Genomic DNA, 71,003 nt, shown 5'->3' on the forward strand with positions numbered 1-71,003 from the left:
TGATGGCGTATTGTATGTTTATAAAATAATTCTGCGGAAGCAAGGCTAGGTGGAATGATAGCGCAATCTTTTTTGAAACAGATCTCAAGCTCGCATTCGAACAGAGTGTGGCCGCCCTCTGGGGTTCTCAAATCTGTGGCAAAGTAATGCCAAACGCTTTGCCCTCTGCCCTATCAGAAATCCTATAGAGCCTTCCATCTTAGGAAATCTACCAATTACTACCACCCTTTCTCTGGTGTGCGGGCCTTTTTGAAGTCTATTTTTTATACCTGCCTACTTCTCCTATGAATTAGTCACTTTGGTGGTTTGAGGTCCATCTATCCAATTGGAGAAAAGAAGGATGAATCTGCCTCACACCTCCTATGAAATAACTCTTGTGTGCATTACTTAACTTTGCTGATGTCAGCTAAAGTGGACAAGATGGTCTCTCTATCCTTGGATGACAATGTACAGTGCCTTGCAAAAGTATTCACCCCCCTTGAACTTATTCACATTTTGTCACGTTTTAACCACAAATGTAAATGGGATTTTATTGGGATTTTACGTGATAGACCAACACAAAGTGATGCATAATTGTGAAGTAGAAGGAAAATGATATATGATTTTATTTTTTTTTTTATGAATAAAAAACTGAAAAGTGTGGTGAGCAAAAATATTCACCCCCCTTTACTCTGATACCCGTAAATAAAATCCAGTGCAACCAGTTGCCTTCAGAAGTCACCTTATTAGTAAATGGAGTCCACCTGTGTGTAATCTAATCTCAGTGTAAATACAGCTATTCTGTAAAGGCCTCAGATGTTTGCTAGAGAACATTAGTGAACAAACAGCATCATGAAGCCCAAGGAACACTCCAGGCAGGTCAGAGAAAGTTGTGGAGAAGTTTAAAGCATGATTAGGATATGAAAAAATATCCCATACTTTGAAGATCTCAGATAGCACTGTTCAATCGATCACCTGAAAATGGAAAGAGTATGGCACAACTGCAAACCTACCAAGACATGGCCGTCCACCTAAACTGACAGGCAAGGAGAGCATTGACCAGAGAAGCATCCAAGACGCCCATGATAACTCTGGAGGAGCTGCAGAGATTCACAGCTCAGGTGGGAGAATCTGTCCACAGGACAACTATTAGTCATGCACTCCACAAATCGGGCTTTTATGGAAGAGTGACAAGAAGAGAGCCATTGTTGAAACAAAGCCATGCAGTTTGCCACAAGTCATGTGGGGGGCACAACAAACATGTAGAGGAAGGTGCTCTGGTCAGATGAGACCAAAATTGACATTTTTGGCCTAAATGCACAACGCTATGTGTGGCAGAAAATTATCTGATCGGATGCTTTTCTTCAGCAGGGATAGGGAAGCTGATAAGAGTTGATGGAAAGATGGATGGAGCCAAATACAGGACAATCTTGGAAGAAGCCTGTTAGAGTCTGCAAAAGACTTGAGACTGGGATGGGGGTTCACCTTCCAGCTGGACAAGAAGCCTAAACATAAAGCCAGAGCAACAATGGAATGGTTTAGATCAAAGCATATTCATTAGTTAGAATGGCCCAGTCAAAGTCCACACCTAAATGAACTTATTAATCTCTGACTTGAAAATTGCTCTTCACAGACTCTTTCCATCCAATCAGACTAAAGGAGGCTGTTTTCGGGGGGGAAAATTCACTGAAGTCTCAGTCGGGAGGGCTGACCATCACAGTGATTTATTTTCTTTACAAACACTGGGTTAGATAAAGTTTATTGCCGTTACAGAATTTGTTTTTTCAGGCAGACGAAGAGTCGGTAGGCTGGGCGGGAGGATGGATGCTTCTCCATATATATCTGTGGTATTTTCTTTCCTCATAAAAGTTGCCAAAGACAGTTACAGTCACTACGTTACTTTTGTTTGGTCATGTAGTCGCATTCCCACACTTATCTACAGGGAAGCATCTGGTCCTGTCCTATCCTGTGTTGTTACTATTCACTATTGTCTTAGAGCTCACGATGTGTAAGAAACACACATACACTACATTGTCATTTTTATTATCAGCATGGCTGTAGACACACACAACTGATTGCAGGAAATTTCATGTTTCTCTCCTCTACAGGCATCTGCTGTTTGAAAATGTCAGTCAACTCTTCCTCCACTAACTTCTCCATCTATGTCCCTGGATGCCCTGACTCGTCCTTTAATGTAGAAATATACATTACCTTCTCCTATACAAATGTCATCTTCCTTCTCCCTCTCTCCGTCCTTGTCCTCAATCTGGGATTCCAGCAAAGGAAACAACAGCGTTCTGTTTCCTCAGCAGCGGTTGTGAGTTTCTCTGACTTCTTCTCCTACAACATGGCTGTGATGGAGCTGTTTGGAGTATTTGGGTGTATCATAATCATTTGCAATAACTACCTCCATCTCTCTTGGTTGGCGGGGATGGGTTCCATCATGGTAGCTTTCCCCTGGAATGGACAGATGTGCTTTCCCATCCTAACCTGTTTGGATCGCTACGTGGCCGTTGTTTACCCGATCACCTACCGGCGACTGAAACAAGTGGCCGGTGTCTACATCAGAAATATCAGCACTGGTCTCGTTTGGCTGCAGTGCTTTGTAGTGACTATGTTTTATTTCCTGACCAAAAACAATCCTGTTGTCTTTCTTACAACAGTTGTCTGCCTGATGTCCATTTTTTTAATTGCTGTAACTTTCTGTAGCCTTTCTATTCTCCGTGTTCTGATTCGCCCACGGCCAGGGGAGGCAAGCAGGAATGGGGCACACATTGACAAATCAAAGCGAAGAGCTTTCCACATGATCATAATCATAATGGGAGTGCTGTGGTCAAGGTTTGGAGGGACTCTGGTTTGCAATGTTGTGTTACTCTCACCAGGAGTGAGCCCTGGTGTTCGGCGTGTGGCGGAGGCAGCCCAAGTTTGGTTCGATGTGCCCAGCAGTCTGGTGTTACCTCTGCTGTTTCTACACAGAGCAGGAAAACTACCAGGCTGTTAACACAACACTGAGTGAGGATGAAGATTGGCTCAGGTTAGAGTGTGAGAAGTTAATGTAGATGATTTAAGATAAGAGGGAATTCAACTAAAGTAGTAGTCTTATTTGGTACAAGGTAACAAAACAGGGGGGTTGAAGAAAAAGATCATGTAATTACACGTGGTAGTGAACAGCTGAAATCATAATGTACATAAAGCATGTGACCTAAGTGTCACTCAGCACTAAAGAGACAAACAATAGTGGCAGACAAACATGTGATCTGATTCTCACATGAAATAAAGAATGTTTCTGTATTCATTTATTTATTTATTTATTTATGTTGTTTATTTCGGGCATGTCAATTCATAAACATCACATTTCATCATTGTTCAAATAATACAATACACATGGCCGAAAGGGAAAAGCGGGAGAAGCCAAAGCTTATCAAGTCCCGCCCCCATTACCCACAGGATAAAATCTTCATCCTGATCTTTTCTTCTCATTTGCATTTTACATTTTCTTTTCTTTTTTTTTTTTTTTTTTTTCAACTTCTTTTGTTATGACCTTTGACAAAACATATTACAGCAGTAGCATACAGAGCTGAATTCAAGCTCTAGACAGTACATACAGATTACATGTGTGTCTACTGTTGTGTGCCGATTTACAGGGCTAGTTGAGTTCTTCACAGCTCAGAAGAACTTCTGATAACTCACAGTAGTGTCACAGTGTTCGTACAGAAGTTATCTCACATTGTTGATACACATTATAACAACATCCTGCTATGTACAACTGGCATTGGCCTTGGACCATACAATTTTCTCAGGTTCAACTTATTGTTTGGGTACAAATGGTATTTGTTATGCTCAGATGCCGCCTCAACACAGTGTCTGCCCAGTGTCTGTTGATTCGTGCCTCTGACCTTTATCAACCCTCCTGTATTGATCTGTACTGATCAACGATTGAATGTACATACTTTTTACAAGATTATATCCATCCAGGAAAAAATCTGTGCCTTTGTCTTCATTAATCCATGTTTCCGACACTGCAATGATGGTGAAAGGGGTTTTGAAGTGATTTAGGTATTCCTTGATGTGGCCGAAGTTGGTATATAGACTCCTGCTGTTAAAGTGAATTAGAGACAGTTTCCCGTCCATCTCAGCGCTGTCTCTGTATTGAACTTCAGTATAATACTTGCAATTCCCAGTCATGTTGAAACAGAAGTGATTATCCGGGTCAATTCCTTCGTTCGGGTCAGATAAGGTATGATTCACATGTTGATTTGTAATGAACTCCACACTTCCTAGCTCAGCAATCCTTTCAGATATTCCCATCATACTTTCAGTCCGTGTAAGAACCGTTGAACTTTGCTGTGCTGTAGTTATGGAGTGTTCGTGAGCCATACCTTAGTTATTGTATTTCTCCAACTCATCCTTGCTCCTGATCTGGATTATTTTGACTTCTTCAGCTGATGCTCCATTTGTTTTTATGTAGATTCTGCAGTTAGCCGTCCAGGTGTGTTGTATCTTACCATCCTTTTTCAGTTGGCGAGCTGTTCTGGCGATGTCTGCATTCTTTCTGGTAAGATTCTCATTGATGTAGACATTCGAGCCTTTGAGCTTCTTGCCCTGCTTCAGCAGTGCAGTCTTGTATTTTCTGTTGATGAATTTCAGGATGACAGCTCGAGTTGCTGACTCTTTCCTTCGAGGTAAGAGGTAACATACTTCCACGTTGCCGAAATTCACCTCGATGCCTTTACCATTCAGGAACTCAGACACCTGCTTCTCCACAGATTTAATCTCAGATTCACCAGGCTCATGGGCTGAATTCCCAGCTGCAACCGCCGCTGCGTAGGTTGGAGGCTTGATTATGAGGCCAGTCACAATCACATCATTGAGCTTTCCCTGTTGATCCAGCTCCTCCACTTTGTTTCCCAGCTCCTTTATCAGCTGGTCTTTTTTCTCATTCTCCTGCCGGAGTTGTTTAATTTCAGCCATTGCCTTGTTGAGAGGTTCTATCTGTTTCTTCATCTCTCTCAACTCCGCCATCAGATCTTTCCGAAGTTCATCGGTCACAATCCGATGTTGTTTCTGCAATCCCATCAGGCTTTCATTCAATTGATCCCACTTAGGGTCTGACTTAGGAGGCATTGTCTCACTTTTCCGTGCAGTCAGGCTCTTCTTTGGCTTCTTCTTGTTCAACACGGAGCAACACGGAGCACGTCCGTCCTCTTCAGCTCCTCACACACAATTCGTGATCTGCTAACTTTGATGATGTAAGGGTGCCTGACTGGAGAATCATCACCACCGACTTTGTCTTAATGTACCTAATTCCTAAAATGAGTTTCAAATCATGGGTGTAAACTTTGCTTTTGACAATTTCATGATCATTCAGTCAACATTTGTGTTATATTTGGATGGAACAATGCCTTTTATGATTAATTGCCACTAACAATTTTACATACAATACCTTCTTCAAGGTACCATTCAAAGACAGTTAAGGTGTATAGGTGAGTGTGGGGAAGAACTGCCAATCACTTCTTGTCAATGGACAAATCTCCAAAGTCCACTCATATTCGGTTTGTTAATTTTCTAGTCAAGGTTACGGTTTGAAAAATAATTTATGCGAGGGGATTTAATTGTGACCTCCAAGAAAATATAAACCACATCAGGAACTCTTTCAGACTGAATTCTCAGGATGGCCTAATGAACCTAATGTTCTCGTTCCAAGTATTTAGTTCAATCTGAGATCTGTATGTGTACATGTATGTATAAATGTGTATGTATGTATAAATAAATGTATAAATAACTTTTTTTAACATTGTATTATTTAACTATGCTGGGAAAAGTTCTGGGTGTAATTTACTGCTTAATAACAGACCAAAGTGTCTTTGTTAATGTTTAACTTAATGTTAATCTGCCCTTTAAGGAACACTTTTGATTGTTGGACCAGTTTTTTTTTTTATTGAAACTGGAATTGATGCTAAGGATGGATGTTTAGTTGTAGTTTAAACTGATGCTGACATTTTATTACCTTTTCTGTGTTTTTTTAAGTTGTATAAATGGTTTATCAAAATATTTGTGCATGTATTTCATTTCATGAATTTGATGTAGTGGCTCTCAGAATCATGTTTGTTTCCAAAAGCACAGGTTTGCAATATAATGTATTACAATGTTGTAATGCTATACTGTTGAAGAAATAAAAGTACTGTTAGCATTCACTCCCTGAGATGAAAAGCGTTGTCTTTATATGTGTTGTCAAAAATAAATGTCACCAATATGAATAGTACTGGAGTCAAAGTCTTAAAGTATCTGATAGCAAATAAGTATTAAAAGTACAAGCAACTGTAAAAAATCCATATATTTTTCATGTATGTGTCAGAATCAGTGTTTTTGGTCATCCAGTAGCCTCTGATGCAGCATGTACTGTAATGTGCAAAGTAACAAGTAACTAAATGGATCAAATGAATGTGGTGGAGTGAAAGTATAACAAAGCAGAAAATGGACATACTCAACAAAAGTAGAAGTACGCCTACCTTAAATTTATTCTTAAGTTAAATACTTGAGTAAACGTGCTTAGAGACATTCCATCACTATATACAGTACAGTATACAGTGTTGTAAAAAGTACCCAAAAGTCATACTTGTGGGTAATTTATATAGTGCCTTTCAGGGTAGCCAAGGACACTTAACAAAGTAGAACAAACATACGGAGGGAACAGCTGCACAGCTGCCGTCTGCACCGCAGGGAACAGCACCCTTCGTCTAGATGTGAACTTGCGTCTGGAGGCTCCGTGCACACAGCGGGGGGCGACGCAGGAGACCCAGAGATCCAGTCCCAGCGACGGAGACCGGGGCGAAGCGACCATAGAAGTCCAGGAGCTCCCGCGCTGAACACCCACAGACACCACCAGCAACGGCAGAGCAGCGACCATCCAACATCGCCGCGAGCCGGGAGAAACCACAGCAGCAGAGGAGTGCGACAACAGAGCCAGGTGGTGAATAACCCCAAGGTTGCGGTGGAGAGAAGACCAGCGGAGCAGCGATGGACAGCCCACAGAACATCGAGTACGTCTGCTTATAAGTTAGCGCTGTTATGCTAACAGCTGATCAGCGGAGAAAGTGAGTTCATGGAGCCAATTCTTCAGGTGTGCAGGCTTCGAAGGTAGTAGCACAGCCTCAGAGCTTGTAAAGACAACTTGGCCATTTTCTTTTAACAGAAAAAAGCCGTTTTGTCACGGATCGAGAAGCGGCGATATTCACGCCAGCGTCCTCTCGCATCCGGGTTGCCATGGATATTCAGAATAAATATATATAAAATATATAAAATATTTTCATAGATATTCATAATGTAGTGCTTGGAGACGTGCTTTTATTTGCCTTTTTCTTAGTCAATTCTAACATAATGACATCTACATTGCCTTCTTTAAAGGTCCTAAGGCTATGCGGCTGAAAATGTTTGTGTGTGTCCTGTGAATTAGATATGTGTCTTTGAGAGTAACATCCCCCTTCTCGGAAATGTGTGGAAGTCCTGTTATATGAGTAGGTTTTTAGTTTTTAAGTGAGGCAAAGGTTTTTAAAAAACAAAAAAAATATTGCACCTCTCAGATGTTGTTTAAAATCCGAAAACCCTAAAACTTAAGTCCAAACCAGGCAGGGCCGGATCCACAAAAGATAAATAACCCAGATTCTCAGGGAACACAGGAGACGTGGGACGGTTGTGGAAACAGAACAGAAAAAACTGACAAAGATCAATAGAAATACACAACATTAAATAGACAGGGACTAATTAACAAATGAAACACAGGTGAACAGGTAAAAAAGTGGGAAAATGACAAGATGAAGAAGTGCAAAGCAAAACATGACACATGAGGAGAGAACTATGAAATAAAAGAGGATATATCTCAACCAAAAAATCTCTGTCAATCTCGGACATCCATTCACTGCATTCCTCTCCATTTTGGATCTCTCTGTTTCCCTATATATCTATATCTATGTCTATATATATGCACTGTGCTATTTGTGTGTATATACCTTGTGAGTTACAACATGTAATCTTTAGATATAACAACATTCAAACTCTACTTCAAAACCTGCTAATTTACTGGATGTCTCATGCTATCTCGTACGTGTTGATAATAACTTCCGACATAATGATATAATGAAATGCGAAAACCGCATGAGTGTATTTGAAATTAACCAGTTTAATAAGTTATGATTTGAGTGATGTTATTATGTATTAGTTCAGATACTCCACTTAGCTACAGAAGATAGAATGGATTGTTGTTCTGTGTTATTTGATTAGTTTATATCACAAGTTCTCTGTACTTCCACTGGTTCTCATGATGTGTCAAAAATATTGACCATGGATTGAGTGAGTTTCCAGTTTTAGCTCTTCATCCTTTCTTGGGCTCCATGTCTTGTTGGTTGCACAGTCTTCAGGAACTTTTTGGGCATTGGCAGTTTTTAACTCAAATCTTTGAAACCACTTCACCATGGTCATCGCTTTCAGGGAAGTTTGCCTCATCATCAGCACATCTAACATGTGTTCTGGCTGGTCGGTCTTACAGTGTTTAAAAAAACATTTAACATTTAACATTTAATTCATTCATTCTGCCAGCAATGGCTTGTTAACTAATTCAACCATTAATTCATGCATTCATCCAGTCAGCCATTCTTCTTCAGTATATATTTTTAGTGGTCCTTTTTCAACCCTTAGTAGTTCAATAAATATCTTGATTTAAGTTGTTGTATTTGTGTTTTCTTTTATGACAGAGGTGGAGGACAATGTAATTACAATTTCCAACCATCAGTTATAAAACGTATTCATCTTATGTGATGTATCCACTAACATATACAAAATAAAATGTATTCTCTGACAGTGTTGTAGCTAAAAACAGCCTGTAAATAGCCCAGCGAAGATAAAATGTTCCAGTTATATGTTTTAATGGACTTAATGAAGCAGCCTACAGAGCACCTCCAGCAGAGACTTCAGCCTGCATGACAATATGTCATTTGAATAAACATCAGCCCTCAGGTCATTTGAATCCTGTCAGACGGGACGCACAGAAAAAAAATGAATGATAGGTACGGGTGTCGGCACACCTTAAAGCCCCAAGTGACACAAAAGATTAATAAGTGGAGCTTTATTTAAAATAAATATACATTAACTTTAAATTGATCAGTTTCTGTGTCATTATCAATCCACAAAATCCAAAAAACGCTTTATATCACCAGTGATGTTCATCAGCAGACTCTGACCTAGCTGAGGAAGAATAATGTTAAAGAAAATTTGCCTGACACCATCTACAAAAACATCACTCACCTTTGACATCATGCAAAAAAGTCCTACTGCTGTCTGAGACACTAATATTCATGCACTCTCACACAGAAGCATTCATGTATATTACGATCAGATAGATGTGGACAGCAGTTAGCAGTGGATTCTAAATGCTTGATTATCAAACACTGTGTCTAAGTTTATGAAACTGACCACTTAACATTACAATTCTTAACTGGTTATTACCCCAGATTGGCAACAAACAGGACCACTATGGTGTTGTTTTCACTAAAACGTCATATACTCAAATATTCTGGAAGGTAAACACACAAAATATACACAGTACTGTTTGTTTTCAATGTCATCTCTAGTTCTGATAGCTTTAATCAGATAATTACTGGAACATCTATTACATTTTGTGAAACAGCTGGAAGTGACTTATTAGAACCTTATAACTCTTCATGGTGTTTAGCTCCACATGACTCTGAATTCTCGAGCCCACCATTGTTAATATTCGTAGCCGCCCTGATGGCAGATTGACAGTGGCGTATCCAGGACATTTTTACTGGGGTGGCCAAGATGGGACACAAAGCCATCTGGGGTGGCCATGGCATAGCTAAGTTTAATGACACGTACGCAGCCAATCGCGGTTGAGATTTAAAGAATAGATTGTCTATGTTTTAGTGTATGGGGTTTGCTGTGTATTAGCAAATAAATAGCATTCACTTCGGGCAAAATTGGACCATCCTTTTTAAATTAAATCATGTATGAGAGTACACGACAACTTCAGGTAACTGTTCATGAATGACACATCTGGACATAACAGAACTTGACATACCATGCTTAGGATGGAGCTGGATCACACTCATCTCTCACTATCTCCTGATCCTCTGGGTGTGGCTGGTCAGCTGTGGGAATACACAGATATCTGTGAGATCGGAGCCATCAATAGTTTGGAGTTTCTGCCACACACACACACACACACACACACACACACACACACACACACACACACACACACACACACTATCCAAGCATGACCTACCATCTTGTGCAGGGGGAGCAGACCGCTTTTGGTCACTGCTGCTGTACCGAGGCTGCTGACTTGACCGGGCCTTTCACTGCTGCTGGTTGAAGTTGTGGTTGGCTCTGACTCTTTTCTTTTATTGAAGAAGCTCTGAATATCTCTGCTTCTCTTCATAGCTTTTCTCTTAATAACCCTGGGGGAAATGTAATTCAATCACTCAACCACCCAATCAATCAATCAATCAATCAATCAATCAATCAGTCAGTCAATTCACATTGAAGTAATAGCTATAACTACAAACATAAAGCAGGATCATTGCCCAATCATTGGGTTAAAATCAGTGTGCAAAATACAGGTGTTTGTGGGGCTCTGGAACCCCTTACGTAACAGCTTTGACTCCATAAAAATATCAAAAAGAAAGGAGGTGTCAACGATGTGCCCAATTATGTCTGTTGATAGTATCTATAAAGGTTTATTTTTACCTAACTACAGACATCTTTGATCACTTTTAATAACACAATTAATATTGCATATTGCATCTCAAGCATTTGTGGCATTTGAATGCTATTTGGTCTGCCTCTGCCTATTTAAATGTCTAATAATATGTGAACTGTGAAGATGAGCTAATTGATCTAAACAAAAACTGCTTTATCTCCAAGAGAAAAAGTCTTTAAACAGCCCTTAAATCACAGAGCAAATACACAAATCCCAGCTTGTTCTTGTGTCATAGCTAACTTATTTCACACACTGGTTGGTCAAAAATATGACATTAGCTCTATTGAACACACACATCTGCAAATAACACCCTCAGACTTCAGTCCAGAAAGCAGCCGTTCATATTTCATGGCGGTATCCAAATAACAATAAAAAAAAAAAAAGAAAAATGCTAACGTTAAATGTTTAACTTTGTTGGCAGGCTGCTAAGCTAGTTAGTGCAGTGTAGTTCGTCTTTTAGCTGCTACTTAGTGCTAGATAAAATTTTCCTACACATTCAGAGGGAACTACAACATAACTAAACATTAAATTACCCCTCATTAGACAGATTTCAGCTTTTTTATTTAGCAGTTGACTTTAGCTCTGTGACCGTCCTCCTGTTTCATTAACGACCGCACCAGCCCACCAGCAGCAGCAGCAGCAGCAGATGCAGCGTGCCGTGCCACCCCCCAGAATCGCCATTGTTTATAGATGTCCCAGTCCAGGCGTGAGGGAAGGCCGTGTGCTCACCAGCAAAGTGCACTCTGCCTTCACTACTGAAGAGCTCCTTGGAGTACTCTAAATGTTGATAGGGTGTGAAGAGAGCGAAAGCACCCAAGCTGTAAGGATCTAAGCTCCACCTCTTTACTACAACCCCTGTGCAGAGTTCCCTGACATGCTCGCCATAGATTTTCACCAAGTCTCTCAGAGCCAGCTCTTTCAAGTCTTCATCGCTTGCACCTGCGAAGAGAAGGGAGTCATCAGACCAGGTGTAGGAGGCCAGGAGGACGCCAATTTTGTCATTTTCTGGGAAACTGTGGCTGGGGTAGTAAATGAAAGGTGAGGGCCCATCAGTGATGCTCTTTCCTCCTTGGATTCCATTCTCCTTCCAGAACTTCTCGCTGAAAGTTAGGATGATTTTAGTGGAGCTGTCCTAGTGGACTGCCCTCAGTGCCACCATCTTTTCGATGCAAAGAGGGGGATAAAAGTCCATGTAAAGGGCTGCTTTGGCTGCGGTTGTTACCAAGATGAAATAGGCAAGAAGGAGATGCATTGCATCAGACTGTTGATACTCAATGAATACACCTTCATTTGATTGGTTGATGCGCTTGACAATAGTCATTGCCATTTACATATAAAGATGATTATGAACTGTTCAGAGGATGTAGACTGTCAGGGCAACATTGTTTGTCTCCAACTGAGATTAGTTCTATGCTGCCACTGCAAATGGGAAATAATGTCCATCATACCACAAATCTCAGGTATGATAAAGTTAACTCCATCAACCACAGTAGTATCTTTTTTTTTGGTTTTCTGTGACAACTGATATGAAAATGAATTGCAAAAACATATTGTTAGGAATTAAAATGTATAAAATGTTTAATCTGCAAAGAAGTAAACAAATTCAACCCAATGGGTATATAAAAGGATATGGTCGCTGATGAAAAGATGTTCAAACCTTGCCCAAAGTTACACTTTTGTCACAGACTATTTGATGGCATTGACCATATTTCCCTTTAGTTTTCAATGTTGGCTTTCATTTGAAAAAGCTGTTGGACTCTATTAGCCAGGCTAATAGACAAAGATGTCTAGATTGCATAACCTGCATTAACATGTTTTGGACCTCAGAGATCAAATATCACCCAGCATTCAACTAGAAATCAATATTGAAATTTTGGTTGGTGCTCACTGGGCAGTCTCTGGCAGGGGGGTTTACATCATTTTTTTGCACTCTGACTAAAGCGGGAGTAGGGCCTTACTGAATGTCATTACTGATGTCAGTCTGGTCATAGATCATCTCACTCAGATCTCCTTCTTCTATCAGATACTCCTGTTAAAGAGAAAAAGTCATGCTGTCAGAGTGGCTCAGAAATTAGTCTTAATACCTTGTTGAGACAAAATCTTTCGCTGAAAGCTTCCCTGTAATTAGATTTCAGGATCCCTATGGACGATCGGCCAAAACGATGCAATATGTGTGCGTTTTCGCAAAAGAGCGTTGTTGTCTGGACGGGGCCATAGTAGCTCACACCTGAATTTCGCACCTAGGTGTGAAGAATGGGGAATTCTGGGACACCAGTCCTATTCTTCTTTGCACTTTGTAGTTTGCACTATACTACTTTAATGTTTGTGTTCTTTGTTGTGTCTCCTGTATGTTCAGTTAGTCTGTAACTTTGTGTTTTGCTGCTGCCTACCTGGAACAGGTCTCTCTTGTAAATGAGACCCTGGGTCTTAGTGCCTTAGTGCCTTTGAGCTAGGCTCTGATTCACCATCAGTGCTGCTGTTCTGCAGCTGACCTGTGTCCTGACCTCCCTGTGGAAGAATAATGTGACAATGAAAAATTAACATCAGGTAAATGACTGACGAGTGCTGTTTTTCCATATCGCTTAAAGAAAATACAGCACTGCCTCCAACCACACTTTACATATGCACACACACACACACACACACACAGGTGCAGTTATATTCGGACGACAAGCCCTAACTCAACAGCCAATGACTTTGACTCAGGAGAAGGACGATCAGGAACTGACAACAACTTTGGTGAGGTAATTGTCTTATTGTGGATTGACTTATTAATGTTTTATGTGTTTGTGTATTAAAAGTGACAACAGCGGCTAACACTATGTGAAGGTCTTTATATGTTTTAAATGGGCCAATTTGTAACAACAGTTAATCTTTTATTCACATTCCCAACTTTTCAAACACTGATGCTTTGGGATGGCAGAAGATCCGTCCTACAATCCCAGTGCATCAGTGTCTGACGGGTTGGGAATTAGACTCAAAAATAAGCTTTTCTTACAAAGAGGACTTTTAATGGCATGCTGATACATGAACAAGTATTACATCATAGCAAAGCAGAGATAAAGTAAACACACTTTAACCAAAGCTGAAACTTGCCAATTCCATGATCTAAATGAAAAACAGGCTCAATAGGTGTTACACAAAAATATCAAGCATCCCGTCAGGATGAATTGTACTGATCTATTGGCGTTTTATCTACCCACATTTCAATTTGTCCAATAGTCAAAGGTGGTTAACTTAGTAAACATTATATATGCTTAACATCACCTTGTTGGCATTGTTATTGTCAGCATGTGAGTATGGCTGTAGACTCACAAAACTGATTACGGGGATGTTCATGTTTCTCTCCTCTACAGGTGTCTGCTGTTTGAAAATGTCAGTCAACTCATCCTCCACTAACTTCTCCATCTATGTCCCTGGATGCCCTGACTCGTCCTTTGGTGTAGATATATACATGACCTTCTGCTTTACAAATGTCATCTTCCTCCTCCCTCTCTCTGTCCTTGTTCTCAATCTGGGATTCCAGCGATGTAAACAACAGCGTTCTGTTTCCTCAGCAGCGGTCGTGAGTTTCTCTGACTTTTTCACCCACAACATGGCTGTGATGGAGCTGTTTGGCGTATTTGCGTGTATCATAATCATTTGCAGCAACTACGTCAGTCTCTCTTGGTTGGCGGAGATGGGGACTGTCATATTAATTTTCCCCTGGAATGGACAGATGTGCTTTCCCTTCCTGACCTGTTTGGATCGCTACGTGGCTGTTGTTTTCCCGATCACCTACCGGCGACTGAAACAAGTGGCCGGTGTCTGCATCAGAAATATCAGCACTGGTCTCGTTTGGCTGCAGTGCTTTGCAGGGGTGGGTTATTTGTACCTGGCAGGAAGCAACACTGGTTCCAACCTTATTCCAGCTATCTGGTTAATGTCCATTTTTTTAATTGCTGAAACTTTCTGTAGCCTTTCTATTCTCTGTGTTCTGATTCGCCCACGGCCAGGGGAGGCGGGCAGGAAGGGGCCATGGGTTGACCAATCAAAGCGAAGAGCTTTCCACATGATCATGATCATAATGGGAGTGCTGTGGTTGAGGTTTGGAGGGTCTCTGGTTTGCTATGTTGTGTTACTCTCACCAGGAGTGAGCCCTGGTGTTCTGTGTGTGGCGGGGGCAGCTCAATTTTTGTTCAGCCTGCCCAGCAGTCTGGTGTTACCTCTGCTGTTTCTACACAGAGCAGGAAAACTACCAGGCTGTAAACACAACACTGAGTCAGGACAACGATTGGATTAGATTATTTGAGATATAAAATTTGAGATTGAGTTGAGGACAAACAGGAAACAGAAATAGTCAATGCATGTGACTTCAAATATCTTAATATTTGTATAATCTAGTGCTTGGAAACATGCATTTATTTGCCTTTTTCTTAGTCAATTCTAACATAATGACACCTACATTGCCTTCTTTAAAGGTACTAAGGCTATGCAGCTGAAAATGTTTGTATGTGTCCTGTGAATTAGATATAATGTGTCTTTGAGAGTAATATCCCCCTTCTCGGAAATGTTTGAAAGTCCTGATATATGAAGTAGGTTTTTAGTTCTTAAGTGAGGCAAAGGTTTTTAAAAAACCAAAAAAAAAATATTGCGCCTCTCGGATGTTGTTTAAAATCCGAAAACCCTAAAACTTAAGTCCAAACCAGACAGGGCCGGATCCACAAAAGATAAATAACCCAGATCCTCAGGGAACACAGGAGACATGGGACTGTTGTGGAAACTGAACAGACAAACTGACGAAGATCAATAGAAATACACAACGTTAAATAGACAGGGACTAATTAACAAATGAAACACAGGTGAACAGGTAAAAAAGTGGGAAAATGACAAGACAAGGAAGTGCAAAGCAAAACGTGACACATGAGGAGAGAACTATGAAATAAAATAGGATATATCTTCTACTCAAATCAATCTCTGTCAATCTCAGGCATACATTCACTGCATTCTTCTCCATTTTGGATCTCTCTGTTTCCCTCCTTTTAATCACCATTTTGTGTGTTAAATTGTCTACTAACATGTGCATATATATCTATATATCTATATTTATATATATGCAATGTGCTATTTGTGTGTATATACCTTGTGAGTTACAATATGTAATCTTTAGATATTACAACATTCAAACTCTACTTCAAAACCTGCTAATTTACTGGATGTCTCATGCTATCTCATACGTGTTGATAATAACTTCCAACATAATGATATAATGAAATGCGAAAACCGCATGAGTGTATTTGAAATTAACCAGTTTAATAATTTATGATAATGTATGATTCTTAGCTACAGAAGATGGATTGAATGGATTGTTGTTCTGTGTTATTTGATTAGTTTATATCACAAGTTCTCTGTACTTCCACTGGTTCTCATGATGTGTCACAAATATTGACCATGTATTGAGTGAGTTTCTAGTTTCAGCTCTTCATCCTTTCTTGGGCTCCATGTCTTGTGAAGCCTCTCTTGTTGGTTGCACAGTCTTCAGGAACTTTTTGGGCATTGGCAGTTTTTAACTCAAATCTTTGAAAGCACTTCACCATGGTCATCGCTTTCAGGGAAGTTTGCCTCATCATCAGCACATCTATCATCGCTGAACAGTGAGCCAACATGTGTTCTGGCTGGTTGGTCTTACATTGTTTTAAAAAAAAACATTTAACATTTAACATTTAATTCATTCATTCTGCCAGCAATGGCTTGTTAACTAATTCAACCATTAATTCATGCATTCATCCAGTCAGCCATTCTTCTTCAGTATATATTTTTAGTGGTCCTTTTTCAACCCTTAGTAGTTCAATAAATATCTTGATTTAAGTTGTTGTATTTGTGTTTTCTTTCATGACAGAGGTGGAGGTCAATGTAATTACAATTTCTAACAATCAGTTATAAAACGTATTCATCTTATGTGATGTATCCACTAACATATACAAAATAAAATGTATTCTCTGACAGTGTTGTAGCTAAAAACAGCCTGTAAATAGCCCAGCGAAGATAAAATGTTCCAGTTATATGTTTGAATGGACTTAATGAAGCAGCCTACAGAGCACCTCCAGCAGAGACTTCAGCCTGCATGACAATATGTCATTTGAATAAACATCAGCCCTCAGGTCATTTGAATCCTGTCAGACGGGACGCACAGAAAAAAATTAATGATAGGTACGGGTGTCGTCACACCTTAAAGCCACAAGTGACACAAATGATTAATGAGTGGAGCTTTATTTAAAATAAATATACATTAACTGTAATTTATCAGTTTCTGTGTCATTATCAATCCACAAAATCCAAAAAACGCTTTATATCACCAGTGATGTTCATCAGCAGACTCTGACCTCGCTGAGGAAGAATAATGTTAAAGAAAATTTGCCTGACACCATCTACAAAAACATCAGTCATCTTTGACATCATGCAAAAAAGTCCTACTGCTGTCTGAGACACTAATATTTCATGCACTCTCACACAGAAGCATTCATGTATGTTATGATCAGATAGATATGAACAGCAGTTAGCAGTGTATTCGAAATGCTTGATTATCAAACACTGTGTCTAAGTTTATGAAACTGACCACTTAACATTACAATTCTTAACTGGTTATTACCCCAGATTGGCAACAAACAGGACCACTATGGTGTTGTTTTCACTAAAACGTCATATACTCAAATATTCTGGAAGGTAAACACACAAAATATACACAATACTGTTTGTGAATAGCATCAGTGTCATCTCTACTTTTGATAGCTTTAATCAGATATATCTATTACATTTTGTGAAACAGCTGGAACGGACTTATTAGAACCTTATAACTCTTCATGGTGTTTAGCTCCACCTGACTCTACATTCTCGAGCCCACCATTGTTAATATTCGTGGCCGCCCTGATGGCAGATTTCATAGATGTCTCGATCCAGGCGTGAGGGAAGGCCGTGTGTTCACCAGCGAAGTGCACTCTGCCTTCTCTTCTGAAGAGCTCCTTGGAGTACTCTAAATGTTGATAGGGTGTGAAGAGAGCGAAGGCACCCAAGCTGTAAGGATCTAAGCTCCACCTCTTTACCACCACCCCTGTGCAGAGTTCCCTGACACGCTCGCCGTGGATTTTCACCAAATCTCTCAGTGCCAACTCTTTCAAGTCTTCATCGCTCGCACCTGCAAAGAGGAGGGAGTCATCAGACCAGGTGTAGGAAGCCAGGAGGACGCCAATTTTGTCATTTTCTGGGAAACTGTGGCTGGGGTAGTAGATGAAACGAGAGGGCCCATCAGTGATGCTCTTTCCTCCTCGGATTCCATTCTCCTTCCAGAACTTCTCGCTGAAAGTTAGGATGATTTTAGTGGAGCTGTCGTAGTGGACTGCCCTCAGTGCCACCATCTTTTCGATGCGAAGAGGGGGATAAAAGTCCATGTAAAGGGCTGCTTTGGCTGTGGTTGTTACCAAGACGAAATCGGAGAGAAGGAGATGCATTGCATCAGACTGCTGATACTCAATGAATACACCTTCATTTGATTGGTTGATGCGTTTGACAATAGAGTTGAGATGAATAGAGACATCAAGTTCTTCCAGGGCTTTCTGAAAAGCTCTGGGGCGAAGGTCTGACCCACCAGTCACTTCCTTGTACCTTAATAAGAAAAGGAAAGAAGATGCTCTTATTCCTTCTTTTATGCTGTGGTTTAGTTTAAGTCATTTCCATTTACATATTAAGATGATTATCAACTGTTCAGAAGATGCAGACTGTCAGGGAAACATTGTTCGTCTCCAACTGAGATTAGTTCTATGCTGCCACTGCAAATGGGAAATAATGTCCATCATACCACAAATCTCAGATCTGATAAAGTTAACTTTGTCAACCACAGTAGTATCTTTTTTTTGGTTTTCTGTGACAACTGATATGAAAATGAATTGCAAAAACATATTGTTAGGAAATAAAATGTATAACATTTTTGATCTGCAAAGAAGTAAATAAATTCAACCCAATGGGTTTATAAAAGGATGGTCGCTGATGAAAAGATGTTCAAACCTTGCTCAAAGTGAAACTTTTGACACAGACTATTTGATGGCATTGACCTAATTTCCCTTGGATTTCAAGTGTTGGCTCTCATTTGAGAAAGCTGTTGGACTCTATTAGCCAGGCTAATAGACAAAGATGTCTAGATTGCATAACCTGCATTAACATGTTTTGGACCTCAGAGATCAAATATCACCCAGCATTCAACTAGAAATCAATATTGAAATCCTGGTTGGAGCTCACTGGGCAGTCTCTGGCAGGGGGGTTTACATAATTTGTTACACTTTGACTAATGCGAGGAGTAGGGCCTTACTGAATGTCATTACTGATGTCAGTCTGGTCATAGATCATCTCACTCAGTGCTGTGTACATTAGGCTCTGTTCATTAAGCAGATCTCCAATCATTCTGATTGCTTCTGAACTCAGATCTCCTTCTTCTATCAGATACTCCTGTTAAAGAGAAAAAGTCATGCTGTCAGAGTGGCTCAGAAATTAGTCTTAACACCTTGTTGAGACAAAATCCTTCACTGAAAGCTTCCCTGTAATTAGATTTTCCATCATGGAGCAATGAAGGTTTCAGCTACCACCTCTCTCTTCAACCAGTCCTACTTGTTGATTGTTGATGATTGGACACTGAGTTCATTAGCTGAGATTCTTTACATACAAAATGTAAATGAAAACCTTTTCCTCAAAGATAACCTTAAGCTGAAATATCAGCAATACTAGTTTACAGGTTTCTGATTTCATTAGATCAGGTTGTGTTTTACCTTCACAGAATATTTATCAAATTTTTCCAGCGCAGCCTTGCAACCATGAGCCTTCACGTAATGTTTCACCTACCGAAAAGAAAAGCGACAAGTTACAAAGTCTCTAGGAAGTCATAAAGATTATTCCATAATCTGAGCATTGGGGACCTTGAAGACATTGAAGAAAAGAGGTCCGGGAACAGACTTTTGAGTAACACCACATGTGATTCTCGTTCACTCGCATTCATGATTACCCATCAACACAAAGTAGTCTCTATTTTATGTTTTGCACCAAGACAGAAAAACTGGAAAAACAACAACAGCTATGCTGTTGTAATGTGTGGCTGTGCAACTTGTTTTTGAGTTGATCGGGACATAATGTAAAGTTTCAGGAGGATTAATCAGCAGGTTAGTCTTTTGACTCCATTACTCCTCCTTTGTTTTGTCTTTTTCTCGGTTTTACGTACCTTCTGTGTAGCTTGCTGAAGCAGCTTGTCAGCTGACATCCCTTTCTCTTGTCTTGTCACATTGTACTGCAGGATGTCAGGGTCTTCTTTCACAGTTTTTGTTGTTGTCAGTACCCGATTCACCAAGTAGAAGGTGTGATTGTCATCCATGATGAAATTATTCAGCTTGATATCCAGCTCGTCAATATAATGAAGGACAATGCTGTTGACAACAGACCATTTTCAGAGTCAATTCTACTGTTCCTATTGTATGACTTTTACAATAGCGTAACTGCTTCCCTCAGAAATTTTTGGGTTCTGTACGTTTTCCTTTTAATCTTTCATTTGAGCGATCCTTCCTTTTTATTCCACCACTGCACCAAAAAAACATTCTATCCATCCCAAAAATCAAAATGCTGTTTTTTTACTTTATCATCATATATAGTTGTCAGTTAAAAATGCTAAAGAGTTGGATGTCTCATAATTTCCTTCAACTTAACTCTGAGATAAAACTGAGATTCTTACCATCAGTCCCAATAATTCCTCAAATAGTATCATAGGCTATTTATCATATCATATTTGATCCTCTCCTGAATTTCGCCTATCGAAAGACTGGTTCATTCCTGTTTCTTTCGATTAAGACACATTTCTAGAAACAGATCAATAATACCTACTTCAGACTTAGAACACATTATTTACACATTTACCTTCTCTCATGTCAATTTCTGTCATTCACTTTTTACCTGCCTTAATCAAACTGCCCTGGCTTGACTTCAGCTTGTATAAATGCAGCAGCAAGGCTGTTAACTAGAATTGATAGACAATCCCATATCACACCGATCTTAGCTTCTCAGCACTGGTTGCCAGTTAAATTTAGAATTAATTTCAAGACTCTTTTAATTGCTTACAAGGCACTAAACGGCTTAGCCCCTGTTTACATCTCTGAACTTCTGACCCAATAAATCACTGACCGGCCTATCAGGCCATCCAGTCATCAATTACTGCATTTTATTGTTAATTTTAAAGCACTTTTTCACTTGTGTTTAGAAAATTGCTATATAGATAAAGTTTAACTTACTTACTTACTTGAGGCGGTAATCTGAGAAGTGGCATGCACATGTCTTTATGTAAATGCCAAACTTTAAAAATTGCATAAACTCACCGGTGAAAACCTGGGATCCGCATGGCTCCAAGTTCAGCATACCAGCCCTCTTTTTCATTCCTGTAGGTCTCCACCCGTCCTCCAACACGACCACTGGCCTCTAATATGGTTACCTGGATACCAAAACAGATCGATACGAATAGAGACAACTGAGGCCAGTCATGCAATTATTGATCTGTCTACTATATTATATTACTACTCTTGCTAATATATTATCATTCGTATTACTAAAGTTATGACAGGGTTTATGGGGAGTGAATATGCATCTTGCAATAATTCTTTGAACTGTACAAACTTTGAAGATGTGTGAGTTTTATCATGGACTCCATTATCAACAAGGGCCAGTAAATGTCCAAGCTCAAGAATGGATCAATAACAGCTGTCGGTGACCTGGTTTCAAACTTGGAGGCTGTAAGTTTTGTTGTTTTACTGTTTGGTCAGCCTGTTGAATCAGGTGTAAGCACGTTGCTCAGCAAATCTGCTGACTGCCAGTCCGAGGCAATGTTGGAATACTGCAGTAATGTTGTAATACTGCAGGACAGTCAAAAGAATTTGGGTGAATGTAAAGCCTCATTTGAAGCAAACTTAATGTCATGAGTTGGTCTGATGTAACTGTTTTTCCATGTTGCTCTTTGTGTCTCAGCTACAGCACAGCTAGCGTTAACTTTGTTATCATACGAAGCACATTTTGCTTTAGGATGTTTGCCAGTATGTGTGTGTGTATTGCTGCTGTGTATAGATGTTCTTTATGGGAAGTCATTTGTTTTGCAACTCTGTGTAACTTTGATGAACAGCAGTTAGCTTGCTAACATCCACCTGCTACATGTACCTTGTGTCCGGCCTCTGCCAGTAACTTGGCGGCCGTCATGCCCGCCATGCCAGCTCCGACAATAGCAACATGATAAGATGTGCTCTTGTGTGGGAGGCCTTCCTTCACCGTGTGCAGCAGCTCATCATAGTCTTTGTCGGTCAGACATGCAGCCAGAGTGTCTTTCAGGTTGAACTCATCAGCATGACTCTGGTACAGTGAGAGCACCAGCACACTGACCGCAACTAGAAACACACACAGAGAACAAAATACACACTCCAACCGGAAACCATAAAAAGACAAGTAACCTTCAGGGGTGCTTTATTGAGTGTAGTCGAGCTGAGATTCAGGTAGACAAAATCGCTCAATGGTACTCAATATTTTGCTTTTAGATTTCTATTCTAATTTTTTTTTTATCTGATATTATTATGGCAACTGCAATTATTCTATCTTTCGGACCAATAGGGATTTCATTTAAAAAAATCCTTAGTTTCTAAGTTTCCTGATTTACCAAAGTTCCTTAAATATTAAGCTCCCTCAGGCCCAATAAATGATTTAATCATGATTCATTCACTATTTATGGCAACTTTTAATCCATCTTATTGTTATCATAGACAAATGTCACATTTTGCTCTTTAGTGAGAAATAAATTGAAAGAAATGTATTGGAATTGTACCAATTGTACCAGCTCATCTTTCGTGCACCTAGTACCAACATAAATATTACAAAATGACATAAGAGGAGGATATTAGAGTGTCCAGTATCTTTAACACAATATTGCCACAAAATACTCACATAATTACTTTTCATGACACGTGGATCCATCTCAGCTTTTGAAGCTTCTCTTTATTTCGCCTTCGTGGGATGTTGATGAGGAACAGAAACAGACACAAAACTTTTTAGTGCATTGTCCGTTAAATTAACAACTCATTTAAGAAGTAGAAGGAAAGAAATGACAATGTATGCTGACAGAGATTGTCATGATAGTTATATTGGTTTCATGTTCACCAGCTGTAGCAATGAGAAGATCTGCAGTAATGACGTGGGCGACAAAGAATTTCACAGAATTTTTTCTTTCTCTACTGTTGTATGTAGGTTTATCTTCAACTGACACACCATGACTACCAGACAAATGCTATAAACACCTTTTTCATAGGTTGTTATTCACGGTAAAATAGAACAACAAGAACTTAGCAAAAAGCAGTTATACAGTATTTTAACAATAATTTCACAAGATCTTTCTATCACCATTATTATTAATGATAATTATATCAAATGAACTGAAAAAAATCCATAAAATATCATTTTTATTACAGTGTTGAGGGTTTTTAAAAGATCAAATTAAAACCTCTCAACCTCAAAAACTTCATTCATACAGCTTTCTCCACCAATGGTTAAAATTACCATTACATAATTTTCCCACAAATTTATTAACCCAAAGATCTTCTATATTACATTTTTCATTAAAGTCTCTGGTGCAAAAGTTTGAGTCTACCTGTTCCAATCGGTCTTCAGTCTGCAGACTGTTTTTCACAGAACTTTTCTGTAGCTGCTTTTATATTGTTCAACTGAGAAGGATGTCTTGGTCTTATCAAATTACACAGAATCTGATGTGGTGACGCCCTTGCTTCTTAGATTACATTTAAACAGAAATTCTCAGGAAAATGCAGGTTTACACCCATGTCAACCTGTTTTCTTGCTGGCATCAGCTTCAGCTGGCAGACACTGATAGTTTGGATGGTAGACAAATGCACATCATAACAAAAGCCAGAAACCTGACACCATGAACCACAATGTCAGTAACACGTGTTTGCTGTGGGTTTGTGGACAATGTGGAATTGTTGTTCAAGGTGTCAGGTGTATAGCAGTAACATTCATCCATTAAAATTTACTGATGACACTTACTTTCACTTAAGGTATGTATCCAATGCAGGACAGGTGGAGTATTTTCATCAGTGTTGGGGTAGTTACTTAAAAAAAAGTAATGTACACATAACATGGTATAAAAAATTACTTTTTCTTCACTTGTTTACTCCCTGTGAAAAGTAATAAATACACTAGTTGTTACATTACTTTTTTGTTATTCCATGAAAGCCAGTTTAAACAGCACTTCAAAGGTTAAAGGTGATTGAGTTGTTATTATACAGCACAGGACTGCATAACAAAATCCATGCTACGCAAATATTGAACATACAAGGTCGAAGTGAACGTAAACTTACACACTTCAGTGATTTTTGTAAATACACACTCATTCTGAATTTGATACCATCAACATGTTTCAACATGTACATACAACCTGCTTGGATCATACCACAGGTAAACAGATTCAGGTGATAGCGATAGTATCATGATTGGGTATAGAAGGGAGCATCCTGAAAAGACTCGCTGTTCACATCCAACATTTTAAGAACAATGGGCCTCATTCACCAATATCTTCTTAAGAATCTTCTTAGATTCTTTCTTAAGTTGTTCTTAAGAGGTTCCTTAAGAAAACCCTACGTCAGATTCACCAACTCGTTCGTAAGCCTCAGAATTGTTCGCAGCTGTGTTCTTACATTGATGAAAGCCGCAGGAGGAATATATATGCCATTGTTTTGCGGGCCTTGGATGGAGAAATGCCACATATAAATAGGGTGGGGGGGTTACTAATTGATGGCATATTTCCAATTTACTTGATTTATCTTAAATCATTGGCACATTTAATTAATTTTAGAATTTAAATTCTTTGTAAATTACCAAAATATGAAATGAATAAATAAATGAATAAATATGACAGAATTATCACTGTAATATTGCATTTTATTGAACTACACAAGAGAAGAAAACACAACCATGCCAACATTTCGGCACTGAAATGTGCGTAAGAGTACTCCTGAGCGTTCGTAGGATTTGTTCTTGCCTAAAAAAAAATCCTAGATAAGAAAAAATTCATGAATGCCACAATCTTCGTAAAATCTTCGTAAGTGGGACTTAAGAACAAATTTGTTCGTAAGAACGGTTCATGAATAAGGCCCAATGTTTCTCAATGCACAATCGTGGAGAATGTTGGGATTTAAGCATCTATAATCAATAATATGATTGACTCCTTCAGAGAATCTGGAGAAATCTTGTAAGATTGAAAACCTTTGACCACAAGATTGTGCAGCTTCAACTCCAAAGAAGTTGGGAGGCTGTGCCAAATAAAAACATTAAATAGAATACAATGATTTCAAAAAATATTTGGAATAATTTATTAAACTGCATACAGCACAATGAAAAGATGTTTAAATTAAAAACTACTTAACTTTATTGTGTTTTGTACATATAGACTCATTCTGTATTTGGTGCATATAACAATTTCCCTCGACGAATCGTTGATGATTATAGGAATATGTTTTAAAAAATTACTGTAACACCTAAAAGTCATCACATGAGGTCGACAAAGATCTCAGAGTGCTTCTTGTGAAGCACAACCTCTACAGGTTGGGGTGAGTAATGCTGAACACGTTTCTAAACAGCAGAGGGAAGTTTGATAACTTTATCATCAGGTTTGGAGAAACACAACTGGTGGTATTGATTTTTATCACTGACAGCTTTCCCTAAAAAAGGTTAAGAAAAAAACACAAGCTTTTTTTTTAAGATAAGAAATTCAGTCACCAAGCAAATGTGCCAATATAAAAACTCTACAACTCATGATGGTGTTTAACTCCGTCTAACTCAAAATTCTCGAGCCCACCATTGTTAATATTCATAACTGCCCTGATTGCAGATTTCATAGATGTCTCGATCCAAGCATGAGGGAAGGCCGTGTGTTCACCAGCGAAGTGCACTCTGCCTTCACTTCTGAAGAGCTCCTTGGAGTACTCTAAATGTTGATAGGGTGTGAAGAGAGCGAAGGCACCCAAGCTGTAAGGATCTAAGCTCCACTTCTTCACCACCACCCCTGTGCAGAGCTCCCTCACACGCTCACCATGGATTTTCACCAAATCTCTCAGAGCAAGCTCTTTCAAGTCTTCATCGCTCGCACCTGCGAAGAGGAGGGAGTCATCAGACCAGGTGTAGGAGGCCAGGAGGACGCCAATTTTGTCATTTTCTGGGAAACTGTGGCTGGGGTAGTAGATGTAACGAGAGGGCCCATCAGTGATGCTCTTTCCTCCTCGGATGCCATCCTCCTCCCAGAACTTATTTTTGAAGGTGAGGATGATTTTAGTGGAGCTTTCATAGTGGACTCCCCTCAAGGCCTCCATCTTTTTGATGGAGAGAGGTGGATCAAAGTCAATGAAGAGGGCTGCTTTGGCTGTGGTTGTTACCAGGACAAAATCGGCATGAAGGTCTGTCAAAGAGGACTGTTGGTCTGTCTGATATGATACAGTTACACCCTTATCTGACTGGCTGATACGCTTGACCTTAGAGTTGAGGAAGATGGGGATATCAAGGACAGAGAGGAAAGCTGTTGTTAGGAGATCCGTCCCGCCAGTCACTTCATCGTACCTTCAAAACAAACACACACATTTTTTGTTTCTTAGTTGGAAATTTTTGATTTTTCGTCACTGGCCAAACTGGATTATCAAATAGCATCCAACATCCCCAACATCCAAGCCTTTCCGAAATATGAATTCTACCCGTAATATTTTTGCTCAATCCCCTTTGCAGTTGTCATCCCTAACTCTCATTTTCAGGTTCCTCCTTGCAGCTCAGAACAGAGTTACAGAGAGAAATGGTTGAATTCTCCCCCGAATCAAATAGGGCAACCCTCCAAGAGCCTCATACTGAAATCAGTAGTCGTTGATGGTGTTTATTTGAGCAAACCCAAGAAACATAAATGTGTTAAATGAACCAATCTTACGTGGTGCTGTCGCTGACATCACTCTGGATGTAGATCATTTCAGTTAGCGCAAGGTGCATGAGGCTTTGTTCATTGAGCAGATCTCCGATCATCCTGACTGCCTCAGGACTCAAACCACCTTCTTGTTTCAGGTACTCCTGTCAAACAAACAAGTGGTGTCAACATTTGATGTTCAGTCCCTAAAAATGTAGTCTTCTGTTTTTGACTCGTGATGTTCATTTTGATTTACCTTCACAGAATAGTGGTCGTACTTCTGTAGCGCAGCGAGGCAGCCGTGTGCCTCCACTTCATCTTTCACCTACAGAAAAGATCATTTACATCCAGGTCTTAATTACAGCGGTGCCTCTGCAAACACACAATCATCCACCACCTGTTGTATACCTGTATAAACCATAATTTTAAGATACTGCAAAAAACTTTCAGTTATTGTCAATCCTGGCAGATCCTTTGCTTAGAAAAAATTTTCATACAAAATCTACTGGAACCATAACATTATATATTTGTATTTATTTAGCCAAGTTACAACTGATACAACTTACTGGGAACTACTTTATTTTTATATTGATAAACTGACATCTAAGGGGATATTACTTAAATCTGAATATGATAATAAATGTATGTTTAGAACATTATCTTTTCACCTTATTTCAGGGTTGGGCAATATATACTATATATATATATATATATATATATATATATATATATATATATATATATATATAAAACGCTAATGTGTTATCAGACTCTCCTCTTCAATTTTGGATAACGACATAAGGTTTTATGTTTTAAGTGTTGTCTTTTCCTGGGTCTAAGGACTGCATTACAGTAAAGTGATGTCATTTTGTGACCTTAGCAGTCTGTTACTTGTCTTTACCCACCTTCATTATTGATAAAAAAAAAAAAAATCAATTTTGTCAAAGTACCATTAGTCATCCCTATGACAGTGTTGCAATATAAGTATCAAGGTTTTTGGTAAAAGAATATTGTAATATTATGCCCAGTCAAGAATTTATTCAAAATATTGATGTATCATGTATCAAAATATTGAGATACTATTTCAAAGCTATACCACCCAACCCAACCTCACCATGTGCTGTATCAATCCTTCCTCTCTTTGTATATACTGTACCTTCTTCAAAGCTTGCTGTAGCAGCTGGTCTGGTGTCTTCCCCCTCTCGCTTTTCCGTAGCTTATACTTCAGGATGGCAGGGTTTTCCTTCACTGCGTATGTCCTTTTCCGTAGCCCATGGACCAGGTAAAAGCTGTTTATGTCTTCCATAACAAATTTATTCAGCTTGACCCCGAGATCTTGGGCAAACCAGCGGACAATCCTGTAAAAAGATGGGGTTATAAATATGGGAGTCAAAAAATTGAAGCGAAGTAAGGGTTGTTTGTGCAACTACTGGAGTGCCCTTGTGAACGAAGCTTAAAATGTATCTGAAGATGTTATGTGTTGATGTTGAAACTTAAGTTAAGTAATGTAAATGATTCAGTAGCACATAGATTGTAAGACTGTTTATAATGGGCCTATCAAGACAACACAACATATTTAGCCAACGCTAACAAGAGCTAATCACTGTGACAGACATTCCTTTGTGTACAATACTCCCACATTTATGACACATTTTTACTCACTGGTGATAACTTGGGATCCTCATAGCTCCCATTTCAGCATACCAGCCCCCTGTTTCATTCCTGTAGGTCTCCACCCGTCCTCCAACACGACCGCTAGCCTCTAGTATGGTTACCTTTTAAATAAGAAGTGCTTTACCATAGGAGTCTGCTTTGTGATGACAAAAACCCCCTTATGCATATCTAAAACCTTAACAGTCCATGTTAAAACAGTGTCATCTGCATAAAAATCTTTGGGGAAGTGGAGATGATACTGTTTATATGATGAATAAAAGAGGACCAAGAATGGACCCTTGTGCTATACCTGCACCAACATTAAGGGGGCTTGCTTTTGAGAGAGTCATAAAACCACAACTGTTATGATATAAGCCTGTGATTTGTGGAGGCTTCAAATCTTTCAGCCTCTTTAATAGTTGTTCTGCCACTTGGTGGCGAACAAAGCGATTAAAGTAGTTTCTTGTACCTTGTGTCCTGCATCTTGCAGTAACTTGGCAGCTGTCAGTCCAGCCACACCTGCACCGACAATAACGACATGATGAGATGTATTCACGCGTGGAAGGCCAGTCTTCACCGTGTGCAGGAGCTTTTTGTAGTCTTTGTCCTCCAGACAGTCTTCCAGATGTTCCTTCAGACTGACAGCTGTTGTGTTGCTGCAGTACAGTGTGAGCAGCAGCACACTTACACCAACTGGAAACACACACAGTGGTCACTTTAACAGGTAATTCAAGAGACATTTAAAAAGACCTGAAGAGCCAAAGTCAGGCTGAATAATTGTAAATCTGAGTGCGAGACTGAGAAAAATAACTGCCTATTGTATTAAAATGTCACGTCACATGACATCATGTCCAGTCTAGCCTCTTCTCCACTAGGTTCTCAAACTCAATGAATCTCCAATTCACCATTTCTTTCTCAGCCCACCAACACTCTCTCAGACATATATGAACAAACTGCGACCCCTCAATGAGTAGGTGATGACATTTAACTCTAGGCCTCATGGGAAATTGGGTTCATTAGTGCAGCTTATATCCAGAAATACTGATTAAACAATGATCAGTGTTGTACAATTATTTAGTTATCCATGTAGTGAGTATTTGTTTAAAAGTATCAATACTTAAATATCAAAAGCACAAGTAAGAGTTAATTAAACATATATTTAGATGTATGACCACTAAGTTGATTTCTAGATAAAATATTCTTCCTTTTTTTCTGATTTTCAGAATCAGTGATTTTTCTTGTTCAACTGCCAATAAAATACATCTGTTAAAATGTGCTGTTCTTTGGCTCTGCTGCAGCATGAATTAGGCAAGTGACTTATGAATTAATTGGCAAAAGTACAATATTTTTCTCAAAACTTTGGAACTTGGTACTTAATGTACAGATGAGAGGAGTTATCTTAAAAGAAACGCTCTGTTAAAACAAAAATACATATTGATTTATTTTTCATGGTAACTCAATTCTACATATATGCTTCCCTGAAGACTAATTTCACATTTTTTACAGTAGGCATATTCCAACATTTGAACACATGAAGGATTTCAGTTCCAAAAATCATTCCTAGTCAACAGGTCAAATCAGACTTCTTCTACTCAGCTTGTGGCATTTATTCCCATAAAGTCCAAAAAATACTTCCCTTTTCTAATTTCATCATGTAGTGATTCAAGTGGAAATGCACTCATGTAAACACTGTACTCAAAAGCAGAATGAGGTACAGCTGCCATTTCTTGTGTGACTCAAAACATCAGATGAGTATTGAGGAAGTGACAGCAGCAAAGTATGCTTGTGCAGCACATATTTGAGAGGAAAGTGTCATTACATAAAAAGACTAAAACAAAATCAAAACAAATTTAACCTTTAAACTTCCACATATCAGTAAGTGAAATATCAACATCGCTGTAGGCAGGCCTGATGATTTTCCAAAGTTTTTTGCACAGAGTTTTGGAATTGTAAAGGATTGGTGCTCTCACTGCTTTGTCTATGTATAAAAGTATATCATAATATTGCTTTAAAATACTCACATAATTTCCACCTCATGGCATGTAAATCCATCCAGGTATATGGTAAGTAAGCTTGTCTTTTTCAAGTCTTCATGGTGTGGTCGAGGAGGAAAGAAAAGATGTTTAAATCCTGGAAAGGAGTTTGATCTTCGACAGCAAAAGTATGCATGTATGTATGTATGCATGTATGTATGTTACACAACAGTTTTTTTGGCTTTTAGCTTATGATTTATTTAAAGTGCCACAGTGAAATATAATAAATAATATAAATACACATTTCCGTTTATATTTATGTGAATTTTCATTTACATTAATAATTCTTTTGCGTCATTTGTGCTTGCTGATGCTGATGTTATTTTTGTTACATATTTCAATTTGAACAGCCCAGAGGAAACGAAAATTGGAAAAGAGAACTCAGTAGTGTCTCATTCATTTCTCCTAGACAACTATGAGATCTCTGTGAGACCAAAGTGAGGCTGTGGCTGATTTCTCCTGTTTCTCAATTGTTTCTCCTGAGAAACAGGTGCAGAAAATCTCAACTTGGGCTCCCTGTGAGTTTCAAAGGAGATCTCATCAAGCTCTCAATGAAGTTTTAGAATGTCTCCCCAGTGCTGCAATGGAGCAAGGTTTAAGTGGTAAAGTCTCAAGTCTCACCTATTGCTCCTAAGGAATTTTAGGAGAAACAAATGAGAAATGTTTGAGACCAAAAAAGACTGCAACGTGACTGAAATGAGAACTCTCATTGAGCTCCTTTACGGCTCCATGCCATAAAGGAGCAAGCTATAAGCAGTAAAATGTTCCTCTGGGAGTACTTGAGTTAATGATTTTTTTCCCTAGGACATTACTGTGTTGAACAATAGGAACATTCTGGTACAATGAAAAAAAAAAATGGAATGGTCTTCAACATATGAAAGATAGAACTTTACACCACAGTCTGGTTTAAGTCAATGTTGTATAGCCTATGTCATGTTTTGCAAAGTTGCAAATGCCTTTTATAAGAAGCATAACATATATTACAGATCATTTGTTATGCTGTTCTATTCATAATGACAATTCAATATAGTATGATATGATAAATTCTTACCTGTCAAGGTCCTGAAACAACAGCATCTGATGTTACACTGAGCAGAGCAGCTTTTATACAACCTACTCTGCCCAAATTACTGGATATTTAGCTGGAAAGCCTGATCTCAAATGGACGTGACTTCCTAAATGTTTGGTTTTCAGTTTCAGTTTTTCACCAGCTCTTGCAATCAGGTGACCTGCAATAACCTTCTCAGGTCTCATGACCACAATGAAAATTTTATATTACTCAACAGCACATAACACACTACAATGAGGAAATGTAAGGATTTTCATTTTTTTAACCCGCCATCCATTTCGGATTGAATTGGCTAACCACATGTGACCTGACAGTCAGATGTTTTGGCTGTGACTCATAGTGGTAACTGGGTTAGCTTTTAAAGAAGTCTGGAAAATACGCAAACTTTTAGCTCTACCACAGTGTATCTTGATGTTCATATGACACATTTATCTACATGTTGTAAATGTCTTGGTCAGCTCTTGGGAGGACTATACTTAGGCGCCATTTGGAGGGTACAAAAAAAGGCTGTTTTTCTCAAGGAAACATGAAGTTAAATCCCATTCCATTCTTTGTCATCGTTTACAGAGAAGCGAACAAAAGCTCCTTGACAGGAAATTTTCTTGCATGGTTCATGTAAGCCCAGGACAGTGAGGCCTTGCAGTGGTTGCTTTAAACAGCAGGAAAAATCATCTAATTCTCATCAGTGACATCGCTGAAGTGTTGTGTGTTTCTGCAGGGACCCCAAAGGATACTTAAAGACAACACCCAGCCCAGTTACAGTCTGTCCACCCTGCTGAGACACCAGAGCACTATCTTCCTCAGGTTGTGAGGCTCCTGAACTCCTCCTCCGCACTGATACAAATTGTTTATATTTCTGACTTGAATATTATAGTCATTTATTAATTAGTCTGTATTGGTTTTGTTTTTTTGTGTTTAGGTAGTTTTGGGCATTTCAAACAGAAAAATATTTATACAATTTTGGTTAGTGTAATGGGTCATTGCCGGCCCAAGCCTTTTGGGGGGCCTAAGCAGAGTTTGATTTGGCCCCTCCCGGCACCGCGGAGTCTGTGCTTGACATTTATTGACACAAATGTCACACTGTAATGTTACATTATAAATTGTATTTATACAGTGACAGATTATGAACTACTGTCCCCCTGGGCACAAATGCATAAGGACCACCCACCCCCTACGTTATTTGTATGAAAGGGGGTGCAAATGGGAGAAAGGGGTTCTGGGGATCCTCCCCGAGAAAATGCTGAAGTTGGTAGTTGTGATTTCCTGTATTCTGGTGCCTTTGGGATGACCAGTTGGAGATTCCTAGCCTTTTGCTTTTTGACCTATTGAGGTAGTGACATCATGCAACGACTTTGGCTTCAGGGCCTGCATGACTCAAATAATGGCAGACACAGCAGTTGTAGGCAGGTATTTTGATCATGAAATCAGAATCATCTTGTCTTGAATTATTCATTAATTTATGTTACTTGTTTAATGTCTTTAATATGTAAAAAAAAATATAATAATAATATATATATTTATTTATTTTTTTTTCCATGGGGCCCCTGTTGGCCAGGGGGGCCCAAGCAGCCACCTAGTTCGCTTTTGCCTCGGGCCAGCTCTGATAATGACAATGTGATTAATCTTAAATCCTGTATTCTACACATAGATCCAAAAATCACATATAAATCCAGTACTCGGGGTACTCCAGTTTTCTCCTATTAATCATCCTGTCAGTGTCCTGAAAAAAAGGTGTAGGATTTAATTACTTAGGATGGGTTACATGTAGTGAACTATTTTCCCAATGTGAATGAATGAAGGATAACTTACTGGTAACTTATACATACAGAGATGCTAACGTTAGATATGGTATGGCAAAATGTGGACAAAATGAAATTGGACTCATTTCAGCCACATGTTGTCATTGAAAGTGCATGAAAACTAGGCAGTAAAGGAGTAATGGTTTAAATGGTAAACTGAGAGATAATATGCACATTACATAATTTGTAAAATGATTAATGGTTTAAACGATCTATCATCGTTTTTTGTAGTTCGACTTAACACTGGGTGTAGCAAAACTACCATCACTATCTCTTATTAACTATCCAAATAAAGCATTAATTTTTAACTGCAGCCATCTGAATCAAGTAGATACAGCCACAAGTTTGAGAGATGTGTCAAACATACCTGTGTCCTTTGATTATGTATGATACAGAAGTGTTGGTGTAGAAATAAAACCGAGGCAAGAAGAAAAGGAATTAATTATTGGAGGGTCAGTTTGCAGCAGAATGTCTTGGGTTCAAACCCAGTGGCTGGCTGGGCCCTTTGTGCTAAAAGTTTACAGGTTAGCTCAGATGCCGACTCTTACATATATTTGGAATACTTTTTTGTGTAACAATGAAAGAAATAATTCATATTTTTTTTAATTAAAGTTTATTAATTCATTTTTAAGGGACAAGCACAGAGAAACATTGACAATTACATAAGCAGTGTTCAATAAGCTACACATATGTAGCCCAAGCTAATTTCCGAAAGCAGTGCCATACAGGTTTTATTTGTATTATGTTATATTCTCTGAAAGGCGTATTTCAATATATATTTCTTTGGCATTAGTTAGACTTATTGTACCTGTATTGTCTTTATTAAAACCATCATTCTCTAGGCCCTAGAGCTCATCTCGTGCCAGACCTTCAGCTGACCCTGAATGCAAGAGCACCACATTGCTAATATTCCTAGCCGCCCTGATTGCAGATTTCATAGATGTCTCGATCCAAGCATGAGGGAAGGCCGTGTGTTCACCAGCGAAGTGCACTCTGCCTTCACTATTAAATAGCTCCTTGGAGTACTCTAAATGTTGATAGGGTGTGAAGAGAGCGAAGGCACCCAAGCTGTAAGGATCTAAGCTCCACTTCTTTACCACCACCCCTGTGCAGAGCTCCCTCACACGCTCGCCGTGGATTTTCACCAAGTCTCTCAGGGCAAGCTCTTTCAAGTCTTCATCGCTTGCACCTGCGAAAAGTAGGGAGTCATCAGACCAGGTGTAGGAAGCCAGGAGGACGCCAATTTTGTCATTTTCTGGGAAACTGTGGCTGGGGTAGTAGATGAAACGAGAGGGCCCATCAGTGATGCTCTTCCCTCCTCGGATGCCGTCCTCCTCCCAGAACTTATTTTTGAAGGTGAGAATGATTTTAGTGGAGCTGTCGTAGTGGACTGCCCTCAGGGCTTCCATCTTTTTGATGGAGAGAGGTGGATCAAAGTCAATGAAGAGGGCTGCTTTGGCTGTGGTTGTTACCAGGACAAAATCGCCATGAAGGTCTGTCAAAGAGGACTGTTGGTCTGTCTGATATGATACAGTTACACCCTTATCTGACTGGCTGATGCGCTTGACCTTAGAGTTGAGGAGAATAGGGACATCAAGGTCATCGAGAAAAGCCATCGGGAGAAGGTCCGACCCACCAGTCACTTCATAATACCTTTAAAACAGAAAGAAAAATAAATGCTCTTATTGCATGCCTTCTTATAGAGAGAGGGGGCAGATTTACTGTGTATCCATATGCTCTGGTTAAAAGATATTTAGATGACGATATGTTGTTTAGAAGATCCAGACTAGGGGACCAACCCACAATTATTCATGTCTATTGAGATTAGGTTTGTACTGCTATTGCTGTTGGATGTGTATCAGGTCATATACAGATAACATGGAAATCAAAACTGGTAAATGCAAACATATAGAGTTGTATCATCTGCAAATAAGTGAATAACTTAATTTCCTAGACCTTTCATGATGACTTTGGTTTTCATCAAAGCCAGGGATTTCATAATATGTAACTCGACCATGTGAAAGAAATCTGTAATAATTGACATAGAGGAATGTAGGGCCTTACGTAACATTGTCATTGATGTCAGCCTCGTCATAGATCATCTCAGTCAGCGCTGTGTACATTAGGCTCTGTTCGTTCAGGAGGTCTCCAATCATTCTCAGTGCCTCTGAGCTCAAACCTCCTTCTTCTTTTAGATACTCCTGTTCAGCAGACAAAGTCATGCTTTGAAGGCTCAAAATTCATTAAAACATGGGAGTTATGTAGTTAGGTAGTGAGGAGTATGTGTATATATGTATCCCACCACCTAATGGGAAGTTTCAGCAACCACTTGTCAGCCTTGCATTCTTTGTTCTCACCAAGTTCATAATTGTTTGCCAATTTTGGAAATATTTAACTTATATAAAAACTGCTGGGGAAAATAATACCTTTAACCCACTTACTTTTATCTAATTTTATTGATCATTTTATGTTTTACCTTCACAGAATAATGGTCGTATTTCTTCAGTGCAGCCTTGCAACCATGAGTCTCCACCTCATCTTTCACCTACAAAAACAGTAGAGAGTAAAAGGTCACTTCTATGGATGAAGGTAATTGAATAATCTGTTGAGTTGATGCAGTTATCATCAGTGCTTGTCAAGGGCTATCTTTATGTATTGAACCAAGAATATGTAACTCAACTGTTGAGTCACTGAGTCAAATACATTTGCTGGATTTGTGTGAAATAATTGTCTGTGATAGCTCAGGTGTCCTGTGTTAGTTTGTGTAACTTTCTTGTGATTACCAGGCATTCAGTTTCAGAATGTCCAAAACAGCAACTTAATTGTTATTTGGTCAAGGGCCTTTGATTCCATTCCTCACTCCATACCTTTGTTTACATACCTTTTTCAAAGCTTGCTGTACCAACTTGTCGGCTGACTTTCCTTTCTCACTTGTTGACACGTTGTACTTCAGGGAGTCTGGGTTTGCTTGCACTGTGTATGTCCTCTTCTTGATCCCGTTAACCGAGTAAAAGGTGTTTGGGTCATACATGCTGAAGTCTTTAAGCTTGACCCCAAGCTTTTGGGCAAACCAGAGGACGATGCTGTTAGCAGAGGAGGTTATGGTGGAAGTGTTAGCTTGCGACTGCACTTACTTATGCTAAGTTATGTATAGCACTAAGCTAAGAATATGTAGTGTTCAAAAGCCCTTTAGAGGTGAAAGGGATTCATGCACATGTTTATATGTTAAATGCTACATTTAAAAAAAATGACATAAACTCACCTGTGATTACTTGGGATCCTCATGGCTCCCAGTTCAGCATACCAGCCCTCTTTCTCATTCCTGTAGGTCTCCACCCGTCCTCCAACACGACCACTAGCCTCTAATATGGTTACCTGGATACAAAAACAGATCAACAAAGTGAGGCCATCCGTGGAATGATTCAAAGGCTCTTCAAAGTAGGAGCACTTCTATTTTTAATGTTCCAACAACATATTATTGCTCTAGCCTTTCCCACTGCTGTTGGTACATCTACTACTACGGCTTCAATGACCACGATAGCTACACAAAACACAAACTACATAAACTACCACTACTACTACTACTGCCAAAATAGCTGCTCAAATCAATGCTGCCACTGCTACTACTGCAATAAAATTACTACAATATTACTGCTGGCTATTGCTGGGGAAAGCTATTCGGTGGACATCTTTTGAAAGTTCGACAAAGACATTGATTTAAAGTCTTTGTACATGTTTTGCTCAGTGGCTTACACACTATCATAGTTACAGGGGTTGGGATGAGCTGAACAGAGCTGTGCAGCTTTGTTTATTTTTCCTTCATAATACCATACATAGCACATCGACCTGTTGCTTGTACCTTGTGTCCTGCGTCTTGCAGTAGTTGGGCAGCTGTCAGTCCAGCCATGCCAGCTCCAACAATAACAACATGATGAGATGTGTTTGTGTGTGGGAGGCCGTTCTGGGCCATGTACAGCAGCTCTGTGTAGTCTTTGTCCTTCAGACAGTCAGCCAGATGTTCCCTCATGCTGAGAGAGGCAGTATGGCCGGGGGACAGTGTGAGCAGCAGCACACTGACAGCAACTGGGAACGCACATGGAGGGAAAAATACTCTATACAGGGAACTTCAATTTCAATATTTTGCTCTTCGTTACAGCATCAATTTACTGGAAAATGTAGTAAATGTCCCAGACAGTCCCAGACAGTGATACGTTCTGAAAGTTAAGAAAGTTCTGCTTTTTTAGCGCAAGATTGACATTGTGGCACAGTATCAATCTTCGACTTAAAAAGCAGAACTTTCTTCAAAGGGTCTGAGTTGCTGACAAGGAATAAATCAAGGAAGTGATAAGAGGAAATAAGCAATTTCAGTATATTAAACTGTCTGACCGCAGCTTCATTCATATAATTCCCAAACTCACAGTGGGAGCTGATTGGTCAAACTACCTTTGGGACTTAATAACTCATATATTGTGATTAATATCAAAAATAAGGTTAAATTGACAATTGCAATGTTAAGGCTTGAAAAAAACTCACATAATTTCCATCTTGTCCCTGTCAGATCCATCACGGTAACTAAGTGTGTCTTCTTTTGCTCTTTGGTCAGGAAGGAATCAAGTGAAAGAAACAAAAATCATTACACATCATGTTTCAATCCTGGAAAATCCGTAACTTCTCTTTCTGACAAAACTGCATCGTCATCGACATTCGAGGCAAAAACACGATCATTTAATTTGCCTTTTCATTCACTTGTCGGGATTGAGCTATATTTCTTCCATAACATGTTTTCGTTCAAACTAGTGTAAAGCAAATGCACAAAATACACAGTTTTAAATTAGACAAACTGGCACATATAATTATATAACCTTACTTGCGTCTGTAAACATAAAATAACAGAAAACTTGCAATACAGATAATAATTGTGTCAATGTAAGTAATCAGCTGAGGAAGTTTCATGGTGATATCTGTTAGTTAAAATCTTACAGCTTTCATAATTTTTTTGGAATATGCAAATGTTTTTTTCTTGGACCCTGAGCCAGAAATCTCTACTCCAGTCGTACTCACACACTAGCCTTTCCAGTTTAGGTCTATTCTCTAAAGGTTTCTACAGATCATTCACAGCCTGATTCATAAAACATTTTACTCCTACAAAATGTCAAAGATTTTTTATTTTTTTTTTGGCTGTTGACAGTATTTTCTGATTTATGGAGTTATATAAAGAGATATCCAAAATGTTCTCTGTAAAAACAATTGACTCTAACATGTCAACAAATCAAACAAGATTTTGAATCTGATGTTCAGATTTCTGTTCTGGGAATTCAAGTACATTTGTGGATTTTTAATGAGATAATGAGCATCTGCTCATTTAAACATAAAATATCAGTTCAACAACATAACATATTTTTAAAAGAATATAATATAATATAATATACTAAGCTGTATGTTAAATACAGAACATTTTATGCTTATAAATATTAAGATTAAAAAAAGTTAAATTACAGATTCTTACCCTTTGAAAAGTCTAAATGTTGGCATCTGCTGTTAGAGCAACCTGAAGGGAGATCGTGGGCACTTAAATACTTTGATTTGGTGCTGGGGTTTTGGATACACACAATCAGGTGATCCAGAAATACCAGTTACTGAAAAAATAAAAGGAAAGAACTGAAAGGAGGAAATAAAAAAAGCACGATTTTGGTCATTGATTCATCTTGGACTCACCACGTGATTGTCATTCACTCGTGGTCAAATTCCCAGAGGAAGGTGTGGCACTGACATTTCTGCTTTCCAGAGAGACACTTTCAGTTTGACCAACATGTGGTGGTTGTTTTAAAGTGTAATCTTGAGGTCTGATAAATTCATTTCAAAAGACCATATTACAGTAACTCCACAGTAGGAAACCCCTGCATCACGCGCTAACTTACATACATGTGACTGTTTTTTTTTCATTTTTCCTGATGTTATTTCTCAGTCATTGATAATCCTTTTACTGTTGGGCCACAGACTTAATAATAGCAAAGCAAGATAATACATTAAAAAAAGATGATGGAAATAAATCAGTCCAACATGTTTGACTATATATATCTCTAAAAGTGTTACAGTCACGGCTGAAAATAACAACATAAATGAACAAGTTAACTGATGTCATTAATCTCCACAACCCAAATCAGAGGCCAGTTTTTGCCTGAGGATGACAGCATTGTTGCAACAGCATGATGTCTCAGTGATCCATGATTATTGGTTTGAGATGGGAACCAGTGGCGCTAACTAGCATGCTAACTGATAGTTAATGTGTTCTCCAAGAGCTTAACTAACCCCTTCAATAAAGTGTAGTAATACTACACAATGACCAGAACAGATATTGCTAGATAAGTCAAATCTGATTGTTTCTTCATGTTGTTTGATTAGGTTGAATTTTTCTATTTACGCCCTGTTCATGGTTAGAAAACACAGAGCCGGCCCTGGGCAGTATAGGCAAATGCTAGGGGCGCCCTCATCCAGGTGGGGTGCCGAAAATGGGGGGGAGAAAAAAATTAATATTAATGAAAAAATACAAAAATATATATTTGTCACCACTGCCATTACTACTATTATTTCGAAATATTATATAAGCCCACAGCAACATAATGTCATAAGAAAGACTATTAAATAACTGAGAGGCCTTTTTTCTGGTTCTTGGCTCGTTGCACTGTACCTGTCCTCTGTGAGGGGGCGGGTCGAGAGGCGAGCTGCCTGAATCTGACCGGACCGAGGACCCAAGACCCAGAGAGAGATTTACTGATACTGTAGCGGAACCACAAGGTCCAAACCATCTGGCGCTCAGTGAAAGAAACAAAGGAAAGAGGAGGAAGAAAAACATGAAGAAGATACAGGTACACTAACTTCAATGTGATGACCCGAATGAAATTAATAGTTTAATGCATCGTTAACAACATCATTGTTGGAGCAGAGTGTTAGCTTGCTAGCTTACTTCGGATGATAGCAGCATTGTTTAATAATAATTTAATATTTAATTTAATTTTTTTATTTTATTTAATTTAATAATATTTAATACATGTTTAATAATCAATACATAGCTGAGTCGATGTGTGTTAATGTTACTCTACCTTAAATTCATCAGGGACGTTTGGAAAGTTAACGTTCGGCCTGTTCAGGTGTGTCAGTTATATGCTATTAGTTTTCCATCCCTCTTGTAACAGTTGTAAGCCTTTGGTTTATTGTGACACAGTTTATGTTTGTTAAAGTTTACATCAGTGTTAAAGTGTATTACTGTTAATACTCCACACCTCAGCTTTCCCATATCATTCATAGGCAAAATATATATACACACTGCATGTGTACTCTGGTTAGACTGAATTGCATTGCAATGACAATAAAGTTGAATGAATCTCATCACATTTTCATTATTAGTCTATATTAGTCTTATGTGTAGCACACATCAAGCATCTGTTTTGTTTTTATTAAAATTTAACATGCAGTGGTCACATATACTTCTCTTCTCTCAGATGCACTCTTAACACATTTCACCACCAGCAGCCCAGTGACACAGCATCAGGTGCTCCTGTCCTCTACCTCAGCACAGCAGAGAGACACAGCATCAGGTGCTCCTGTCCTCTACCTCAGCACAGCATCAGGTGCTCCTGTCCTCTACCTCAGCACAGCAGAGAGACACAGCATCAGGTGCTCCTGTCCTCTACCTCAGCACAGCAGAGAGACACAGCATCAGGTGCTCCTGTCCTCTACCTCAGCACAGCAGAGAGACACAGCATCAGGTGCTCCTGTCCTCTACCTCAGCACAGCAGAGAGACACAGCATCAGGTGCTCCTGTCCTCTACCTCAGCACAGCAGAGAGACACAGCATCAGGTGCTCCTGTCCTCTACCTCAGCACAGCAGAGAGACACAGCATCAGGTGCTCCTGTCTTCTACCTCAGCACAGCAGAGAGACACAGCATCAAGTGCTCCTGTCCTCTACCTCAGCACAGCAGAGAGACACAGCATCAGGTGCTCCTGTCCTCTACCTCAGCACAGCAGAGAGACACAGCATCAGGTGCTCCTGTCCTCTACCTCAGCACAGCAGAGTGACACAGCATCAGGTGCTCCTGTCCTCTACCTCAGCACAGCAGAGTGACACAGCATCAGGTGCTCCTGTCCTCTACCTCAGCACAGCACAGTGACACAGCATCAGGTGCTCCTGTCCTCTACCTCAGCACAGCACAGTGACACAGCATCAGGACTAAAGGCTGACTGGACATCTCTTCTAACTGACAAAGTGAGATGGGAGTAAGTTCACAGTTAGTTCAAATAAAAAACAGTTACACATTTCCCAAAAACAAAGATAGGAGAGTGTCAACATGACTTTTGTAACAGAGTCTTAGTCAATGCTGAAAAAATCAAAAGAAGCTGTACTCAAACAGAAATGATAGCTTGCACTGCTTCTGCTGCTAAATGTTTCCTTTAAAAGAATACAGACTTAATAATGAAGGACTAAAGGAGTGGAACAATGCAAGCCATTTGCTGAAGGTTCATGAGGATAGCCAGGAGCACAATACCCACATGGCAACATGAAAGGAGTCGGAGGTTGCTTTGCAAAGCGGCTGACAATATATAAGCGAGAGATGGCACTCTGAGGCTGAGAGATAATATGTTTGGACAATGCCTTATTAAGATTGTATTTTTATCACTTGTTTCTTTCCTCAGTTTTTATTTGGCATGATATTTTTGACATAAAAGAAATAAAATCTTGAATACATAAATGCAGTTTCTGTGTGAGTGTATGAACATTGATTGTGAAATTGACTGCGATGCAAGAGGGCGTCGGCTAAGATCTTGCCTAGGGCACCAAATTGCTCAGGACCGGCATTGAGAACACATCATGGTTTGCCTTTGAACTAGGTTAACTTGTAAAAATAGGGTATAATATGACTCCTTTAAATTATCTGTTTTGGTCGCCACACAAACAGCTGGTCACCCGTTTGACACGCCACCACCTTCCCCTCCACCTCCCGATATAAACATCAGCTGTACATAAGCATATCATGTGAATAAGATATGACACATTTGGTAAAAATGTCAGTCTTAGACATATCTGTGGTTTGTGGAATGGCTAACATCAAAGTATATCCTGGTGACTGAGTACATTGTAGTGTTTAGAATAGTCTTCCATAACACATTGACAGACAACAAAGAAACGATAAAATTAATTATTTTAAATGAATTAAGACAACTGTAAAAAGTGTTGCTTTCTACTGGCCATCTTTGCTTTTTCATTTTAATGTAAATTATTATTAAATTGTGTCTGAATCGTGACTCACACTTTTAAAACACATTATTTGATGCAAAATGAGCCTGCTCAATCTATCAGCGACTCAGAGGAGAGGAAAAAGTGACGTTTTACATCACAGAACAAACAGAAATACACGCTGACGCGTGGAACATGACCTTTATGTTCTTTAATGGCAGTTATATTTGTTTCTTCTCATCAGTAACCTTCAGACTTTCATTAGACGTTAACTATATCAGGGTTATTACACTGACCACAGACTCAGTGTGTCTGCATCAGATAAAAGTGATGCAGCAGCAACAGCTCTCAGCTCACCACAGCGAGTGTATAAGAGGCTGCAGCAGCTTTACTGTGAGCTGTGGCCTCACAGGTGGGAACAGGAAGAGCAGATGGAACAAGTTGGTTGAACTGTGAAACTGTAGCAGTGGTTCTGAAACTCTTTCTAATGGGTAGACAAAGGTTCACATCCCCACACCACAAAAGCAGCAACTTAAAAAGACTCCAAGTTGAATTTTAATGAAATGAAGTCTGCATGATAACATCAACAAAGTCTTGTTTATTTACATAAATCATATTCATTCACCTGTGATTTACTCCATTATCTTACCCTGGTGAGCCCCCACACCCACAGTAGCTCCATTGGCCCTTCCCCAGATAGAGAACTGCTTTAGCTAACTGCTAGCTGCTAAGATAAAGGCCTTGGCCCACTTTGAAAAGTTTTAAACTTCCCATACAATCATGTCAGTCCAGTTCATTCAGATACAATAAGAGACATGATACATATAAAATACACAATTTTAACTGTTACATGCACAATACTACCTGAATGCACACACTACCATTTTTATCAACATGCTCATCAGTGTAATGACACAATACCTGAATCACCTGAAGTAAATTTGTCTGCCTAAATTCTTTGTACAGGAATAACTGTGGAGTATATTAGTAAAACAGAAAGCAGACATGACTCTGAAAGAGAGAGAACCTTTCACTGAGCGGAAATAGCTTGTTTAATTATAGTACCTACAATCCACCGAGTTTCAGTGTGAAGCCATCTCCCTCTGTCAGCTTTCACTAATCAACCTGTAAGACACACAGGACATACAGAAACAAAGCTAAATCATATGCTTCAAAGAAATACAGAGTAAGTGTTCAAAACCTGCTTCAACAATTTTCTTGTTGAACATACAGTACGTCATTTCCGCCACTAGGGGTCTCTGAATCAACAGAACATGAGCTGCAAGTCGCCTGCGATCATTGAAATCTTCACTGTTAAACAACCAACATTATGGATGAAAATCTGCTTGAGTAAAGTTTTATTCACATTGAGTCTTCTTTTCCTGACTCATAACATAAAGAACAGAAGTCCGTTGTAGGTCAATGTTCATAATTTAATAACAATTAACCCAAATGTAACTATAGTTAGTACAATGTATTTTCCTAACTTCTACCACCATCTTGAGTTGCCCAACGATGGAAATATAACAATCTTACAGAGAAACCACCCAAATGTTTCACATGAAAACATTCAAATCACATTTGAAATGTATGTTGCACCACATCATGGTTTTGGAACATTTTCATGCCATAATATATGAAACCCATGTTAATAAGAAAAAATAGCAATACTTGTTGCTAAAGTAACCGCGAACAGTGACCTCAGTGAGCCATGTCAAGACCAAACAAAGACTCTAAGAGCAGTCCCAGCCATTTGACAACAGGGAATCCAGTAAGGAGGATTACAAAATTAATCTTAATGTGGAGAACTGGACTGTGCATGTAGTCTGGCATGCTGATGCAGAGAGAACAAGAACATGGTCTGCAGCCTGCTTAAATGCAGGTGAGCCACATCTCCCTTGACGAGCCTGACAAGTCCCTCCCTACCTGACCATTTTTAGAGAAAAAAAAGCAAATAGAACTCCGCCTTCCATTTATGTGGACTCAACACCCATGTAAAGCCCATGTGCACCCAATGTAAACCTATTTACTGAATGTGAAGTTCATGCAAAATCTTGCATACAGAAATATACTTTGGGTGTGGGTGTAAACAAAAAAGATGGAAGGAAAACATGGAAAATTCATGTGTTTTTTCTTTTACGGTCCAATCTCCACCATTCAACCCATAGGCCTATGACAGAAATGTGGCAAAAAAGTCAGTTGCGTCTCAATGCTTACCAACTGGATTGTAGAGTAGAAGGCGTCCTCTGGTAAACGTGGGTTATGTGCCGTGAAATTGACTTTGCTGTAGGATGCTCCTGGTGGCTCTGCTTCAGCTCCTGAAAACGGATGTAATTTTGTCAGTGTACTAAAACACCTAATTAAGTTTATTATTAAATCTGTGATATTCCCAACAGCAGTTACAGATCAAGTGGCATTAGATCAGAATGAGACTCACCGAGTTGTTCGTTTTCATCCTCGCCGAAGGTGTAGTAAACTGGTTTAGACATTTCATCCTCACCTGACAGAGAGAGAGACAGTGTTAGTCATTTTTGTTTCCTGTTCAGCATCGACCTCTAGTGGGCACAGAAATTCATACGGAAGCAAAGGAGGAAGTCATGTAAAGCAGTAGAAAGAGCGACAGCCGAAAACAAACACAGGACTTTCACCCAGAAGACTGTTGTTCTTGTCTGGTATGACACTAAAAGTCAATGGTCAGATGTTTTGATTTATGTAACCTACGTACACACACACAGTGTTTAAATAGCATGACTATATGCTATTATTGAATTAAAGCAATGGTAATGTATATCATGAAAGGCATCTTGAGGTTATCTCCTGTTTTTTTTTGCCAGCTATTATTTGCCCATGTCAACAACCAAACAAGGCCATTCGAGGAAAATAGGGTATTCAGTTCTTGCAAGGAGAAACATAATAAGATTTTAAAATATTCTTACACCTGTTCATTAAATAAGGAACCATGTGGAGTTTAGATTAGCCTAGCATAAAGGCTGTCAGCAGGAAGACAGAGCTTGCCTTGGTCTGTCCAGAGTTTAAAAATACACCAGCTAACATCTCTAAACCTTGCTAAATAAGACTATGACCTCCAGTCTGCATACACTGCTGAGGGGCCCTTCAACGTCTTTAGCTCTGTGGTTTTCTTCTGTGGTTCAAGTCCAGGAAGCTCAAGGTACTACGAGCACCTAGACACTTATCACGCTCTCCCACATCCAACAGTGACTGAGACAAAACCAAGCAGCACTACTGTGTACGAACATTATGACATTTATCACCACATTTATATGCTTTTGAGTTACATACTTGCTGTGTTTTGTATGTGAGGTAGAACATAAAGTTAAATGAAAGCAACAATATCAGTGTGAAGTACCTTTCTTCTTCTTTTTTCTTACAGTAGCATACGTCACTGTGGCTGCCTCAGCACGCCTGTCCTCTGCGGAGAAAGAAAACTACATTTCAGCTAACATAGCAGATACTGTCTACTGTCTAAAACACACAAAGGCATTGGCAAAGTAAACTCATGTTAAGCTGTTTCGTCTGCTCTTTAAGGCGTATTTTTTCTTCCCACAAACAGAAAATCCCTCTTGCTTTAGAAATCTGTGAATACACATCTGTGAAATGAACAAACTGGGAATTCTTGTCTACTGGCTTGTTGGTTGTAGTTGTTCCTGTTTCACAATGATTCAACGAGCAGCAGTGATTGCATCAGACAGGGAGACGTAGCTTTAGCATTTCCAACTCACTTTGTAGCTCAAAAGGTCATTGAGAGGTCATTTTGATCCGCTCCTTGTCCGAAGCACCTTGCACTTTATGTTGATATGTCTACCTTAATCAACGTCATATTCCTGCAACATTATAGTGATACATAGTTATTGTTCTCACCTGTTTGATTCTCAGTGGAGCCTGACACAAGTGATAGTGTGGACAGGTAGAGCCATACTGCAGAAAATAAGGGAAAATAACAGTCAGCATTAGCAAATCAGGATTAGAAGGTAGTAGTAGAAGTATCAGACATGATAAAGCAAATATCGCAACTCCCCTGTGTAAACAGTTTGAGTTAGTTCCGTTTTTGTGACAGCAAACACAACATTAAATTAATTTATTTATTGACGTAGTATCACTATATCGCTATGGGTGACAATTTGGTCTAATTAATTACAGTATTTGTAATTAATTAATCTAATTAATCGCATTTTAATCTCATATCTGCTAAAGGTACCCAAATAAAGAATTCGAATGCTAGGACATTACAAAATTGTATTGCATGACTAATCAATTGAATACACTAAGAAGAGAAGTTTTGAAATCCACATTTTTATTGGTGAAGTGCATTTAATAAATGAAATTTAAAAGAAAATGGTCAAGCACATCCCAGCAAACCAATTAGGCCAGGTGCATTATTCAAAAATGCAGAACAAATACACTTAAATAAATAACATTTAGCGTTTAAATGATACATCAAGCTGGAGCAGCTTCAGTGATAGGAGAATTCTTTTTTACAAAAGCTACAAATCACCGCGTTCTTGTTGATAGTCCCGTCTTTGTTCTTTTTATAAACAAACTTGCCGTTCAAAGGCCCTAGCAACGATGTGCTCGCCTCACTCCCCTAAGTCGCGTCCATGTCTGTTGTCACCCTGCTTTGACTAGCGACGCAGGTGGGAAGTTCCTCAATGCTAGTACTACTGTGACGTGCCACTGCCAAGTAGCCTACGGGTCATTCAATGGGCCAAATTTAAAATGCTCGCGCATTGAATTGCCACTCATATTTAATTCCGTTAATTTTCATAATGCATTAATTTGCAGTGTAATTAATTAATCTAATTAACACGTTAAACTGACAGCCCTAGTTTTTTTGTGTTTTTCCTAACATATCCTGCTGGATTTCCAGTAACAACCCCATGCTGCGTTTCTCCTCACACTGTACCAAACTGTACCTAAAATACAAAAGATTTGCATTTGAGTAACAAAAGTAAAATAACTTGGCCCAGATCAATACTACTTTGCTGGTTGAGATCTGTGTTTCATCTGTCTGTTTTATCTTATCAGTGAAGTGTTCTTTATCACTTCCTTGAGATCAAGTAATTACTTCAATCCCTGACAGGTTAATGTCTGAAAGTGACCAATTGTAGAATAAAAGCACATCTGATGCAGAGATGCCATTAGGGGAAGTGCACTAAGCGTAAAGCAGAACTGAGCTGTGAAGATGAGCAATCCACGGTAAATAAAAGAGCTCCATCTACAGACAAACTGCATCAACACCTACAAAGTGTGCACAGCTTGTGCTAATGTGTTTGTAGTGTTTAGTTAAATGCATCTGTACCTCTGTGCCAGGGACTTGTGCCAAGGTAACGCAGTCCCACCACCATCAGCAGAACCAGCAATACAACAGTGACAGTGATCCAAGGGGTGGAGCTGGAGGAGTGCTCTTCTCCATGTTCTTTTTCTGTAACTTCAAGGAGACATGAAAATGTTAAAAGTTTATTTTTATGTCTATTGTTTAAAACTGAAGATGATGTCTAGTTTCTGGAGCTACAGAAGTCATTTATATATGAATTTTATATCTCACCTATGACATCCAAAAGGCTCTCCGATGATTCTCCGAGTCCAGAGATGTTGCACTTATACCGTCCTTCTTCAGACTTGGATGCACTGTGGATGATCATCTCTCCTGCAGAGCTGCTCCTGATCAGGCGGCCATCTTTATAGAAACCAGCTGTGAGGTTGGAGGAAGTCGTCTTGTATCTGCAGCGCAGAGTCACAGCAGTTCCTTCCATCACAGGAAGAGCAGGACTGTCCAGGATCACAGAATCATCTGAACAACATATATTAGATATTTATTTCATCTTTAATTTATGATGAGTTCATGACAAATTCTTGTTGTCTTAATACAAACGTACTGGTGACAGTGATGGTGATGGTGTTGCTTCTCTTCCCCTCTCCATCCTCACACCAGTACTCTCCACCCTCTTCTGGATAAACATTTTTATTGATGCAGGACGAGCCTGTTGATGTCACCCCGTCAGTTATTTTACATTTGGGTTTCTCTACTTTGGCCTTATGTACAAATTTCCATTGAACTGAGCTGTATGATGCGTCACAGTGTAGAGCTACAGGTTCATAGGGAAAGAACTGCACTCTGTCTGGGTCGACACGAAGAGACAATGAATCTAAAACAAAGAAACAAAAGAAGCTTGTTCACCCATAATATGTTGAAATATATATACATATTTAAATATACATTAAACATTTTGAAGAATTAATAACAGTACATAAAAATATGAACACAGGGCTATCATAAAGGATCAGTCCATCAAACTCACAACCAAAGACATTTACTACTTCCTGAAATTAGCCCTCAGTGGATAGGTTGAAAACAAAGAAAGAAAAGAGATTTGTTCACCTATAATATCTTGAAATATATATTTTTCAAAATATGTTAACATTTTTATAAAGAATTAATAACAGTACATACAAATATACTTAAGGCCATCATAAAGGATCAGTCCATCAAACTCAGAACCAAAGACATTTCCTACTTCCTGCTTTACTTTAATACTCATATACAAACAGCAAAAAACTCATCCTTCAAAGTAACTGATCAATATAAATGAGCAGCTAACTGGTACTTACCAACTGTGTGATCAAGTGCACTCAGCAGGAACAAAACATTCATCACTGGAGACACAAAAGAGAAGTTCTTACAGCGACTCTTGAAGGTCGACGCATTGTTTGTAAAACTCGTCACTGATACATAAAAATACAACAGTTCAGTTAAAAGCCTTGATAGCACAGATTTGCATCATGAAACCTGTGACAGAATTTGTCTCAGAGCCTGAGGTTCAGACGAGCTCTTTATCTTTTAGTTTGTATCAAACAGAGACGGTCAGTACTCACACGGACAGATGCAGAGAGCTGTGACCTCCATGTTGTCTCACTGCTGACTGTCTGAACCTCAGACTGACGTGTGCTATTGGTGAGGACAGGTCTCTTCCTGTGTGGCTTTTCTCAGAGACAGAGCTGCTGTCAGGTAGAAATTAGCCCTCAGTGGTTAGGTTGAATATCAGAGGGTGGAGACTCGCAGACCTGAAACCAGGACCAGGAACTGAGAATACTTGACCTTCTTTTTGGAGGCGTCAGTGAGGCTCAAACACATCTAAAGCTCAACTGCATTTCCAGTTGTCCTCCTTGCAGCCGAGAACAGAGTCAGAGGCAGTGGTGTAAATCTCCCCCTTTTGGGACAACCCTTTAAAAACCTCATATGTGATGGTGATGAAGATACTACATCTTAGTTTAGCACATTAGCATGCTAACCCGTGATAATTAGCACTAAATCCAAAGCAGGCCCACAGCTGAGGCTGATGGGAGTGTCAGTGGTAGTTGAGATACTTCAATTGCAAACAAAAATGTCAACCTCCTGGTGCCACCGGAGGAAAGGTAACAGTGTTTATTGAGTCAGTGGGATTCATCCTCTGGAATAACCCAACCCAGTCAAACACACACACACTCGATGTACACGTCCTACTTTGCCCCCTGCTGTACATCATTCACACTACACCAGATGAAAAACAGTTATAAGAATATATATTTTATTTCACATGTATCAGTACAAACATTAAGTACATACATGTGTCTATATATATACATATTATATACATACATTGTATATCATTTTCTATTCTAATATTACAACAATATGGTCATGATTATATTTATTTGTTAAAAATGTGTTTTATGAGTGTAGGAAGAAAACACAAGTGGAAAGTGAACTTTAATGAACATTACTGCGTGACACATTTCACACTCAAGTCCAACACAACAACAGAGTGTATTCATAGATATGCAGAGATGCTGTGGTCACTCTGCGGATGGTTTGTCAGAGTTGTGATCAATCGACTTGTGAGAAACTCGTCTTGATACTGTCACAGCAAGTAACACATCAGCTTCTAGACCCTCAGAGACAAGAGTTAATCAATGAATAACATGTCTCAGAGCAGCAGGAGATGTAATTAGCATCATTTTATCAAGCATATTTCCAGATTTATTTTTCTTTTCTAAATTCTGTTGTTGTGATATGATCACATGTTTGCACGACAGGCACTCACATCAAAATGTTCAGGTAAAGTATTCAAAGTTCTGTATCGCAGGCAACTGGACTTGTTTCAGCTTCGTCACACCTGGGCTCACCTAGCCCTAGCAACCCACATGAGAGCCGGTTGGGTCAACAACACACAAGTCGCCCTAATGACTCTGAAACTCAGAGCTCACAGGTGTCCTTAACGACTCTGTAAGGACACTCCCACACAGAGTTTAAGACCCTGTGACTCTCCTCCACTTAGTTAGAACTGCAGTAGCCTCTTGGATGAGAGGTGAAATGTCTTCAAGAAAGTGAGACATGTCCAGTTGCCTCCGATACAGCACCTCGTATTACCATGACCTGGATGACTGAGATCCTTCAACAAAAGTAAAACATGCAAAAGTTAACAAGAAGGATGTTAGAACATGATGGGATATTAACTGCTTCATTATCCAAGCAAACAATCTAGCTGTTAGAATACTTGTCATTTCTCTGTCGTCGACCCTGTTCTATTCTTTTATTGTTGTTGTTGCATTTCTATCTGTGTGGACACAAGGTTGTGTTGTTGAACTCTGAGTTTCCCACAGTGAAGCACTCCCAGCAGCCCCAGCAGCATGGCCATCAGCACAAGGGGGAGAATGACCCTCATTGTGAAGAAGACATGATCAGAGGAGTGATCAGTCTCTGGGTGAAGTGCTGCAAGGACAACAAAGAGTATCTGCTTTAATGACATCAGACAGGGTGTTGAGTCACTGTGTTACATGGCTTCTATAATTGAACTTAAAAATAGAATAGTATAGGTATAGTGTAGTATAGTATAGTATATCATACTATATCTAGTAAAGTAGCATGAATGTTGTATCTAGTGTCTTGTCTTTGTCTAATTTTCACTGCCAGTGAACTGAGTCCAGCAGTGTTTTTCCCCAGAATCACTTTTTGAAAAGTAAATTAATGTCATTCAAACATGTTTTGCAGTAGAAATGGTTTGTTTCAAACAGAGAAGCTAAAAGAACTCAACGTTACCATTGCAGCTATTATTATAAGCCAAAAGATGAACATCTGTAACAAAAAGTTCTTACAATTAAAAGATGCAGTGCTGAAGCTTTTCAAAGAGTCACCTATGACATCCAAAAGGCTCTCCGATGATTCTCCGAGTCCAGAGATGTTGCACTTATACTGTCCTTCTTCAGACCTGGAAACACTGTGGATGATCATCTCTCCTGTAGAGCTGCTCCTGATCAGGTGGCCATCTTTATAGAAACCAGCTGTGAGGTTGGGGGAAGTCGTCTTGTATCTGCAGCGCAGAGTCACAGCAGCTCCTTCCATCACAGGAAGAGCAGGACTGTCCAGGACCACAGAACCATCTAAACAACATATATTTGATAATCATTTCATCTTAAATTTATGATGAGTTCATGACAAATTCTTGTTGTCTTAATACAAACGTACTGGTGACAGTGATGGTGATGGTGTTGCTTCTCTTCCCCTCTCCGTCCTCACACCAGTACTCTCCACCCTCTTCTGGATAAACATTTTTATGGATGCAGGACGAGCCTGTTGATGTCGCCCTATCAGTTATTTTACATTTGGGTTTCTCTACTTTGGACTTATGTACAAATTTCCATTGAACTGAGCCGTATGATGCGTCACAGTGTAGAGCTACAGGTTCATAAAGAAAGAACTGCACTCTGTTTGGGTCCACACGAAGAGACAATGAATCTAAAACAAAGAAACAAAAGAGGTTTGTTCACATATAATTTGTTGAAATATATATGAACATTTTTTTTAAAGAATGAATAACAGTACATATATGAAATATATATATTTTTAAATATATATTGACATTTGTTAAAGCACAGTACATAAAAATATAAAAGCAAGGCAATCATAAAGGATCAGTCCATCAAACTCAGAACCAAAGACATTTCCTACTTCCTGCTTTTCTTTAATACTTGTCTACAAACAGCAAAAAACTAATCCTTCAAACTATCTGATCAAAATGAATGAGCAGCTAACTGGTACTTACCAACTGTGTGATCAAGTGCACTCAGCAGGAACAAAACATTCATCACTGGAGAAACAACAGAGAAGAAAGTCCTTAGAGCGACTCTTGAAGGTCAACGTATTGTTTGTAAAACTCGTCACTGATACATAAAAATACAACGGTTCAGTTAAAAGCCTTGATAACACAGTATTGCATCATGAAACCTGTAATAAATTTTGCCTCGTGGCCTTAAGTTCAAACCAGCTCTTTATCTATTAGTTAGTATCAAACAGAGACGGTCAGTACTCACACAGACGGATGCAGAGAGCTGTGACCTCCATGTTGTCTCACTGCTGACTGTCTGAACCTCAGACTGACGTGTACTATTGGTGAGGACAGGTCTCTTCCTGTGTGGCTTTTCTCAGAGTCAGAGCTGCTGTCAGGTAGAAATTAGCCCTCAGTGGTTAGGTGAAGTATCAGAGGGTGGAGACTCGCAGACCTGAAACCAGGACCAGGAACTGAGACTTCTTTTTGGAGGCGTCAGTTAGTGCGTTTGCATGCATAGTTTAGTCAGATTACAGCCATAGTTGAACTATGCTGCTCAATCGGACAACTGCAATTATCCGAGTATACATGCCAGTGAGAAAATCGAATTACTGGCCGAAAGCATGTCATACCCCGGTACGCTAGGTGGCGCTGTACCCATTTCAACTAGTGTTAACGGCGCACCTCCGGCTGACCTCTTTACGTCACCAGCTGCCTCAGCATTCAAGAAAGATGGCGTACGAGGAGCGAGACGAAGCTACATCTTTGTACACTTCGTATATGGTGTACATGATAATTACACAAACTAGGTGCACTCTGGCGCTCTTTCTTGCGGTGATTTCGGAGGAAAGCCGCCGCCGCCATCGCCATCCGTCTACTTCCGGCTCACGGCCCCGGGGAAAAATCTCGCACCTGCACAGAACGCCAAATCCAATCCGATCCACTGGAAACGTATACATGCAGGAGTAATGCGACTATCAATCGAATAATCAACGTGTTGTAATTCGACTATGAGAAATCCGATCCGGTCCGATTTAAGTCAGACTAAGGTGTATACATGCATCTTAAAAATCCAATCATAGTCTGACTAACGCAGTAATTCGGTTTTCTTTAGTGTCATGTAAATGCACTGACTGAAGCTCAAACATATCTAAAGCTCAACTGCATTTCCAGTTGTCCCCCTTGCACCGAGAACAGAGTCAGAGGCAGTGGTGTAAATCTCCCCCTTTTGGGACAACCCTGTAAAAACCTCATATATGATGGTGATGAAGATACAACATCTTAGTTTAGCACATCAGCATGCTAACCCGTGATAATCAGCACTAAATCCAAAGCTTGCCTACAGCTGAGGCTGATGGGAGTGTCATTGGTCGTTGAGATACTTCAATTGCAAACAAAAATGTCAACCTCCTGGTGCCACCAGAGGAAGGGTAACAGTGTTTATTGAGACAGTGGGATTCTTCCTCTGGAATAACCCAACCAAGCAAATATACACACATTCGATGTGTCAGAGTATTAGAGTGCTTACGGTACTCTGCTTTACGGCTGTCGTAACGAAGCTGTTGCTGTTTACTCAAGTGGGTGTTACGGCAGTGGGAGGGGCTTTTACGTGAGTCTTCACATGTATGCTGTGTACAAGAACCCGAGAGCTCCTGATAAAGTGGAAGTAACAACTCAAGTTGTGTCTCGACATTCCGTGTTTTCTTACGGTGTCAGAAGTGGCCTGTGGTTTTGCAAAGAGTGTAAATCATGGCAAAGTTCAACCCACCGGAGAGTTTCAGCTTTGATAAACCGATAGAGTGGACCAACTGGAAAAGACGGTTCGAGAGATATCGAACGGCTACGGAGCTCAACAAGAAGTCGGGTGAAGTACAAGTGTGTTACCTGGTGTGCGCAATGGGTGAGTGAAGCGGAAAATATTTTTAAGTCATTTACTTTCACTGAATGGTGATGGAGAAGTTCGACGAGTATTTTTTCCCACGGTGGAACTTAATCCATGAGCGTGCTGTTTTCCACCAGCGTGTGCAGCGGCCTGGTGAGCCGAGATGAAGAGCAGTCTTGTTGGCTGCAGCTCATGTCGGATCTTAGACTGGCACAGACTATACAGTCAGAGACAGTGATCATGCAGATCAGTGCGCAGGCAGCAGAGGCCACGGTAGCCACAGCATCTGTACAAGAGGGGTGGGGCGTGCGAAAGAAGAATATAAAATGGCAGTGCAACGCCAAGAGAGGGGGAAAGACGGAGCACGGGAGGAAGTGCGGCCAGTGTGGGAAAACAGAGCACAAGGATCCAGAGAGATGCCCCGCTCACAATTCGGCTTGCAACAAATGCGGCAGGAACAGACATTGGCAAAGCCAGTGCAAAACCAAAGTGATGAGTGAAGTAACAGAGGCAAATGAGCAGAGTGAATACTTTCTGGGATCAGTGAATGTAAACGTGAGTGATGAGTGGACAGTGCAACTTCTCCTGGGTGCAATTCCTGTGAGGTTTAAGATCGATACTGGGGATGATGCTGGTGTAATGTGTGAAGAGACTTACAATATGCTCATTCCAGAGAGAGAACTGAAGCAGACTAGTGTATCTTTGACCAGCCCAAGGGGTCAATTAGACTGTCAAGGACAATTTCAAGTTAACACCACATACAAGAACAACTCATACTCATTCCCAGTGTATGTAATTAGAGGAAAGTCTGTCAACAACGTACTCAGTGGATGGGCCTCATGAAACGGATCGAGGAGGTCCATGGTGCCTTTGGAGAGCATGGCACGCTCAAGATGGAGCCTGTGAGGATACAGCTCAAGGACAACGCCACCCGTATGCGGTGCAGACCGCGAGCAGGGTCCCAATACCGCTGATGGTCAGAGAGGAGCTGCGTCGCATGGAGGAGAATGGCATCATAGAGGAGGTAACCCAGCCAACCGATTGGTGAGCCCCCATGATGCCCCTGCTCAAAAAGAACGGAAAGGTGCGTATATGTGTGGATCTTGAGAAACTAACTGAACAGGTAGAGAGAGAGATTCATCCTACCTACACCAGAGGAGATTACAGCGGAGCTGTGTGGAGCAACAGTGTTCTCCAGCCTCGATGCAGCCTCGGGGTTCTTACAGATTCCTCTGCACAGTGAGAGTAGCCAACTCTCTACATTCATCACGCCATTTGGCAGGTACTGTTTCCGGCGCTTACTGTTCGGGATAATGAGCGCCCCAGAAATTTTCCAAAGGAAAATGTCAGAGACACTTCAAGGCCTACAGGGCGTCTCAGTTTACATGGATGATATTGTTGTGTATGGAAAGGACATGGAAGAGCATGACCTCCATCTCCAAAAGGTCCTGGAGAGAGTTGAGTCTGCTGGGCTCAAGCTCAATAAGGAAAAGTGTAAGCTCAGACAGGAGAAGCTCAACTTCCTGGGCCAGGTGGTTGATGCCACAGGCAAGCGGTCGGATCCAGCAAAGGTGCGAGCAATCCGGGAGCTTGCTGCACCAGAGAACATCCACAAGCTCAAATGTATCCTTGGCATGGTGAACTATCTCGGTAAATATGTGCCGAACCTGTCCACAGTGGGCCAGCCGCTGTACGAGTTGCTCCAGTCCAAGACAGCATGGACCTGGGGTCCCGCACAACACACAGCTTTTGAGAAGCTGAAAGAGCTACTGATGACTTCGCCAGTGTTAGCGTTTTATGACGTCAACAGACCCACCACTGTCTCAGCTGATGCAAACAGCTATGGGCTCGGTGGCATGCTGTTGGAGCTCCATGGACAAGACTGGAAACCAGTCGCTTACTGCTCAAGGAGGCTGACCGACGCAGAGACCAGATACGCGCAGATTGAGAAAGAGTGCCTGGCGAGTGTCTGAGCCTGTGAGCGGTTTGAAAAATACCTCTACGGCCTTGAGAGTTTCGAACTCGTGAAGGACCACAAGCCCCTGGTCCCACTTATGAACAGTAATGACTTAGACAACGTCCCATTAAGGTGCCAGAGACTTCTTATGCGGCTCATGCGCTTTAAGCCTGTGGCTGCGTATGCGCCGGGGAAGACCCTTGTTGTGGCAGACAGACTGTCACGGAGCCCTCTGAGTCACGCGGAGGACGGGAGAGACACACACTCTGAGGTCGAGTGCTACATTGCAGCAGTCATGGACAGTGTTCCAGCTACCCCACAAAAGATGGACAACATCCGAGCAGCTACTGCAGCTGATGAGAAGAGTGAGTACTCTGAACTTTCAGAGTATGACGGGATGGTAGTGAGAGGAAGCCACATCGTGATACCAGGGACGCTTAGGGCAGACATCCTTGAGAGAATCCACAGCGGACATCAAGGGCTCTCATAGTGTCAGGACAGGGCAAACGGTGCTGTCTGGTGGCCCGGCATTTCCTCACAGCTGAAACAACAGGTGTTGTCGTGTCAGTCCTGCTGCGAGTTGAGAAGAGCACAGCAAAAGGAGCCGTTGATCTCTACCCCGCTCCCCGACAGACCATGGCAGCGCATAGCTCTGGACCTATGTGAGCATAATAAACAGAACTACTTAATCATCTCAGAGTACTACGCGAGATACATCGAGATACTGCACATGAAAACAACAACAAGCGCTCATGTCTCTCTGAAGCTGAAAGCTATATGCGCCCGCTACGGCATTCCAGATGTGGTCATCAGCGACAACAGGCCGCAGTTCACGAGCACCGGGTTTCGAGACCTCGCCCGTGAGCTTGACTTCGAACATGTCACCTCGAGCCCACACAACGCACAAGGCATCGGTCATGCGGAGAGGGCGGTGCAGACTGCAAAGTGAATATTGAAACAGAAGGACCCTCTCATCGCACTCATGTGCTACAGCTCAACACCATGCAGCACAACAGGAGCCAGCCCAGCTGAACTACTAATGGGCCGGAAGATTCGAACAACGCCTCCTACCCTCAAGAGAAACCTGAAAGCCCTCATGGCCCAACAAGCAACGCATCAGGCAGAAGGACAAGGCCAAGAAGAAGAAGCAAGCCTTCTACTACAACCGACGCCATGAGGCCAGACCCCTACCCCCACACTTCAGCCTGGTGGTAACGTCCTCACCAAGCTGGACCACCAGAAATCCTGGACAGTTCCTGCAGTTGTGACCACTGAGAGCGTCACGCCACACTCTTACATCATCCAGACGCAGCAGGGGGCAACACTCAGGCGCAACCAGCGCCACCTCCAGGAGATGCCTGCTCCACAGCCACCTGGAGGCAAAGCACCTGTCTTACCTATTTACATGGACATCAATCAAAAGCAGGGGGACTCCAGTGTGAGCATGCATGCTGGTACTGAAAATCTGTCACCGACCAGGTCTGGACGTAAATCTAAGCCAGTCATCCGACTGGACTTGTGAGTTAACATGACCTCACACTCGTGGCCTTTGGGGGGGAAGAAGGGAAAAGAGTTCCAGGTGGTAACTTTTAAACCACATAAAAGAGTTCCAGGTGGCAAAGCCACATGAAAAAAACACAAGTTCCATAGAATGTTGTAAACTGTTGTGTTTTAATAATAAAAGAGTTCAGGAACGCAAACTGTGATCTTATAGTGAAACGTAATTTGATAATTGTTTGATAATCTAAAAGTTTATTGAATATAAGTACTACAGAAGACAGACCAAGGGTTGAATATTGTTTATTGATATTTAGTGAAGAATGGCACTGTTTACATTTTACAGGATGTTTAATGTGTTCCTGCTGATTGTTATAGAATAGCATTGTTCTTTACAGAATGTTTATCTGTTTACTTTATTGAGGAAAGTAGAACTAAAAAGGGGAGATGTCAGAGTATTAGAGTTCTTACGGTACTCTGCTTTACGGCTGTCGTAACGTAGCTGTTGCTGTTTACTCAAGTGGGTGTTACGGCAGTGGGAAGGGCTTTTACGTGAGCCTTCACCTGTATGCTGTGCACACGAACCCGAGAGCTCCCAATAAAGTGGAAGTAACAACTCAAGTCGTGTCTGGACATTCCATGTTTTATTACACGATGTACAAGTCCTACTCTGCCCCCTGCTGCACATCATTCACACTACACCATATGAAAAGCAGTTACATGAATATACATTTTATTTCACATGTATCAATACAAATGTTAAGTACATACATGTGTCTATATATATACATAATATATACATACATTGTATATCATTTTCTATTCTAATATTACAACAATATGGTCATGATTATATGTATTTGTTAAAAATGTGTTTTATAAGCGTAGGAAGAAAACACAAATGGAAAGTGATCTTTAATGAACATTACTGCATGACACATTTCACACTCAAGTCCAACACAACCACAGAGAGTATTCATAGATATGCAGAGATGCTGTGGTCACTCTGCGGATGGTTTGTCATAGTTGTGATCACAGACTTGTGAGAAACTCGTCTTGATACTGTCGCAGCAAGTAACACATCAGCTTCTACTTTCAGAGACAAGAGTTAATCAATGAATAAAGTGTCTCAGAGCAGCAGGAGATGTAATTAGCATCATTTTATCAAGCATATTTACAGATTTATTTTTATTTTAGAAATTTTGCTGTTGTTATATGATCACATGTTTGCACAACAGGTGTTCAATATTGATGACACATCCAATCAACAAGTAAAACATTCAAAGTTCTGTATCCAAGGCAGCTGGACTTGTTTCAGCTTCTTGAAGACATTTCACCTCTCAACCAAGAGGATTCTTCAGTTCTGACTAACTGGAGGGGAGTTGCAGGCTTTTAAACTCTGTGTGGGAGTGTCCTTACAGAGTTGTTAAGGATACATGTGAGCTCTTGAGTTTCAGAGTCAATAGGGCCACTTGTGGGTTGTTGACCCAGCTGGCCTTTATGGTGGTTGCTAGGGCTAGGTGAGCCCAGGTGTGAATGGTTGAAGGAGAAAAATAATTCCTTTGAGGACAAGAATGTAAACATCTTGTCCAGAGAAGACAGATGCTTTGAAAGAGAAGTAAAGGAATCCATCTGTGTGAAACTGGAATGGCCATCTTCGAACAGAGGTGGTGGCTTATAACATTACTTAAGAGCCAACTACAATGCAGTGCTGAATTCTCTCCCCAGACAGCTCACCAACAATGCACATCATCTTCAACAAACTAAAATGTCCAGTTGCCTATGAAACAGCACCTCGTATTACCATGACCTGGATGACTGAGAATCTTCAACAACACAAGTAAAACATGCAAAGATGAACTGGGAGGATGTTTAAACATGATGGGATGTTAACTGCTTCATTATCTAAGCAAACTAGCTGTTAGCGTACTCATTGTTTATTTGTCGTCGACCCTGTTCTATTCTTTTATTGTGGTCGTTGCATTTCTATCTGAGTGGTCACAAGGTTGTGTTGTTGAACTCTGAATTTCCCACAGTGAAGCAGCCCCAGCAGCCCCAGCAGCATGGCCATCAGCACAATGACTCTTAAGGTGAGGAAGACCTGATGAGAGGAGTGATGAGTATCTGCTGTAATGACATCAGACAGGGTGTTGAGTCACTGTGTTACATGGCTTCTATAATTGAACTTAAAATAGTATAGTATATTGTAGTATAGTATAGTTTATCATAGTTTATCTAATAAAGTAACACACATGTCGCATCTGGTGTCATGTCTTTGTCTAATTTTCACTGCCAGTGAACTGAGTCCAGCAGCAGTGTTTTTTCCCCAGAATCACATTTTGAAAAGTAAAATAATGTAATTCAAACATGTTTTGCAGTAGACATGGTTGTTTCAAACAGAGAAGCTAAAAGAACTCAACATTACCATTGCAACTATTATTATAAGCAAAAAGGTAAAAAGTCTGTCACAAAAAGTTTGTACAGTTAACAGATGCAGTGCTGATGCTTTTCAGTGTCTCACCTCTGACAACCAACCAGCTCTCTGGTGATTCTCCGACTCCAGAGATGTTACACTTGTACTGTCCTTCATCAGACCTGGAAAGTCTGTGGATGATCATCTCTCCTGTGGAGTTGCTCCTGATCAGGCGGCCATCTTTAAAGAAACCAGCTGTGAGGTTGTGGGAAGTCGTCTTGTATCTGCAGCGCAGAGTCACAGCAGCTCCTTCCATCATAGGAACAGCCGGACTGTCCAGGATCACAGAACCATCTGAACAACATATATTTGATTATCATTTCATCTTTAATTTATGATGATTTCATGACAAATTCTTGTTGTCTTAATACAAACGTACTGGTGACAGTGATGGTGATGGTGTTGCTTCTCTTCCCCTCTCCGTCCTCACACCAGTACTCTCCACCCTCTTCTAGATAAACATTTTTATTGATGCAGGACGAGCCTGTTGATGTTGCCCCATTAGTTATTTTACATGTGGGTTTCTCTACTTTGGACTTATGTACAAATTTCCATTGAACTGAGCCGTATGATGTGTCACAGTGTAGAGCTACAGAGTCATATAGAAAGAACTGCACTCTGTTTGGGTCGACACGAAGGGACCATGAATCTAAAACAAAGAAACAAAAGAGGTCTGTTCAACTATAATATCTTGAAATATATAGTTTTCAAAATATGTTAACATTTGTATGAAGAATTAATAACAGTACATACAAATATACTTAAGGCCATCATAAAGGATCAGTCCATCAAACTCAGAACCAAAGACATTTCCTACTTCCTGCTTTTCTTGAATACTCAACCACAAACAGCAAAAAACTAATCCTTCAAACCAACTGATCAATATAAATGAGCAGCTAACTGGTACTTACCAACTTTATGATCAAGTGCACTCAGCAGGAACAAAACATTCGTCACTGGACACACAAAAGGGGAGAAAGTTCTTACAGCGACTCTTAAAGGTCGACGCATTGTTTGTAAAAACTAATCACTGAGCCATAAAAATACAGTTCACTTAAAAGCCTTGATAACACAGTTTTGCATCATGAAACATGTGATAGAATTTGTCTCACAGCCTGAGGTTCAATCAAGCTCTTTATCTTTTAGTTTGTATCAAACAGAGATAGTCAGTACTCACACAGACGGATGCAGAGAGCTGTGACCTCCATGTTGTCTCACTGCTGACTGTCTGAACCACAGACTCAACTGTACTGTTGGTGCGGACAGGTCCCTTCCTGTGTTGGTTTTCTCAGAGATAGAGCTGCTGTTAAGGTTGATAAAACGTCAGTGGTTAGGTTGATTATCACGGGGTGGAGCCAAAAAACATAGCAGGCTTACGTAGGTTAAGAATATGGATGGAAGTAAAATTTGCCATTGAAAACAAATTATATTTATCTTATTTTGATATTTTTTACATTTAGATGTGGTCTCCAGTGACAGTCTTTTGGTTTGTTCTTCATACGTGTTCCGGGTTGAACTCACTGCCACCATCATGAAGTTGAGAGAAAGGCACCAAAGGGAGGGGCAACGATCGTATGTCTCACTCCTCAGGACTCATCTAGATCTCCTCCAGCCCCTTCAGAGGACCAGGTCTGCACAATCGTCCCTTGCACATGCATCCTTCCATCTCAGCATGCTCTCCTCTCTTTCTCTTCCTTCTCCCCTCCCTCCCACTAAAGTAGCTCCCACAGCTACAGCTAGTCACTGATTTCCAGCAACTACCATTAACTACACCACTGCACAAGCAGCCCCTGCAACCACAGGCCAGGCCACATCAAACACCAGTCCTTCCCAACTTCCTCCTCTTCAATCTATCTCTGCCCCTCCCTCCTCCTCCCTTCCCCAACACCAAGCTGTCTATTCTGATCCAACAGCGCCCTCTACCATGAGCCTGTTGCTACTCCCATCCTTAATCCGATGACCACCAGCAACTTCAACCTGGCTTCCGCTATCCCTCCCAACTGCCCCCCTTCATCCAAATGACCTTCACCCATTTCAACTTCCCTCAGGCAGCAGATCCCATCTGGTACATACATTGAACTTGCTGAACTTTTTTTAACCGTCAAATTGCCCCTCCACCCCCCTCAGGGAGCTCACTACACCCTCCAGCAGAGCCCCGCAGAGCATCCTCCACCGGCACGTTTCCAGGAACTCAGACCAGTGAGTTTGTTTTCCCTCTTTACCGGGACACCAGTTTACCCAGTCTTTCCTGACTACAGTGCCGAGCTTGACAACTACCTCTCCACCATCTTGGGCCTGGCTCTGCGGTTCAGCAGCACAGGTCTTTATACATACCATATCCTCTTATCCTCCCTAGCCACAGGCCATCTCCACCAGTTTAACCAGGGCACCTACTCGGGGGCCCTGGAGTCTATTCACAGCGAGACCCTGCCTGACCTGCAGAACTCCCTCACACCCAGCCACTGCATTCGTCGCCACTGCCCCAGTTCCTCATCCTTTTGCCCCACTCATGTGCACTTCTCCCGATTTTATTACTCCGTCACTCTCTCGTTCCTTCGTCCTCTGCAAATGTATTCAGTCGCCACCGCCGCACTTCTTTGGGGGCAGGTGCTCCTCCCTTCTTATCCCTGAAATTCAGATTCTTGGCATCAGACCTGGATTCTCACCCTATACCAGTCCGTCTCATCGACTCTGATATTTATTTTTTTATTTTGATGTTTATTTAACATAAAAAAATGAAATATCAGAGTCGATGATATCCAATATCTGATATCTGATAGCCTGTAAACCTTTTTGGGGGATTAATGAAGCTGTGCAAAACGAGACGTGTGCTTATCGAGACATACCGCCACGCTGAGTCTCAACCTCCCTGGTTTCTAGACAGACCAGAAACTCTACAACCTAAGACGATCCCCTTTTTTCCTTCATCCACCTACCTCAACCCCTGTCTCTCTGATCCGCCAATGGTCAGGACATGCTTATTAAGTTATTTTCTTAATTATTGTGTTTGTTTGAGGATTAATTGTGCAATTTAAATTGTGATTACAATTACTGTTACTGTACTCTACGGCCTCCAATAACTTGATGATCTGAAGGTTGCTAGCTTATGACAGGGACCATGAAGTCCTTTCACTGTCTTTTTTTTCTCTTTTTAATGACTTTCTTTTTTCCTGGGCCTCTTGTAGAGTGCTGTCTGAGTTACCAATTAATCAAAGTTTCACTAAAGATTAATAGAATGTACTGCATGTGATTTAACTGGACTTTGACACTGGAGTTCCACCGTCTACAGTGAGGTGACTGTACCAGCCAACAGGTAGGCTGAAACAATATTTTTATTTCTATGCAGTGTAACTGAAATCATTATACCTCATCTATTGTTTTGAGATTAACTTCACACTTTCAAGTTGTTATTTTGAAGTAACTCTCCTACACAGTGTGTCATATAATCATGTGACTAAACACCAAGGAAACCTTAGTTCCAAAGACTGCCGTGTACAATTTAAAGTTTCAATGTTATCTGTACTAATGTAGGGCTTTTGCTGATGTCTGATCCCAATATTGCTCTGTGGTATGTGTAAGTTTGAGCTTGATGTCCCTAAAATGCCATCATCTGCATTATAAGAGTAGCAGATATATACATATACATCAGAATATTTCTAAACTGTTTTTTGTCATTACATTTTGGCAAGAATATTCAAATACTGTGAATCAGCAGGTTTCAAGAAATCAAATAGATCTCATGAGTTGTGACAAATAAAATACATACCAGTGATAATAGTCTAAAAATAATGAATCTGTTTTACTTTTGCTTTTTGCATGAATAAAATCTAAAATTGTGTTTATTTTAAGAGATTAACATTTTCATCAAAGTTACTTAATTTCAATTTTCCAAACTCTAGGGTGCTTTGCCTGATGGATGGGTGGTGGTCTGAATCTCGACTCGATGTCATCTGCTCTTTGGTTTTCCCTCGTGCTGTTGTCTTTCTTTACCACATCATTGTGGAGGTAAAGATGTCAGACCTTTCAAAATGTTAAGTCTCAGAACTGCTCAAACTACAACACATTTTGCCCCCACACCACTTACCCTGCGCTTGACCCAGTACGTCACAAATACAGATATCAGAGAAACTTGTGAAGAAAGGCTAAACAGGGTCGACCGTTTTCGGAGGTGTTAAGGGAGACCACATGAAACAATATAATGAGGATGAGAGTCTGGAATAATTTACCCTGCAATAACCCTCCCTTCCATCTGCTTTACTAGTCCTGGCCCTTGTCAGACATATCCCCAACTACAAGCACATGATGGCTTTAGCTTTACAGAAGGATGTGAGATATCACAGGGTTACATTTTGTTACCCATCTTGTATTCCCTCTGCATCTTTAGCCTTTGAATCGATATTCACAGGTCAGTTTTTTTTTTATCTTTTTTTTTTTTTTATCATTTTATCGTTACACCCAATTTAAAAATGTTGTTAAGCAGAATAAAGTCAACTCAATTCTAAAATGCACTGGTACTGTACATTGTTTCATACCATATGAACTTAAGATTCCTTCACACTCTAACACAAATTTTCCAGGCGTTGAACCAGATTTTAAAAATATCAAATATGTCAATTTTTGTTTCTCAAAATGAGGACCAGATGCATTCACACATTTCGTTTCAGGTCAGTCTCAGATGGTTGGTCCATCACAGCCAATTGTGGCAACACTTGGTGATGACATCATGTTACCAAGCCACCTAGAAGCTGCTGTGGATGCTGCAGACACGACTGTAGAGTGTACGAGACCTGACCAGATTTGTGCATGTGTGGCTTGATGGAGTTGAACTGGAAAGTAAAAAACATTCGTCCTTTGTAGGGCGGACATCATTATCTGTCAACAAACTGAAACACGGAGACATTTCACTGAAACTCTACAAAGCAAAACTCTCAGATGAGGGAACATACAGATGCTTCAATCCCACGCTGGACAAGGAATCTTCAGTTGAGCTCATGGTTGGTGAGTGGATAAACTAGATTGGCATTCTATGGTACAACATAAAACTGACTGTTGATCAGTCAAACCCAGCCCAGTCACCAGGATATAATGTCACCTTATTTCAAGTCACATATATGTGCAAAGTTTGACATTTGTACAAAACACATCATATCATATTCACAGTGCATGTTCACATCGGAAAGTTGAGGAGATGGTGGTGGTGGTGTTATAGTCCACAAAGCTGACCAATGGGAGTATTTCTAAGTGTGACACCACTGGATTATTTTGATGATCAAATTCTGATATTTCTTGCCAGACGTCAGACCATCACCAGCCGTGTTTCTGATAAACTATTTTTCAATGAAAGTCAGTCCATCTCCAGCCTTCTTAGTGACAACTAAAACTTTCACAGGACCATCTCCAAGCGTCTTTCTGCCGACCAGTGTTGGCTATTTTTCACGGAAAGTTAGACCATCTCCAGACGTGTTTGTGATGACCAAAACAGACATCTTAACTTAAAGCAATGATCTTTTCCTATATCTTACCATGTGGTTTTCCTGCCTAAATCTAAGAAGGGGTGAGCACAGTGTTGTGTTGTAAAGGGAACAATAGAGAATTGAGCCTCAACAACCTAAACAAAAGTTGTAACATAAGGAAATGTTAAGTTTTGACTTATATGTGGTTTTTGCAGAAACAAACTTAGCTAACCATTATTCTGTTGATTGGGTTGGTAAAACCACATCTGTCCTAGACCAGACCTTTGAAGGACAATTCCAAAGCTGGAGTAGAGGGCATCTGTTTTTTTTATTTTTTTATTTGCCTGTATTACATAAGCTATCCATGTCTTTCCAAGAATTTTAACTATAATAAACTTTCTCAATTCTTCATCATTACGTGCAGTCGCCTCACTTACCATCAGCTTAATGAGGACTGAGATTAACGAAAACATCATTGAGGTGGTTCTACAGTGTGAGTCTACAGGCTGGTATCCAGAACCTGAGGTGTTCTGGCTGGACGGTGAGGGAAACCTCCTCTCTGCTGGACCTACAGAGACAGTCAGAGGTCCTGATGACCTCTATACTGTCAGCAGCAGAGTGACTGTGGAGAAGAGACACAGCAACAGCTTCACCTGTAGAGTCCAACAGAACCACACCAACCAGACCAGAGAGACACACATACATGTTCCAGGTAGGACATGAGTTCTGTATTTGTAAGTTTACTGTTTGAGGCTCAAATATCTGAGTGCAAGTTGTAGTTGTTCTTTGTTTTATCATTGCAGATGATTTCTTCAGTTCTCTGTGTAGTTTTGCTGCCCCTATCAGCGTCAGCCTGGCTGTGGTTCTTGTGGTTTTTCTGGCAGGTGCCCTTGTTGTGTGGAAATGGAGACGGAAACAAAACAGTAAGTTGGTCATTAATAAGCATTTCCTGCCTCTGTCCACCACAATCTGACACTGTTCTGTCTTCGCTTTACAACAGGGAACAACAACAGGGAACAACTTCCATCTCTAAAGGACACGACAGAACTCCAGATGCTTAATGGGGAGGAAAAAGAAACACAGGACGTCATTAGTGAGAACACAAAAATTAAGGATTTGGATGAGGAAAAAGCAAATCTCGATGCACATTTAGGGGAAATAGAGGAAAAAAGGAATGATGTGGTGGGGGTGCTTAATTTATTAAAGGCTTACAAGACAGATCTTGATAACCAGTTACATCTCATCATATTAAAAAAGCATGATGTAGTGATATCGATTGAAGAAAGTGTTAAATACATAGATGAGAAAAAGAATGAATATGAGTCTCCAGGGACCAAAACAAATACAGATACAGTGAAGAAAGAGCTTGAGAAGCAACTACAGGACACAGACACATTGTTAATGTCTGTATTTAATGTGATTAAGATGGTGGAAGAGAAGAAGAAAGAGTTGGATAAACTCAGGGAAGAAATTAATAAACAGCTGATGGAGGTAGAGGAGCAGAGAGATGGAATTCATAGTTCTCTGTGAGAAGTAGTTTTTCTTTTCTTTTTTTTCTGGATATACTGAGTGATAAAAAGAGACATCCAACATCTCTGTAAAAACCTACCCACTCTAATATGTCAACAAAATAAAACAAGCATTAGAAACCTTTATCCAATGTTCTGATTCTTGATCTAGAGATTTATGCTTTTTTATTTATATAGAGTTATTTGCATATTTAATCATATTTTACCTTGAAACTACACATTATAATAATTTTTTAACTGAATTTTGACCATGAGACTGCAAGTCTCCACAAGCAGAACTGATCCATTGGGGGCAGCATTGAGCTAAGAGCATTCACTGGGATTTTTTTGGATGCATTAGGTCATTCCCGGCCCTGCAATGAGCTGGCAACTTGCCCAGGGAGCACCCTGCCCTCGCCCTGAGACAGCTGGGATTGGCTGCAGCCAATGACATGAAATAACGTCATTTCCAAAGAATAAAAAGGACACCTATCCACATGTACTATGAAGTTATTTAAACGTAAAAGGCCTTGTTCACTTTGACTGTCTTGAGCGGTTTTACATGTGAGTAAGTTGTGTATAATTCATCGGAGGTGTTTTGTATTCATTCAAACTGTATGTAACATGTTTTTGCCACCGTTTTATTCACCATAATGACCACTGGGTGGCAGCACTGTTTTTATGGACTGTCTTTTTTTTAGTGTGTTTTATTTTTTTGTTTACCAACATCTTACTATAAATCTTACTATAAATCATGTAGCACATGAACACTGCAGTGCTGTTCTTTTAAAAGCTTTTAAAAACAATTATGAAGTATTCATTTCATACTTTACAATATATACTACACAATCTTTGACGACATGGCAGCATTTATGCCCTGTTTTACGTCTTATACCTTCATCAACAGGTGAAATTGTACTCTAGAAAAGGTGTTGTGATGACAATAATGCTGATGATTTATGACACTAACGTTCCAATCGACCCAGAGGTCAATGTTACATCAGCATTTGTGACAGAGTGCGACCACAGAGGCCACAGTGAGTGTATTTATAGGCAGCAGCAGCCTTCTTCTTAGAACCAGTTCTCAGATATGTGAACAGAGAAGAGAAAACAATGCGGTTAAACTATAATGAACTGACCCCTCTAAAAATACGGACACTAATGTCATGAGTTTGCTGAAACTCTCACTTCCAGATAATGAAAATGATGAAGAATCAATTCCGGACACATTATCATAAATATAATACATTCACTCTCCTTACAAAATGTACATGACCTGCAAACAATATGTTTCTGTATGTTTTGCATAAGCATGGATATCATTAAAATAATTTGTTGTCATGAGCAAACAAAACCACCCTCAGGTGTTATGCAATGTGGCCTAACAGATCAAAATTGGTAGTTACAAAAAGGGTACCCAAGAGCAGACCCAGAGGCAGGCAGCTGTAAACAACAGTGAGCTTTAATGAAAGATGATCGTCGAAATACAAAAATATGAAATCCAAAATACAAGCTAAAAAAGGAACCCTGAGTAAAATCTGTAAAGGCAAACTGAGGGGGGTCAAAACTCAGGCAACAAGAACACGGGACTGGTGGACAGGTGAGACACAAATTAACCAACCAACAGTGAGGAGAAAACAGGCTTAAATACACAGGGAGTGATTCACTAATGGAGCTAAAGTACATGGGGCAGGAAAAGGGAAAAAAAGGAAGTGTGAAGTGAAACTTGACACCTGAGGATATAACTACAAAATAAAACAGGAAAAAAACCCAAACCATGACAAAAATAGCTTAAGGTACAACATGTCCATTAAAGGCAGTCATTTTAACAGATGTGTGTGGTCATATGACCCCTTCCTTGTACTCTTTAAAGTGCCTTGAATGGTTTCTGTTCCTGTATTCAGTCAGGTGTCTCTGCTCTCGGTTACCTACAAAGTACCATCACATTGGGTAAAACATTAACACTCTTGTTTGTTAACTCGACGTATAAAAATGTAAACTATAGGACAGGTTACCCCCTCTCTACCACCTGTCTGTATAACAAGACAGAGAGTAAAAAGATACTTGAGACCAGTTTTACACTCAGTTCTGCCTCATCCAATGTAAAACAGACGTGATCCTTTGTGGGGTAGTACCTGCAAAGGGAACTGGCATCACTGAGTAGCTGGATCCTCCTGGTTCTGTTGGTAAGACACATTTTATTTCAGTTTTTTTTTTTTTTTTTTTTCATTTACCCGAAAACGAAAAACTGTATCATCCTAAATTAAAGGGTTGAAATAAGATCTGTAAGATGATGAAATAATTACCTTTTCATGGTGGACTTGTCAATCCATCCCCAGACTTATGGTGTGGTAAACAGGGCAATGGAGGGATTCATCATCTGACAGAAAGACAATTTACAGAGCCTGAGACATACACTAATAACATGATTCAACATTTATTTGAATACCTGCTGGTTTAATCAGCCTTTTCTCCTCAGATAGACCATCCACACTTTTGACGTTGTTTTAATCATTATTTTGCAGATGATAGACAACTTACAATCTGCGCTAAAAATCCATTAGATGACTGAACTGACAGCAGTTCCTAAAAAATTTTCGAATAGCCGTTGCTTTTGTTATTTCTTCTTGACAAGTCAACATCTACAAAATGTTAGCATTACTTTCACATCAGAGTCTAAATCTTGGTTTTAATGCATTATTTAATTAACAAGTTTGCCCCACTACATCTTTAACAGTCAGTACGGATACATGTCATGGTATTTGGATCGAGGACAAAGTGTATCAATGAGAAGAATAGGGGTCCAAAACTGCTACGCTACACAAGTCTGCTAATTGTTATTTATATAAATACTGACCACCCACTCAGTTGAAGCCTTTGTATGGCTGAAAGTACTTGGTGTCCTGACCAAAATAAATATAGCGTGTGCATTGTCGTGTGGTACTTTAACAACGGCTACTTGACAGCAAACAGCTTCTGTAACCGTGACTACAACCACAACAAATACAGCTACTCAGTGCACCGAGTGGCCCATCAACGCTTTACGGTCTGTGAGTTTCTTGTGTGGTTTTTGTCTACGCTCTGAAAGAAGATGCGCTGACTTTTGCTAACATTCCTTAAATAGACACACGCTTACAGAGTGGTTTTCACCATATAACCAAAACAAAAAGAGATACTGCAAACTTTACCCTAAAGGAAGGTTGCCTTTAACACTCAGTGACATATTTTCATTAACTAGCCTTTTACAATAACGGTGTTATATATTGCATTCCTCTGTGTCAAGTTGTTACCTTTCTTCTTCCTGGGTTTGGTGACACAAGCATATGTCACCTCAGTATAGCTCGGAGCAGATTCACTCGCCGCTTCAGACACTGAAACATAATGAAAACATAACTACTTATACATAAGGAGCAGATAGTATGAAGGCACACAATGATTTACAAAATTCAACACTGGCACAAAATAAAAATAGTTTACTTCAAAAAGAAATTAGCCAATTTAAAGAATCTGTGTTATTCCTGAGAAGTACTTAGCTAACATGCTGCTCTGGATGATGTGTTGGATAATTTCCAAACTGACAATCGCCACATATACATTTAGGTTGAGAA

At 40.1% G+C, this 71,003-nt stretch overlaps 5 protein-coding genes and 1 pseudogene across 15 annotated transcripts in view; 1 reads left to right on the plus strand and 5 right to left on the minus strand.

Annotated features, from left to right (window-relative positions):
* Positions 1 to 11,351: 11,351 nt before the first annotated feature.
* Positions 11,352 to 12,074, minus strand: LOC115590420 (L-amino-acid oxidase-like; annotated as a pseudogene).
* A 4,909-nt stretch (positions 12,075 to 16,983) lies between these two features.
* LOC115590627 (L-amino-acid oxidase-like) lies at positions 16,984 to 38,864 on the minus strand. Of its 2 annotated transcripts, XM_030432068.1 has the most exons (9): positions 38,799 to 38,864; positions 37,826 to 37,885; positions 37,152 to 37,375; positions 36,555 to 36,667; positions 36,174 to 36,375; positions 35,769 to 35,837; positions 35,357 to 35,493; positions 34,309 to 34,945; positions 16,984 to 17,751 (listed from the first exon to the last, which is right to left on the minus strand). In XM_030432068.1, exons 2-9 carry the CDS (start codon positions 37,854 to 37,856, stop codon positions 17,581 to 17,583), a joined length of 1,584 nt encoding a protein of 527 aa, XP_030287928.1. In that variant the 5' UTR covers positions 37,857 to 37,885; positions 38,799 to 38,864; the 3' UTR covers positions 16,984 to 17,580. The 2 variants fall into 2 exon arrangements, with proteins under 2 accessions (XP_030287928.1, XP_030287929.1); XM_030432069.1 differs by lacking the exons at positions 34,309 to 34,945; positions 35,357 to 35,493; positions 35,769 to 35,837; ... (3 more) ...; positions 37,826 to 37,885; positions 38,799 to 38,864 and adding exons at positions 19,092 to 19,228; positions 19,546 to 19,614; positions 19,992 to 20,193; ... (2 more) ...; positions 22,736 to 22,795; positions 23,436 to 23,519 and having other exon boundaries at positions 16,984 to 18,391.
* Positions 25,147 to 31,534, minus strand: LOC115590628 (L-amino-acid oxidase-like). Its single transcript, XM_030432070.1, has 8 exons — positions 31,476 to 31,534; positions 30,413 to 30,479; positions 28,861 to 29,084; positions 28,401 to 28,513; positions 27,895 to 28,096; positions 26,995 to 27,063; positions 26,766 to 26,902; positions 25,147 to 26,410 (listed from the first exon to the last, which is right to left on the minus strand). Exons 2-8 carry the CDS (start codon positions 30,441 to 30,443, stop codon positions 25,603 to 25,605), a joined length of 1,584 nt encoding a protein of 527 aa, XP_030287930.1. The 5' UTR covers positions 30,444 to 30,479; positions 31,476 to 31,534; the 3' UTR covers positions 25,147 to 25,602.
* A 4,197-nt stretch (positions 38,865 to 43,061) lies between the features above and the next one.
* Positions 43,062 to 52,990, minus strand: LOC115589182 (low affinity immunoglobulin gamma Fc region receptor III-like). Of its 5 annotated transcripts, none has more exons than XM_030429930.1 (10): positions 52,891 to 52,990; positions 52,623 to 52,667; positions 48,420 to 48,689; positions 48,089 to 48,334; positions 47,843 to 47,971; positions 46,405 to 46,461; positions 45,893 to 45,955; positions 44,963 to 45,025; positions 44,743 to 44,843; positions 43,062 to 43,650 (listed from the first exon to the last, which is right to left on the minus strand). In XM_030429930.1, exons 1-10 carry the CDS (start codon positions 52,919 to 52,921, stop codon positions 43,642 to 43,644), a joined length of 1,014 nt encoding a protein of 337 aa, XP_030285790.1. In that variant the 5' UTR covers positions 52,922 to 52,990; the 3' UTR covers positions 43,062 to 43,641. The 5 variants fall into 5 exon arrangements, with proteins under 5 accessions (XP_030285790.1, XP_030285789.1, XP_030285791.1 ...); XM_030429929.1 differs by lacking the exon at positions 48,420 to 48,689 and adding an exon at positions 52,046 to 52,315; XM_030429931.1 differs by lacking the exons at positions 48,089 to 48,334; positions 48,420 to 48,689 and adding exons at positions 51,715 to 51,960; positions 52,046 to 52,315.
* Positions 52,991 to 63,730: 10,740 nt separating this feature from the next.
* On the plus strand, positions 63,731 to 67,542 carry LOC115589179 (butyrophilin subfamily 1 member A1-like). 2 transcript variants are annotated; one of them, XM_030429922.1, is made up of 7 exons: positions 63,731 to 63,747; positions 64,334 to 64,439; positions 65,099 to 65,212; positions 65,292 to 65,432; positions 66,306 to 66,599; positions 66,691 to 66,810; positions 66,888 to 67,542. In XM_030429922.1, the coding sequence occupies exons 3-7, from the start codon at positions 65,110 to 65,112 to the stop codon at positions 67,415 to 67,417; spliced, it is 1,188 nt and encodes a 395-aa protein (XP_030285782.1). In that variant the 5' UTR covers positions 63,731 to 63,747; positions 64,334 to 64,439; positions 65,099 to 65,109; the 3' UTR covers positions 67,418 to 67,542. The 2 variants fall into 2 exon arrangements, with proteins under 2 accessions (XP_030285782.1, XP_030285783.1); XM_030429923.1 differs by having other exon boundaries at positions 66,312 to 66,599.
* A 1,294-nt stretch (positions 67,543 to 68,836) lies between these two features.
* The window catches only part of LOC115590211 (low affinity immunoglobulin gamma Fc region receptor II-like), a 4,108-nt gene continuing 1,941 nt past the window's right edge, over positions 68,837 to 71,003 (minus strand). For 2 of the 5 annotated variants that reach the window (XM_030431489.1, XM_030431488.1), the window contains exons 7-9: positions 70,686 to 70,772; positions 69,702 to 69,775; positions 68,837 to 69,575 (exon numbers count right to left, since the gene is read on the minus strand). In XM_030431489.1, the coding sequence (XP_030287349.1) occupies positions 69,720 to 69,775; positions 70,686 to 70,772 (143 nt within the window). In that variant the 3' untranslated portion in view covers positions 68,837 to 69,575; positions 69,702 to 69,719. The remainder of the gene's footprint in view (positions 69,576 to 69,701; positions 69,776 to 70,685; positions 70,773 to 71,003) is intronic. The other 3 variants (XR_003985709.1, XR_003985710.1, XM_030431490.1) reach the window with 3 other exon arrangements.

Source organism: Sparus aurata, chromosome 10, assembly GCF_900880675.1.
Source record: "Sparus aurata chromosome 10, fSpaAur1.1, whole genome shotgun sequence".
NCBI lineage: Eukaryota > Metazoa > Chordata > Actinopteri > Spariformes > Sparidae > Sparus > Sparus aurata.

Bases quoted from the DNA above. Each gene is read 5' to 3' on its own strand.
- LOC115590627 (XM_030432068.1), bottom strand. From the start codon at position 37,856: ATGGATCTGACAGGGACAAGATGGAAATTAT. The intron at 37,376-37,825 runs GTGAGTTTTTTT...GTGCGTTCCCAG, and splicing joins AGGGACAAGATGGAAATTAT to TTGCTGTCAGTGTGCTGCTG. The intron at 17,752-34,308 runs GAGCTATTTAAT...GAGTACTCCAAG, and splicing joins AACATTTAGAGTACTCCAAG to GAGCTCTTCAGAAGAGAAGG.
- LOC115590628 (XM_030432070.1), bottom strand. From the start codon at position 30,443: ATGGATTTACATGCCATGAGGTGGAAATTAT. The intron at 27,064-27,894 runs GTACAGTATATA...TCTTTTCTGTAG, and splicing joins TACAGCAAGCTTTGAAGAAG to GTGAAAGATGAAGTGGAGGC. The intron at 26,903-26,994 runs GTAAATCAAAAT...TTTGTTTGACAG, and splicing joins ACGACCACTATTCTGTGAAG to GAGTACCTGAAACAAGAAGG.
- LOC115589179 (XM_030429922.1), top strand. From the start codon at position 65,110: ATGGTTGGTCCATCACAGCCAATTGTGGCAACACTTGGTGATGACATC. The intron at 65,213-65,291 runs GTACGAGACCTG...CGTCCTTTGTAG, and splicing joins TGCAGACACGACTGTAGAGT to GGCGGACATCATTATCTGTC. The intron at 65,433-66,305 runs GTGAGTGGATAA...CTTCATCATTAC, and splicing joins TTCAGTTGAGCTCATGGTTG to GTGCAGTCGCCTCACTTACC.
- LOC115589182 (XM_030429927.1), bottom strand. From the start codon at position 49,447: ATGGAGGTCACAGCTCTCTGCATCTGTCCGT. The intron at 45,956-46,404 runs GTGAGAACAATA...CTTTCTCCGCAG, and splicing joins CTCCACTGAGAATCAAACAG to AGGACAGGCGTGCTGAGGCA. The intron at 45,026-45,892 runs GTACTTCACACT...TCTCTCTGTCAG, and splicing joins AAGAAAAAAGAAGAAGAAAG to GTGAGGATGAAATGTCTAAA.